This window comes from Macrotis lagotis, chromosome 2 (assembly GCF_037893015.1).
Source record: "Macrotis lagotis isolate mMagLag1 chromosome 2, bilby.v1.9.chrom.fasta, whole genome shotgun sequence".
Lineage (NCBI taxonomy): Eukaryota > Metazoa > Chordata > Mammalia > Peramelemorphia > Peramelidae > Macrotis > Macrotis lagotis.
Window position 1 is genome coordinate 57,847,710 of NC_133659.1, and position 72,089 is coordinate 57,919,798.

General features: G+C 37.2%; 1 protein-coding gene and 1 long non-coding RNA gene across 2 annotated transcripts; both read right to left on the bottom strand.

Annotated features, from left to right (window-relative positions):
• Positions 1 to 16,238: 16,238 nt before the first annotated feature.
• On the bottom strand, positions 16,239 to 48,303 carry ALDH9A1 (aldehyde dehydrogenase 9 family member A1). The gene is made up of 11 exons (XM_074221880.1): positions 48,060 to 48,303; positions 46,157 to 46,302; positions 41,386 to 41,515; positions 38,867 to 39,001; positions 37,710 to 37,906; positions 36,303 to 36,443; positions 34,523 to 34,711; positions 30,935 to 31,022; positions 28,070 to 28,211; positions 26,715 to 26,827; positions 16,239 to 26,404 (listed from the first exon to the last, which is right to left on the bottom strand). Exons 1-11 carry the CDS (start codon positions 48,232 to 48,234, stop codon positions 26,310 to 26,312), a joined length of 1,551 nt encoding a protein of 516 aa, XP_074077981.1. The 5' UTR covers positions 48,235 to 48,303; the 3' UTR covers positions 16,239 to 26,309.
• A 2,978-nt stretch (positions 48,304 to 51,281) lies between these two features.
• LOC141511015 (uncharacterized) lies at positions 51,282 to 57,746 on the bottom strand. The gene is made up of 4 exons (XR_012475244.1): positions 57,665 to 57,746; positions 55,440 to 55,526; positions 53,925 to 54,043; positions 51,282 to 51,417 (listed from the first exon to the last, which is right to left on the bottom strand). It is a non-coding gene; the product is annotated as an uncharacterized LOC141511015 (long non-coding RNA).
• Between the last annotated feature and the right edge of the window lie 14,343 nt (positions 57,747 to 72,089).

Below are 72,089 nucleotides of genomic sequence, written 5' to 3' on the forward strand. Positions count from 1 at the left end.
TTTAGAAGTATTAACAATATTGATAAAGATCCAGTCATGATAAAAATGATCCCATGCCTTTTTGTATGCTATTATCACTATTTGGAGGGAGCAAGGAGACAGAATATAGGCTCCTCTTCTCTTCTGCTTATATTTGCTCTTTTGTTTTGGTGATTGATATTCTTTCCTATTAACATTTTTGATGGACAATTGACCCAGATTGGTATCTGAGTAAAGTACAGCCTCCTCGACAGGCAGTTTGACTCCCTGGAAAGTTAGTGATGAAGTAGTAACTGGAATTAAATTTTAACTTATTAACTCTCCTTGACCAAGTTTTAAGATGAAACCTCTACTAAACAATATACTAACCACTTTTGTTTCAGGAAGAATATGCTTTAAACAAGATTAGCACTATTTAGCTATGGGGCTTTCAGAAAGAACCATGATTCACAAGACAAGTGATTCTCTAAGTTCCTTACAGAATTTTGTGACCTATTCAAATTATGTTGATTCTGAAAGTATATGAGCCACCAAGTTTAAGGACATGGAGCTGAGACCAGAAAGGTCTACTGATGTGTCAATCTGGTGAGGGGAAAAGGGTCCAATAGACCAGAATATTATAATATATATATATATATATATATATATATATATATACAAAATACAAATAATATTATACCAATATGACATATTAAAATTGGGTTTGAGATAAGGGGTCTGAGTATTAAAAGTAAAACCAGGATTAAAGTGAGAGAACTAATATTGATGCTGCATCATTTTCCTTTTGATCCTATTTATAATTAATTTATTTTGTCCTGTATTTGCTTTGTCTCCAAACCTGGATCAGAGATTCAACTGGCCTGTAAGTTTAAAACCCAGCTCTCCTACTAAATATTGATCTATTCTTACTTCAAGGAATTTAGCTGATCTTGGGGTGGGGTATATATGTACACAAAGGAAACTGGGCCTAATATCTTTACATTACCAAACTTTGAAAGATGTCTAGTTTGCCATCCAAAAGTCTGGGCTACTATCTCATATCTGGACTCAGGTAATGAATCTGTCTTAGTCTTATAAGAGAAAAGGAAGAAGGGGAAAGTTAATATTAGTTCCTATTACCAAGCTTCCAAGCAATTGTGTTGTTCTTTGTGCCTGCGTACAGTGAGCTTGTGCAATGGGAGAAAGGGAAGAAGAGGTAGAATGGGGAAAATTATCTCACATAAAAGTCAAGAAAAAGCTTTTACAATGGAGAAGAGGTGGGAAATGAGAAGGAGTAAACATTATTCTCATTGGCTCTATAATTATGCTGTCCCCAGTCCCATGATGTCATCTACCTTGTTCTTTGTTCTATACTCCACAAAATCTATAAAAGGGGAACTGCCCTTTTGCTTGGAGTCTTTTGCATAATTGGAGGCAATCCAGTGATCCATTCTTTGACTGGCAGTATGCCTCTGCTAATACATGTTATCTTGCATAATACATATTATCTTGTCTCAGTTTACCCTTTTTCTCCAGTTACTATTGCTAACTGTATTTTCCTCTTATTCCCCCCTCCCTTTATTTATTCTACTCTCTCTTTTCACCTTGTCTATCTTCAAGTGTTTTGCTTCTGCCTACCTCCTATTTTGATCTGCTCTCCCTTCTATCACCTCTACTTCTCTTGTCCCCTTCCCCTCCTATAGACTAAGATATATTTCTATACCCAATAGAGTGTGTATGCTTATTCCCTCTTTAAGCCAATCTGATGAGAATAAGGTTCACTTATTCCCTATCACTTACCCCCTTCCCTTGCACTGTAAAAGCTTTTTCTTGCCTCTTTTATGTGAGATAATTTCCCCCATTCTATCTCTCCTTTTCCCTTTCTCCCATTGCATTCCTCCACACCTTAATTTTTTTAGATACTATATCCCTTTATATTCAACTCCCATCTATCATCTGTCTATATATGTTTCTAACTGCCCTAACAATAAGAAAGTTCTTATGAGTTATAAGTATCTCCTTCCCATGTAGGAATATAAACAATTTAACCTTATTAAGTCCCTTATTATTTCCCTTTCCTGTTTACCTTTATGTGTTTCTCTTGAGTCTTCTATTTGAAAGTCAAATTTTCTATTCAGCTCTGGTCTTTCAGACTAGAAGTTCATTGAATGTATATCCCCCCCTCCCACCCAAGGATTATATTCAGTTTCACTGAGTAAATGATTCTTGGTTATAATTATAGCTTCTTTGTCCTCTGGAAAATCATATTCTAAGCTCTCTAATAACTCAATATAGAAGTTAATAAATACTATGCAATCCTGACTATGGTTTCATAATATATGAATTGTTTCTTTTGGCTATTTGCACTATTGTCTCTTTGACCTGGGAATCTAGAAATTGGCTATAATATTCCTGAGAATAATTCATTTGGGGTTCTCTTTTAGGAGGTGATAGGTGAATCCTTTCAATTTCTATTTTACTATATAGTTCTAGAATAACAGGGCAGTCTTCCTTGATAATTTCTTGCTAGAAGACTATTTTTCATGGCTTTCTGATAGTCCAGTAACTTTTAAATTATCTCCTTGATCTATTTTCCAGAGCTGTTGTTTTTCTGGTGAGATATTTCACATTGTCTTCTATTTTTCATTCTTTTGATTTTGTTTTTTTTCCCTTGATTTCTCACAAAGTCATTAGCTTCCATTTGCTCAGTTCTAATTTTTAAGGAATTATTTTCTTCAGGGAAATTTTGTACCTCTTTTATCATTACCATTAGCACTTTTTATGTCATCTTTATCAACTGTTGACTTATTTTTCATGTTTTCCTTACATCATTCTAATTTCTCTTCCCAATTTTTCTCTACCTCTCTTACTTGATTTTTTAAAATCCATTTTGAGCTTTTCCATGGCCTAAGAACAATTTATATTTTTTCTTAGAGGCTTTGTATGTAGGCACTTTGACTTTGTTATTTTCTTTTGAGTGTGTGTTCTGATCTTCCTTGTCACCATAGTAATTTTTCTGGTCAGAATGTTTTTCTGTAGTCTCCTCATTCTCCTATTCTAGTTCTTGACTTCTAACTCTTCATTAAAGTAGAGTTCTGCTTCCAGGGTAGAGGGAGCATTGTCTCAAGTTTCTGGAGTTTTATGTAGCTATTTTCAGAAATACTTCTAGGGACAGAAATACTTCTAGTATGTTTTCAGTTCTTCCAAAGTGGTATGATTTTAGTTGTTAAATCCTTTATCATCTGTTGGTTGAAAACTTCAGGAGCAGATACTGTCACTGCTCATTCAGTGGCTTCCAAGACCTGCTCCTGGTTTTCTGGGTCTCATCTGTGCTGGCATGGCTTATACTGGACTATGCTCCACTCTCACCCAGAAGAGAGGCAGACCTTTACTACTGACCTTCTAAATTGCCTTTGGCTGGAAAATTATTTTACTCTACCTTTTTGTTAGTACTATTGTTCCAGGAATCATTTTATAGTATTATTTAAAGGTGATCAGAGGATTTGGGGAGAGCACTTAGGCAAATCACTGCCCTTTTTCTGTCATTTTGGCTCTGCCACATCCCCTAACCATTAAATTTAAATGACAGAACCCAGGTCTCCTTAATCTTTTTCAAATACACTGTATTACTACACCTTATGTAAAGATCAGTCATGTGCTATCTAGGAGGTCACACTGATAAGCATTGGCTGAAGTAAAATGTGTCCTTCATGTTTTCAAGGGTTAGCCTTGAAATGCATGATGAAAAGAAATCCTATTCTGAATACTGAAGACCAGAGAAAACTTCATTAAGCAATTTATGTATTTTTCCTCACCACTCAGAAACATTATCTAAATTCTATCCAGGTTTTTTACTGCTTAATAAGTCATACAATTGTAACTTCAAAGGTTTTCAGCACCTTAAGGAAATCTACAGGGAGATAAGCTGCCAAACTCTCCCTGATTTTCCCTACAACCTACTGACCACTCTTCTTTTCAACTTCCTTTGACATACGGTCTTCTTGATTCAAATGTATATTTCTTGAGGGCTAGGACTATCTTTCTATTTGCATTTATTCTCAGTCCTTAGCATAGTATCTGAAACAGTAGGAGCTTAGTAAATAAATGGTTGTTGATTTGACTTTTGAGATCCACAGGACAACTCTTACCAAAATTAGTAAAAATTCAATTTCACTAAACCATTTTCCTCATTTTATATCACTGAAAGGACAAGTTCACTGGGCTAACATTATAGCTTATTCATCATATCCCTGTGGAGGAAGGGAAAGGAGATTAAAGGAGCAAGGGGTGGGGACAGAAGGCAAGGAGGAGGGCAGAATATAATCATAATTAAAAGAGCTCAAAATCTATATACACTCAAAAGTTTCAAGGGTTATTTGATCAGATGCAAAAACTTGGGTAAGAAAAATGTTTTAGAATTTCAATGTTGTATAATGTCTTTACAATTTTATTCACATGAGGTATATGGGACTTTAAAATGTTCTGTCCACAAAAATCATTAGCAGCTTATAAAACTACATTTGTAAAGTAGTTGCCTTTAACCTTCTAAAGTTACATTAACCTTCTAAAGTAAAACTAGAGTCATTTACTTATGCAGTCCAGTTCATATTTTCAAAAAAGGAGTCTTCCTTTATTATTTACATCCTATAAACACAGAGAGACACACACCCTGAGGTCTAAACCAAATCAGAAGTCTGAGTTCTTTGTCTCAACTACAAATTGAATCTCTAGTCTAAAGCCCAAAATCTTCAGATGAATTTTTCACCTTATCCATCATCTGGTATAATGTCAAGGTAAGGCTAGTCATGGAAACATGCCTACTACTAGTGAGGGACTAATCAAAGTTCATACAGAGTCTGTAATTGTTCCTAGTTTTAAAGGAAAGAAAATCGCTTTCATCTTAGAAGCTTCTTATTTGAGTTCTAGATCTCAACAGAACAAACTCACCCATGGCCTCTTGTATTTTAATTTAATTTCCTGCCCTGTTTAAGAGTGAATTTCAGAGTTGGGCTGAGAACCATGGCATTGGAATTGCCACAATATCTCCATATGGGTCAGCTGTAAACCACTTTACCCACAGCTGTAAACCACTTTTTCCAAAAAAACACCCACACCTTGTAGAAATACTGTCAGTCTATCCAAGGAAATAATTAGCTTTCTCTACTACCTCAGATTTTGCATCAAAGCGTAAAATGGACATAAATGACCCAAAGATCACTTCTTTCACTCATGTAAATATATACATGCCCTGAAACTTGCTATAAGCATTTTAACAAAAAAAATTTTAATTACCCAATTCATAAACATTTAGTAAGTGCCCAAATATGCTAGGTTCTGGTAATACAAAGACGAAAATGAAAAGTCCCCACTTTCAAAAAATTTATGTTCTGTCAGAGAAGACAACACATTTCCCCAATAAGATCCCAACAGTACTACTATCTTTATATTTACATACAATGAAATATAATGTCATTGAGAAGATTGCAGCCATCTGACTAGAATGTTTCTCAACTGTCCTCCTCCACTCCACAAGATTGCTCTGAATCATCAATTTTGCTGAGACAAATCCTTTTACCTTATAATAGTTAATTGCTCAAACAGTGCTCTTGATCCCATCCTCTCCTATTTCATCTCTTCTAGGATTCCAAAGTACAAGATGGAGGAGGCATGACTGGATAGCAATTTATCTGAAAAATATCTTGAGATTTTAATGAAATAAATACAAGATAGACAGTCATAGTCGAGTGTGAGCATTAATTTTTATAACCAAACCATCTGTTTTCAAAGAGCTTATAGGAGCACATGTCTAAGTGTTGTTTTCCTTTCCTTTGGCCTCTATGTAATATCCTTCCATCCTGACAAGGATCAAATTTCACCTCCACCTCATAAACTATTTTCTCATCATTGAAACCTTGCTTCTATTTTCTTTAGAAATTCTTCATCCTCTATGATAATGTTGAAAGACATTCTGCTAGTCTCATCATGTTCTTCTCCAGGCCCTTTGGGACATAGATAACAATCATTCGGCTATGGTAGAAAAATAAAAAAAAAAAAAACTTCACATTTCTCCTACTAGCCATAATATTTGAGATTTTCAGCCTTGTTTCATGAAACTACTTTTGAGGGTTTTCACCTCAACCCTAAGTACCTAGTTAAAATGTTTTACAGGTAATTACAATTTTTAAAAAGCTAAAACTTTTTAAAGCTAATTTGTCTAATCTACTAATCCACTCCATCAAATTATTTAAGCCTCCATTTCTTCCACTTATACTCTCTTACCTTGCCTTGGCTTGCCTTCTGCCTGCCCCATATCCTTCCTAAATCTACTTCGTTGGTAATGTCAATTGGTAATTCTACTTTCCTTTAGAATCTAAACTAGTATATAGACCTCAAGATTACAAATTCATTTCTTCCAATTTTTGCCAAATTTCTAGTTCATAAATTCAATCCCTGACCTCTTTCAATAGTTCAAACCACTCCAAATCACCTGCTTGATTTCCTTCTCCTTGTTCAAATCAAATTCTCTCTCCTCCCTTTCCCTTTCCTTCTACAACCTTCTTCCCCAGATGCTGGAAGTATTCCCACTGTCATCAGCTTAGCCCTTTTTATCACATAGCCTAGACTTTTTAACATCCACCTTCCTCTGCTTCCTTCCCTCCCAACCTCTTTCCTACAATTGTCAGATATATCTTCTAATTATGTGTTAACACCAAATTAGTCTAATCTAGTGATTCAGGTTTGGTATTTGAATGCCATAAGGTACCTGTGGATCATAAAATGAAATAAAAGCAATTTTACTTGTGAAAATTGGTTTAAAAATGATATTGTTCAAAATTTTTAAAAGATACAAATTCAGATATAACAGTTATATAGCAGCTGGCCACATACAGATCAAAAAGTCCTCAAAGGGTGCTAGGAATTCCACTAAAATTTCTCTGATATCAACTCCCCATAGACCTGACTGTTAATGCCTCAGACAACAAGGAAGTCAAATAGCCTTCCTAGCCCCTTACAGGAACCACCCAGTCTATATAGAATCAAGGTAATGACTACCACACTCCAAGATGACTCAGGTCACTTTTCTAGTTTGCTCAAAAATGTTCAATGGTTGTGTATTGCCTACTGAGTAAAATTCAAATTCCTTTTCAAGATGCTTAACAATTTATATTTACAATATGTCATATTTCTACTACAGTTTGGAGTTTCCTTTTATAGTTTTTTTCAAAGCTTTCATTTCAAAAAAAATGATGACAATTTATAATTTTAGGACTGGAGTTCAATGGAGAAATTAGAGTCAGATATGGAAATGTTACAAGTCATCTATGTTGGTAAAATAATCGAATCAATCAATCAGTGAGCATTTCTTCAATGTCAACTAGAATGTGCCAGACAAAACCAAAAATAAATAAATCCCTGACCTGAAGATACAAATATCATAGAAGGGGGTGAAGCACCAAAAGAAGGAATGTAGACAGAGAAGAGGAGAGGACAGAGCCTAGGTAGAGGATAAATACATTTAGAGATATGAGAGATAAATAATGATGTAGCAAAGATAATGTGACAGAGAAAAATGATACACACACATATATATACATATATTTGTCCAGCAGACTCACTCAGAAACACAAGATGCCCTGTGAGGAACAGGTCCAGCTAAATAGCACAATATCCTATACACTATAGGCCCACTCCTAGTGGGGAACAAAATAAGCACATAATAAGAAGTGGAAAGAAATCAAAGTCCTCATCATTGCTCCAGAAACTCATCTTCCTACAAGATCAGACCAACTCTGAAATACCCACCTCAGAGGTACCAAGGGTAGGAGGTGGTGGAGAGTTCCTCCAAAGTCTTCTGTTTATACAAGGGGTCCAGTCATCCCATCATTTCCTATTTCGTTGCAGGACCTCATCATGCCCCTGTGCCAGATAACCTTCTTCCCTCTGCCCCCTGTTTTTCAGCTTTTTTATGTATTATCTTCCCAGTTCAGCTGCAAGCTGTTTGTATCCTCAACAGCAGTCTTAGAACATAGTAGGCACTTAATAAATGTTTACTGACTATCTGACTGATCTTACATTGCTGGAGTTAGGTGATCATTGTATCCAAGTTTGTGGTCAATCTTCTGATGGTTGCTAAGTATATTTATGAGAGAATAGATACTGAGTCTCTAGAAGAAGATGTTTTATAACTATTATTCTTATTATGTCATCTAATAAATGCCATTTGACTTAATCAGACCTACTGGCTGATTGTTAATGGGAAGCAGATTGGTACTGATAGAAAGCTATTACATTAAAAAGTAAAGATCCATCTTTAATGCCATTTCTTGAAAGAGTGTCTAATGAAATGACCTATAGGGTTTGTTCTCTTTCCTGTGACAATTAGCCTTGAATAAAAGCTTAGATGGCATGCTTATCAAGCCCACATAGAACTCAAAACTGGGAAGGAAATTTAAAACAATGGAAAACAGAATTAGGATCCAAAAATATTTGGTTAAATCTAAAAATATGGAATTTCAAGGTATGCTGTCATGCACCTATAGTTCCTGCTGTGAGGAGCTAAGATTGGTAGATCAAATGAGTTGCAAGAAGGTTAAAACCAATCAGTCACCAATAAGGTGAGTGCTATAGAGTAAGGGATTACCAAGTTTGACTAAGAAGGCCCATGCCAGAAACAGAGCATGCCAAAGCTTCCAGGTCAATCATTATTGGGAGTAGGCCCATGAGTGTATGCTATACTTCCAACCTGGGCAACATAGGGAGATTCAGCATCCCCCCTCCCAAAAAAAAAGAAAAAGAAAGGAAAGAAGGAAGAATAAGGAGGGAAAGAAGGGAGGAAAGAAAGAAGGGAAGGAAGGAAGGAAGGAAGGAAGGAAGGAAGGAAGGAAGGAAGGAAGGAAGGAAGGAAGGAAGGGAGGAAGGAAAGGAAGGAAGGAAGGAAGGAAGGAAGGAAGGAAGGAAGGAAGGAAGGAAGGAAGGAAGGAAGGGAGGAAGGGAGGGAGGGAAGGAGGGAGGAAATAAGGAAAAAAGGGGAGGGAGAAAAAAGAAGAAAGGGAGAAAGAAGAAGGATGCAAAAAAATGATCATTCATTTTGAAATATTTAAACATATCTTAAGAGGAACTTCATAGAGGATCTATCTAGGATCAAAACACCAGAGTTTGAACTGATAATGAAGATACATACATATATATACAATATATATACATACAAACATATAGACATACATATATTTTATATGTATAGTTTATGTAAGCATGTATGTATAACACTTTCTCAGTTGCAACAGATTCAGGTATTCTACAAGAAGGCATATGCCAGCCCCAGCCCCAACTAGTTCGCAAAAATTCTCAATGTGAACATTTATACTGAAATTGGAAACAAACACTACAAATCAGTTCTAAATTTTCTGTTTTAATGGTTGTCTAAACTTAAGAAAGTAATGGAAAAATTGTAATACTGCAGATTAAACTCAAAAGTATTTCCTATGTAAATTTTTTGGAGATTCTATTGTCAAATATTTACCAGCATACTGCTAAATAAGACCAGAAAAAGGAAGGCAGGACATTGAAGGAAAGAAAACCCCAAACCAGGATTGAAAAAATAAATAATCTATACAGTTGTGGAATGTTAAACAAAGGTGAAGTTAACAAAGGACTAGAAAATTACATAAATTATAAAATCCTTCCTTTATAGTTCAATATGATCTATCGATATAGTCATATGACATACCTCTATCCCCACCCAATCTGCCACCTTATTATAACAATTCAAAATTATGGCCAAAACCCAAAAGTATGTCATCATAAAAGACCACAGAACAATTCAAGCAATTCAAATTTCTAAAGGAGACTAACGCTTTAGAACAAATTAATAACCCTTCATCAGCTTGGCAGCCTCCATCCAGAAAGATTGCCAATGTTTTGCTTTCACATTCATTAAAGGTAGTTTTACATCCTGGACAGCCAGGTCTACTTCCTTTTCTCTAGAATTGAGGAAACTAGCTACCACATGTTCTAAAATAAGTCTTAAAGGAACACATATTTCTGCTATCAGAGGAACATGTGTCTAGGTCTTTTAGGGGTGCTCCTCCCTTAGGTATTGCTTGCAGAATTCTCTTCAACAGACTGATCCTTCCCTTGGAATATGTTCACCTACTTGAGAGCCATTGTGACTTCAGAAAGGGTCAAGGGACAGTCAATAAGGTATTTGCTACCCAACAATTCCAGGAAAAATGCCAGGAGAAAAACAGAGATCTGTATACAGTATTTGTAGCTCTGACCAAGGTCTTTGATTCCATCATTCATGAGGGCTTTGGGAAAATTATGTCAAAATTTTGACTTCCCAGAGAAATTCATCAATATTGTAGGTCACTTTTATGATGGCATGCTTACTTGGGTACTGGATAGTGGACAATGCTCTTGTGATTTCATAGTCACTGATGAATTGACACAAGACTGTATCCTTACTCCTTTGCTTTTGAGCATGATGTTTTTCATCCATCTTATCAAATGCCTTCATGACCTCAAGGTCAGCTTCAATATTGATGGTTACTTCTTCAACTTGAAAACGGTACATGCCAGGACCAAAATGGAGAGTGTGTTGGTGTTTTCTGTTTGCGGATGATTGTATACTAAATGCAACTTCTAAAGTTGAGATACAAAGTATGGATCGATTCTTTGCTGCTTGTGCTAATTTTGCCATAACATTGCCAAGTAAATATGGTTGACCCTTCAGCCAGCACCACACCATCCATAGGTGGAACCATTGCTTACAGCAAATAAACATGTTTTGAAAACTGTTCACTTACCTTGGCAGTGTACTTTCCAGGGAGGTACACATTGATAATAAGGTTGACACATGAAATGCTGAGAAACTAGCTCTGTGTTTAAGAGACTTTAAGGGAAAGGTAGGAGAAGAGGTATTAGAATGACTACCAAACTGAAGGTCTACAGCACTGTTGTGCTAACTTCATTGTTACATGCCTATGAAACCTGGCCAGTCTATCAGGGCCATGTCAGGAAACTGAATCACTTCCATTTAAATTGTCTTAGGAAGATTATGAAGACCACTTGGCAGGAGAAGATACCAGACACTGAGGTCCTTTCTCAAGTTAAACTACTCCTGTATTCAAATGTTATTATAGAGAGTGCAGCTTTGATGGACTGGCCATGTTGTCTGAAGGTGAAGCATACACTTGCCAAAAATACTATTTTCTGGATAGCTCACACAGGGCAAGACTCACAGCAGGGTCAGAAAAAGTGATACAATGACCCTCTCAAGATCTCTCTTAAGAACTTTGGAACTGATTGTTCAGTATGGGAGACATTGGCATAGGACCACCCAGTATGGTGTGCCCTCATCAGAGAGGGTGCTATAGTCTCTGAGCAAGACAGAATGGAAATGGCTCAAAGTAAACATAAGTTGCACAAGTTTAGAGAACCCACCCCAGGTATTCAGATGAACTACTTGTGTCCCACTTGTGGTACAGCATTCCAAGCTCAGATTCATTTGATCAGCCATAGTCAGACACACTCTAAGTTATCTGTATCATGGTTATGTCATTTCAATCTTCTTTGATAACAAAGGACAAGAACCAAGCATCTCTTCTAGAACCATTTGACTTTATGAGAGGATCTCTGAATTTAAAAAAATATATATTAGTGACTTAAAATTCATTGAGAATTTTTGAAACTCTTCCCTGAGATTGCTGGAGCAAACTTTGGCTCTTTCAAAAGCACGATTTGGGGGGGGGGGTGGCTAGGTGGTGCAGTGGAGAAAGCACCAGCCCTGGAGTCAGGAGTACCTGGGTTCAAATCCGGTCTCAGACACTTACTAATTACCTAGCTATGTGGCCTTGGACAAGCCACTTAACCCCATTTGCCTTGCAAAAGCCTAAAAAAAAAGCATGATTTGAAACTGAATCTACAGTTATGAACCATAAGGCAGTTAGAAAGTACAATAGAGCAAGAGCCTTAGAGTCATTATGACTTGAGTTCAAATCCAACCCTAAACATTTAGCAGTTGTGTCATGGTGGGCAAGTCATTAACTTCTATCTGCCTCAGTTTCTTCAACTATAAAACAGGGATATCTCCCAGAATTATTTTGAAGATGAAATGAAAAAATATTTCTCAAGTACTTACCAGGGTATCTAGCACATAGTAGGTGCTTTATAAATATTAACTATTTTTAGAAAATATAATAATAGCTAAGAACATCCAAGAAGTTTTTTCCTATAAGAAATGGCACATGAACTGAGTTGTGAAGGAAGCTTCATATTCCAAGAGGAAAGCAAAGGTTTGGTAGGGAGAGATGGAGTGTTGAGTTTGAGGAACTACAGGAAGGCTAGTTAGGCTGATAGGAAGAGACTAATATGCAACAAGCCTGGAAAGATGGTCTGAAGTCTAATTAATGAAGGGGTGCCTTAAGTACTAAGTTAAGAAACTTGTTGTTTCTGATAGAGGTAAAAGGAAAAACTAAAAGAAGCTAGGTGGCCCAGTAGATAGAGCACTGGACCTGAGGTCAGGACCGTAGTTCAAATTTAGCCTCAGAAAATTACTACTTATGTGACCCTGGGCACCTCACTTTGCCCTGATTCCCTCAGTTTCCTTATCTATAAAATGAGCTGGAGAAGGAAATGGTAAACCACTACAATATCTTTGCCAACAAAACCCCAAATGGGTTCTCAAAGAGTTGATTACAACTGAAAGAAGTGAAAAACAACAAATAGGAGGTAATACTAGATAGAAATGTCATTAAGTACAAACTTAGAAGAGAAGATGAAAGAGAGAGAGAGAGAGAGAGAGAGAGAGAGAGAGAGAGAGGCAGTTAGGTGGCGCAGTGGATAGAGCACCAACCCTGGAGTCAGGGGCTCCTGAATTCAAATCCGGCCTCAAACACTTAATAATTACCTAGCTGTGTGACCTTGGGCATGTCACTTAACCCATTGCCTTAAAAAAATAAAATAAAAAGAAAGTGAGAGAGACAAAACATGAATGAAGAACAGCTGGATCAGATCTTTTCCACTGGAGCAGAGAGAATTTCAAATAGATCCTTCTGGATCTGAGTGAGCAGTGGAGAGGTGACTAAGTTTTTGCCTACTAGAGGGGATGGATAAATAGGAGCAAGTAAGACTTCATTTGTGGCATTGAGACAAGGAAAAGAATTCTAGTCCCAAGGCATTAAGTGCTTACTCTTTGCCAGACCCTGTGCCAGAGAAATCCTTTGAGAGTTTGGTATAGCACTGCACAAATAATTTAGATAGAAGTATCATCTTATTAGATTTGTTTGGTCTCCCCATGAGCAGTTAACATTTTACTAGTTATTTAAATCTGTACTTCTACAAGGAGGCACTTGTAGCTGTATTCATACTGTTCCTACTTACATTTGGGTCAATAGATTCTCAAGTATTTCATACATCTCTAGCTATTTTAAATGAAATTTCTCTATCTCTTTCTGATGGGTTTTGTTGGTAATATGTAGAAATATTCATGGTCAATGTGGTTCAATTTTAAAACCTGAAATTTTGCTTAATTTATTATCTCAGCTTATATTTTAGTTGACTCCTTTGGATTATTTAAATAGACTAACATATCTGTACCCCCCACCTCCAAAAAAAAGTTTGATTTTATAGTTTATGGGGAAAAAGCAATTCATATGGTCAGAGTCTGTCTGCCCTGACTGTCATTCAGACATTTTAGATGCCTTCAGTCACTAGGAACCAATCAGAGTGCTCCCTTTATCCTCTTAGCAAGGAGGTAGGGAACAAGTGCATCTCCATTGGAAGTGACCTTCTGACTAAGATCTACTGTGTGTAAATCTCATCAAGTTATTGGGGGGGGGGGGAAGAGTTTTTTATTCAAGCAATCAGGTCCCTGAGGAAGAGACTGACAATACAGAACACCAGGATCCTTCTTGGCTACTGCTCTTGTTCTTCGCCTAGACTGATCCCTATAACAGCATCATTCAGAAGTGAGCACTGCATTTTATAGGAATGGTCAGGGTCTCAAGTGCATTTGATTATTTCTGCACCCCTGATATCATAGGATTATGTTCTCTCAACTTCAGGAATTCAAAAGAGGGAAATATATTAACATCAGGAATTTCCATAATGAGTCAGTTTTATTGAAAGGAATTGCAGTGAACAAGGATACCTTACAAACAATTCTTCAAATGCTATGTGAAAGTGGATTCCCAAAGTGTCTTCACTCAGAGCTAGTTTTGATGAAAAAAATTTGGGGGTTGTAGCCAAGATGGCAGCAGCAGAACAGCCTTTCTTAGGAGCTCTCTCCAAAATATTTTAAAAATTTTTAAATAATGACTAAATTTTCCAAAGACATATCCCATAGAAAGATCCAGTGAGGCAATTCTCTAGCCCAAGATAACCTGGAAAATAGGGTTGGAGGGGGCAGCAGCTCACTGGAGGGAAGGAGCTTCAGCCTTCTGGGAACAGCCTCAGGGATCCTGGATCCCTGGGAGCCCCAGTTCCTGGTAGCAAAAGCAATTTCCTGACCTGCCACCCCAGGAAGCACCAAGCCCAACTTAGAAGATCAGCAGGGAGACCTCTGCCAGAGTAAACATGAAGCCCAGGCCAGCATTGCCCTCCTCAGTGGCCATGGCCCTTAACCCAGTCCAGATCCCAGGAAACAGAAGCAGGACTATGGAGCTACCCAGCAGGGAACTGCCCAGTAGCTGCTCCCTGAGTGCTCAGCCCATGGAAGTAAGGGAGTGGAGGGAGAATGTTGAGGCCTGTCCTCTATCCCTAGGGCAGGACTCTGGGGCTTTGACCATATTCAGACCCTGGTCGAAGTCTGGGCCCCCATAGAGCAGGGACCTTCCTCATAGCCCCATGGCTGAGGGGTGAGCTTGTGGTCATTCAACAGACCAGGAGATCAGACAGAACCTCCCATAAGACCTTGTAGGAATTGAGGTCCTTGCAGGGTGTCCCAGTAATACTCAAAAGCTCAGGACACTGGTGGGAGAAATGAGTAAACAGAAAAAAAAAGGAACATGACCATAGACAATTACTTTAGTCCCATGGAGGACAAAACACACACTCTGAAGATGAGAAAGTTCAGTCTTCTGCATCTAAAGACTCTTAAGAAATAGAGAAGTAGGGTTCAGGCTATGAAAGAACTCAAAAGAGATTTTGAAAATCAAGTAAAGGAGGTAGAAGAAAAATCGGGAAGAGAAATGAGAGAGATGCAGGAAAAACATGAAAACAAAGTCAGCAGCTTAGTCAAGGAGATCCAAAAAATACTGAAGAAAATAACCTTAAAAACCAGTTTAGGTCAAATGGATAAAACAGTTCAAAAAGTTATTGAAGAGAAGAATGCTTTAAAAAGCAGAATTGGCCAGATGGAAAAGGAGAGATGACAGCTCTCTGAGAAAAACAAATCCTTCAAATGTAGAATGGAGCTAAAGGAAACTGATGACTTTATGAGAAATCAAGACACAATAATTCAACACCAAAAGAATGAAAAACAAGAAGAAAATGTGAAACATCTCACTGAAAAAACAACTGATCTGGAAAATAGATACAGGAGAGATAATTTAAAAATTATTGGGCTCCCTGAAAGTCATGATCAGGAAAAGAGCCTTGACTTCATTTTTAAGAATTTCTACAGGAAAATTGCCCTGATATCCTAGAAGCAAAGGGGGAAAAAGAAATTGAGAGAATCAACCAATCTCCTCTGGAAAGAGATGCAAAAAAAAAAAAACCCAACCCTCAGGAATATTATAACCAAGTTCCAGAACTCCCAAGTCAAAGAGAAAATATTACAAGCAGCCAGAAGGACACTATTCAAATATCATGGAACTACAATCAGTTTCACACAGGACTTAGCAACACCACATTAAGGGCTCTTAGGACTTGGAATATACTATTCCGGAAGGCAAAAGAGCTTGGAACGCAACCGAGAATCAACTACCCAGCTAAACTGAACATCCTTTTTAAGGGGAAAAGATGGACTTTCAGTGAAACAGGGGAATTTCAAACGTTCCTGTTGAAACAACCAGAGCTGAACAGAAAGTTTGATCTTCAAGTACAGGACTCAGGTGAAGCATAGAGAGGGAGGGTGAGAAGGATATATTATGAGGAACTTAATGATGCTGAACTGTATATATTCCTGCATGGAAATATGATGCTGATAATATTCATATAAACCTTCTCATTTAATAAAGCAATTATAAGGAGCTTATATTGACAAGGCACAGGAGGGAGTTGAATTTGAAGATATAATATTGTAAAAATGGAATCAATGGTGAAAAGGAAATATACTTGAAAAAAAGGAAAGGAGAGGTAGAGTAGACTAAAATATTTCATGTAAAAGAGTCAAGAAATAGCTTTTGCAATGGTATGGAAGGGGGTGGGAGATGTTGGGGAATAAGGGAGCCTTCATTCTCATCAGAAATGGCAGAGAGGAAACAGCATACACACTCAATAGGGTTTAGAAATCTAGAAGAAAAAGGAGAGAAGGGCGACAGGGGGAGGGGAGGGGGATGTGAGTGATAGAGGAGAGGGTAGATCATAGTAAGAGGATAGTCAGATATAACACATTTTACTTTTTACAAGGTGGTGGGATTGGGGGGGGGCTCACATGGCTAGATGGTTGCTGGGTCTCTGGGGTGGAACATTGGCTTGGTACCTCTTGGCCCCAGGTCATGCTCTGTCCACTGTGCCACTCAGTTGCCACACAACATACTTTTCTAGAGGGACAGAGTGAAAGGAGAGAGGAAAATATAATAGATGGTAGTGGGGAGGAATCGATAGAGGGAATTAGAATCAGCAACAGCAACTATGGAAAAATATGGAACTAACATCTATGATGGACTTATGATAAAGAATGTGATCCGCCTGAGACAGACTTGATAGTTTCAGAACACAGACTGAAACACATTTTTTTCTCTTTCACTTTATTTCTCATGAGGTTTTATATTATCGTGGTGGGGAATGGGTATTATGTTTACTCTTACAACAAGAATATTTTAGTAATTATAAATAAATGTTTTTAAAAGTTAAAAAAAATTGGGAGAACTATTACTACTAACCCTGTTGTTAAAAAGGTTGACCAAAGGTTGAGTAGAAAGAGCAATACTTTAAGGTCCAGACCCTGGGTATCCTGCTGTTTCTGGGCATCTAGCTATATCCTTGTCTCCTTGAGCATTACCCTGGTTGTATCTTAGCCCTCCCCTCCTACAACTGTCCAAAGTTATACTTATTTTGTCCTAGGACATAAAATGAAACTGCTGTTTTTAAGTACTATAGATTATTTTGTTTCTACAGAAATCTCTAAGCCCCCCTCCCCAAAGCATCTTCAACACACTGGAACAACTACAAGATATGATACCATGAATGTATCATGGTACACTATACCAAGTAAAGAAGAGACTAAATAGCCTACAAATCTACAAAGTAGCCCCTGAGAATGGGCAGGGTTCATATTTCACCTCCCTGGTACCTTTGGGGATTCAGATTCCCTAGTCATTGGAAATCAAAGCTCCAAGAAGAGTCCACACACCATTGGCAAATGGACCATTGATACCATATAATCACTTTATAGAGGAGAATTTAATTATGATTAGGAAAATAAAGAAATTACATGTTAATATATTTGAGAGTTGGTGAAGTCTATTAATAATACCCTGTCCAGAGGGAGAATCACTTCTGTATTGTGGCAACTGAAGCCATAGAATATCTTTTCCTTGCTTTATACTCCAGCTGTAGAGGTTCCAAAGAAAGAAAGGTCACCAACAGAGTTGGACTCATTAGGGACTAAGAAAGTGATATCCTGGGTAATCCATGTACCCAAGACTAGGACTGTGACCTGATATTAAAAATACATAACTAACAGTGGATCACTACAGAAGTACCAGGGTTTTCTAATCAGGGATATAAGGCTGATAGGTGACAATAGGTAATAGGCGAAGAAACTGTACCTGGTGCTAAACAATTCTCAGTACTGGAGTGTATGCAATGTATATTTGTATGGAACACAAACATACAATGTTATACATCTCTGTGTTTCTACAGTATACATTATAGCATTCTATAGAATATTGAGTATTTTTGTGTAACCAATGTATTTGATCTTTACTATCAACTCTACTACGTAATACTACATATTGCTTCATCATTAATTCTGTTTCTGGAATAATACATGATACTCTGGTAGTGAATGTTTTGTGCATATGGCCCATATATCTGAGAAAATTCCTGTGACTAAATTATAGGCAAATCAATGCACACTGGGATATGCTCTTACTGATGTCCCTAATGTGGTTAGCAGGGATTGTTCATTTTTTTGCTGAGAGAAGACAGTGATAAAATGGAGGGCAAAGGTTGCCAACTTTCCCCATCTGCCTCTAGTATTACTACTCAAATGTCTACTCAAGGTCTATTGAAGCTTTAAGGCAATTTATATGGCTTAGGCATTGTCTAATGAAGGGAAATATAAAGGAAAAATTAAATATATCATTTGTTTGTCTAACCTCACTTTTTAGAAAAATTTATTGAAAGGTGGGCAAAGGGGGACAGCTAGGTGGTACAGTGAATAGAGCACTGGCCCTGGAGTCAGGAGGACCTGAGTTCAAATCCCGAATCAGACACTTAATAATTGCCTAGCTCTGTGACCTTAGACAAGTCACTTAATCCCATTGCCTTAAATTAAAAAAAAAAAAAAAGATGGGCAGAGGGACATATGTTTGAACCTCTTTGAGGGTAGTTGTGGCAAGAGTTGAAAATAATTTACCCTGACTCAGGCAAGAGAGGACTGGTAAAGAGATGACTTTCAGGAAGGGTGTATGGGGACAAGGGAGGAAGTCAATTAAAACAGATATCAATAGCTACTTTCATGAGTCTTAGGTATTATCAGTTAATTAAAATGCTTCAAAAATACAAAAAGTTTTGACTTACCCAAAATTATGCTGGTCCAGTACTCATCTCATTTTAAACAAAAATCCACTCCACCTCAGTGGCTAACATTTGCTGGGCCACTGTAGCTACTATTACCTTCTTAGTCACTGAGCCAGACTTAATAGATATCATGAATCAAACTGCAAAGTACTTAAGACTTTTGGGCAACCTTGGAGCCATTCAAAGGAATTGGGAGAGGTCAAGCCAAGAAGCAATGAGGTTGACAGTAGGTGAAGCCATGAGAGATGTTGTACCATGACATAATTCTTCTCCATTACAGAATTGTACCAAGATTTCCCTCTCACCCTAGAACTCCTTCAGTGCCTGGGTTCTTCTTATCTGAAACATTTCCCACCCCTTTTCCCATTGATGAGTTCCTCCCAGGACTTCCATTTTGGAGACTAGTCCAGGTAGACAATGATTTTATTCCCCTTCCAGTTCTGCTTTTGACTTTACTACCATGCTCCCAAATGAGTATCTCCCCAGATCCTCATTAGTATGTAAGTTTGAACTAATTTTCACTTTTATTATGTTTTTATGGCCAGAGCTTATTTGCCATTAAAAATAGAAATCAGGTGACTAATAATATTTTCAAAAAGTTTCTTAAATAAAAATCACATTTCTAAAACATATAAAGAATTGATTCAAATTTAGAAAAACCAGAATCATTCCCTCATTGGTAAATGATTGACTGATATGAACAGGAAGGTTTCAAATAAATATATCTAAGGAGAAGCATGAAAAACATTTTCCAAATTATTATCAGAGATATACAAATTAAAGCAATTCTGGTGTTCTTCCTTACATGCATCAGATTGGTAAAGATGGGGAAAAAATAAAATTACAATTGTTAGAGTGACTGTGGGAAAGCAGGCACTCTAATGCATTGGCATAGCCTTTCTGGAAATCAATTTAGAATTATTCTCTAATAGTGACTAAATTATTCATTCCCTACAATATCACTATTAAACCTGCTAAGCCTATGCCCAAGGATATCAAAGAAAGAGAAAAGAGATCCACAAGGACAAAAATATTTATAGCAACTCCTTTTGTAATTGTAAAGACCAGAAACTAAAAAGGTACCCATCTATTGGGAAACGGTTAAATAAATTATGATATATGGATGTAATAGAATAGTGCTGTGGCATAAGAAATTATAAAATGTATAGTTTCAGAGTCATGAAAAGATCTGTATGAAATGATGCACAGTGAGATGAGCAAAATTAGGGGAATGATTTGTACAATAACAATAGTATAAAAAAAACAATATTGACTTAAAATATGATCAGGATGACGACTAACTAGAATTCTAGAAGACTAAATAAAAAGTATGCTTTTGACAGGTGGTGGACTGAAAATACAAAATAAAACATATTTTTGGATATAACAAATGTGAAAATTCTTTTCTCATGACTACATATTTCTTACAAGGCTTTGTTTTCATTTCATGGGGGGGGGGAGGAAAGAAAGAAGTAGTCACTGGGGGATCTTTTTTATAAAATGCAATGAAGAACTAGAAGGCAGGCCAGAAAAAAGAAGTACATACATTCAGGAAGTTGAATGAATATGCTTGAAAAGAAAAGAAAGCTGTGGAGATCTGGGGCCCATGTACAGTCAGTTCTGCTATAATAGGACAAATGTTTTCCTAAAAATCACAGCACTGTGTAAAATTGCACAATAAAAACCACAAGGTTTAAGGGGAAATGGGATCAGATACATAATGCTCAAAAACATTATTAACACATTTTTAAAAATAGGAAGGTAATAAAAATGGTAGCAGTTAAATGCATATTAAATGGTTAAGAAATACATAAACACTACAAGAAATAGTGTTGCATTAGCAACCTTGGGTTATTTAACTTGTGCCACAGTTCCCATGGGACTGGGCTGGCGAAGACTCTCACAGGTTGGACAAGTTGCAACTCTGAATCTCAGGGACAGAGGCTTTAGCAGAAGTGGAGGAGGGCATGGTGCAAGCCAGTCTTCCTCCATTCATGGCTCTGACTAGAATATATATGGTAAATATTGCACTTTATCTTGAAAAATACTTGGTTTGCTTGTGGAATGTTGAGTTATTGTGAAGTAGTGTAGCATTCTGCATTTTCATTCTTTCTAGAAGACAAAATCACATGTAGGAAAAATAAAATTCACATTAGGATCAAATTGTTCCCTAATATATATCAATTGCACTAGAATCAATTAACATTTTCAAAACAAGAGTTATGACAGAATTGACTGTAGGACCCTCTTTTCCTGACCTGCCACATATATTACCAAGTTGCCCCAAAGAGCAACAAAAATTTGCAGACCCTTTGATCCAGCAATACTACTACTGGGTCTATACCCTCAAGAGATTATGAAAAAGAGTAAAAACATCACTTGTACAAAAATATTCATAGCAGCCCTGTTTGTGGTGGCAAAGAATTGGAAATTAAATAAATGTCCTTCAACTGGGGAATGGCTTAGCAAACTGTGGTATATGTATGTCATGGAACACTATTGTTCTATTAGAAACCGGGAGGGATGGAACTCAGGGAAGCCTGGAAGGAACTGCATGAACTGATGCTGAGATGAGCAGAACCAGAAAAACATTGTACACCCTAACAGCAGCATGAGGGCGATGATCAACCTTGATGGACTTGCTCATCTCATCAGTGCAACAATCAGGGACAATTTGGGGCTGTCTGCAATGGAGAATGCAATGTGTCCAGAGAAAGAATTGTGGAATTTGAACAAAAACCAAAGACTATTACCTTTAATTTATTTATTTTTTTAAGGTTTTTTTTGTAAGGCAAATGGGGTTAAGTGGCTTGCCCAAGACCACACGTCTAGTAATTAGTAAGTGTCTGAGACCGGATTTGAATCGAGGTACTCCTGACTCCAGGGCCGGTGCTTTATCCACTGCCCCACCTAGCTGCCCCTACATTTAATTTTTAAAAAAAGCCCTATATCTTATTATGTAACTGCTATCTCTTATAGTTTATTTCTTTTCCTTAAGGATATGATTTCTCTCTCATCACATTCAACTTAGATCAATGTATACCATGGAAACAATAATGACTATCAGACTGCCTTCTGTGGGGGTGGGGGGAGGGAAGCGAGATTAGGGGAAAATTGTAAATCTCAAAGATAAATAAAATCTTTCTAAGATCTCTGAGGGGGCTTTGCCAATCTTCCATGATTTTGATGTGAGGTGCTTGTTAACCATAGTGGAAATAACATAACCTTGTAGAGGAAGGGGAAAGGGAAAGGGACCACATTAAGAATGGAAAAGGGATAAGTCTAATAGGCAATTTGAGTTTTACTATTTTTGTATATATTCATGGATTCTGGTGAGACCTTAGCATCCTGTATATTTTCAATGGAGTGAATAAAAGCTGCCCTATACCCAATATCTAGATTGTATATTGAATATTAGGGAAATAAGTTGGTCAACATTAAGTCCCAGACCAAGCTCTATTTGGTCATTAGGTCACTGAATACTGACTGGTTCAGAGTGAATGGAAGTAGTAATTGTTTTTATTTTGGCCAGAAACCTTAAGGGTCTTTCTCTCTGAGATTGTTGGGGGGCTTTTTGGTTGGTTTGTTTGTTGACTAAGAGGTCTCTATTTCTTTCATAGCTAGGCTAACTCACTGAATGGACATGGCCTCAAACTAACAGATCTGTTAAAGACCTTACTTAAAAAGGGCAAGATCTCCCACTGATTCATATCTGGCCACTGGACACAGATGGTTCCCGGGGTGGGGGTGGGGGGAAGTGAGACTGGTGATTCTAACAGCCTCCCTTCACTTAAATCTAACTCCCTTGCATGTTAGAGCATCACCTTCCTTATGTCATGGTGTTCTTCAAGAATGAAGGACCACTTAAATTGGGGAATGGCTTAGCAAACTGTGGTATATGTATGTCATGGAACACTATTGTTCTATCAGAAACCAGGAGGGATGTGAATTCAGGGAATCCCAGAAGGACCTGCATGAACTGATGCTGAGTGAGAGGAGCAGAACCATAAAAACACTGTACACCCTAACAGCAACATGGGGGCGATGATCAACCTTGATGGACTTGCTTGTTCCATCAGTGCAACAATCAGGGACAATTTAAGGCTCTCTGCAATGGAGAGAGAGAAACAACTGTGGAGTTTGAACAAAGACCAAGGACTATTACCTTAAATTTAGAAAAAAACCTGGTATCTTATTGTCTGATTTTGCTATCTCTTATACTTTATGTTTCTTCCTTAAGGATATGATTTCTCTCTCATCACATTCAATTTGGATCACTGTATACCATGAAAACAATGTAAAGACTGACAAATTGTCTTCTGGGGGGGGAAGTAAGATTAGGGGAAAAATTGTAAAACTCAAAATAAATAAAATCTTTAAAAAAAAAAACAATGAAGGACCAACAATAAGAAGTCTTCAAATCAAAAAATATTGTGCTTATTCTGTGCTAGACACAATACTATATAATACAAGCAAAAGGACAGTCTTTGATTTCAAAAAGCTTACATTCTTTGTGTCTTCAGAATTTCATTCTTGAGCATCTCCTGGGCTGATTTCTGGAATGTTCTAATCTGCAGATCCTACCCATCTTCCCCCTGAACCATTTGAAATCTGATTTCCCAATCTAAGGCACATGTAAGACCATGTCCAGGGGAGGCTAGGTGGAGTAGTGGATAAAGCACCAGCCTTGGAGTCAGGAGTACCTGGGTTCAAATCCGGTCTCAGACACTTAATAATTACCTAGACATGTGGTCTTGGGCAAGCCACTTAACCCCATTTACCTTGCAAAAAACTAAAAAAAAAGTTGTAAAAAAAAAAAAAGACCATGTCCATTTTTCTTCTTTCTAGAAAGGGTTCCTTTTCATTCCACGGTTCCCATCATTTTCACCCCTGCATCCAATTCCATTATTACTATCAGATCCAGAATAGAATTTTCCATTCTTATTTCTTCAATGTTTTTGAGGGATCAAGTCATCACTGAGGCAAGTCAAGTAGTAGCTCTTGGCAGAGAACATTCCATCAAAAGCTGGATAAATGAAATTTTCATCACAATTCTACCACACCTCTCTGCCAAGTTGGTGCTCCAAACTCATCTATTTCCCTTTTTGTTCCAGGGATCTGTGGTATATACCCCATGGCAAAATCATGTCTAGTTCTCCAGTGATCATCCCCAAAATACTTTATCAAGCTTCTTCTCCCCACCTCGATTCAACCATGATTCCTGGATTTCTTCACTTTTTGCATGTTCAACACATAAAGTTTGATACCCCATCTCTCTTTCTTATCTTGGCTATTTCTTTTGGATATCATCTATAGCAACAACCAAGTCACAAACCTGTGGATAAGTTTTAGTTCAAATTTGCCTCCTTCTATTAGGACCTATTGTTTGTTGTCTAAATCTTTTAAAAGTTTTTATTGAAAATAATACTTTTAAAATTTTTTATTGGAACAATATATTTGATTTGCCATTTTAGCGAGAGCTCTGTTGTAGCTCAGCCTTATTTATTAAAGCATTTAGGAAACCCGCAGGTGGGCCACATTTTGGACATCCCTGGTCTAAATTATGGGCATCTGTGAAGTAAAGGGTTGAACAAAAATCAGTTTCTTTCTTGGATTTTTGTCTCTAGTGAACTTCTGGAAGTCTTCCTTCTTTGAAGTTTCTCTGCTTTATCTAATTTGTTCCTCTACCATCTCATAATTTGAAGCCCTTTTTATATTAGCAAGTCAGGGTGGCAGGAGAAGAGAAGAAATTGTTAAGGACCTACTTAAAGTAGGTCAAAGTGCCACTAATTTGCTCTTCTTATAGTTGAGGAAACTGAGGCACTAAGAGGTTAAATGACTTGCTCAAGGGCAAAGAGTTAAATAAGTGGCTAAGGTCATATTTGAACTTGGTTTTCCTGCCTGCAGGCATGCCATTCTCTCCAGTAAACCTCCTAGATAACCCAGAGATGCATCCTTGCCAATCTTCCTTAAACTCTGAGGCTTAGCTCTGAATTCATCCCCACCATGCCAACTTATTCTGACTCCATGGTGTGCAGAGGCAGGGCCTTTGGGACTCCACCTCAGGAACCTGGGAGCTGAGAGAGTCAGGAGGAGCTTTTTCCTTACATTTTCAAAATCTTATTAATTGGACAAAAGAAGGCAGTCTGCCTCACCACATGAATCTCAGATCTTCTTGTAAATTTTATTTTTCATGATGACCAATCAAGCTACTGGTAAGGACAGCAGTTGAATTAGGACTTTTAAACAAATAGGAGAAAAACAAAAACAGGAAAATTAATGATTAGACAAAAATACTCTTGAATAGGCTTCACATAAAAGTGGGATTCTATTAGACAGTGATAAATCCATCATATAACTATTTCTTCCTGCTTGTCACCATTACAAAAGAAAAACAAAGAAAACTCAGAAGAGGCCAAAAAAGTAAGAAAAACCAAGCAGGGTCATCTGTCCCATGAACTCAACTAGTCTAAACAAAGGAACAGACTGTCTACATGTCTAGTAAAGAGGAGCTTCTAGAATCACACTGGGAGCAGATGTAGAATCAAACAGAGGAAGGAATGCAGAAACTGAGTCAGAGAACAGCAAATTTACAACTCCCATCACATGCTCCTTTTCAAGGAATAGGTCCACTGAGGTCCTGACCTAATAAAATTGTTTTTGCTGTTATTTTTTTGCTCATCGTGTATATTTAAATTCAGATAAACTAATGTTCATATAATGGAATTCCTCTGTGATTTATTTTGCTTCAAGCTTAATCTGAATGGAATGGTTCACTCCTACATTAACAAACAAAAATTTTCTTCTAACAATAGGATATCTCAAGAAGGAAGTCAAAGAGATTTCAATAATGACTCTGAAATTAAGCCAAGTCTTTAATATGACTAGAGTTAAAAATTCTGTCCAATACTTTAGTATATTATATATATATATGCATATAAATATATGTATATGTTATATATTTATATCTGTACTAAGCAGGAAAGATGACTTTTTCCCAAGCTGACTGTCTCTCACAACAGGACAAGACAAGGATATTTAATAAAAATAATTGTTAAGCAAAACTATCATCTTAGTAACTTTAAAATAGGTTAGAATGAAGTAATAAATACCACTAATGGATAGAATACCTTGAAGTCATAGGCATTCTGCTCTCTTAGAGAGAACAAAAAGTTGGCACTTTAGGGTATTGTAGAGATTCACTTTGGAGAAAAATCACAGTTCTTTTGGTTAATCCATAGAAAATATTATTACACATTTTTAAAAGGAACCTGGGCTGAGAAAAGTGTCAATCAATTCTCTCCTTCTGAAGGACAAGAATTACAAAGGCTGAACAGGACTGGGTCTCAATTAGTGTTCAATTATACTCAGTGTCAAAATGTTCATCTTGTGACCCCTCCCCCCAAAGTGGTGCTGTTTTCATACATCTTTGTCTCAGCTCATCAGAATACAGATTCCACATCACCCATCTCCACACAGACGGTCTTTAGCTGTGAATAATACTCGACTGTCACACGGCCATTCTCTCTGCCAAATCCTGAATGACAAAAAGAAAGGCTAAGTAATTGGGGATGATGCATCACTTAATTTTTTTTAAACTGATAATATTGTTAAGAATAGCAAGTAATGTTCTAAAAGTTTTGTGAATATCAGTAGAATTCCTTGCCAATACCGGTAGATTTGATCATCATAGAAGTGATCCTTTGGCCTATGTACTATTATCATCTGAGGAAGTGAAAATGTTGTGTGTATTATTATGTGTGGTATGTGCATGTGTGTTATGTCTGTGTTCTATATGTGTTGTGTGTGCATTGTGTGAGTATGTGTGTGCACACCTCTGAGCTCACCTGACATCTTATAGCCCCCAAAGGGTAACTCCACCGGGCTCACATTGTAATTGTTAATGTAGCACACTCCAGCTTGAAGCTCGGCTGCCACTCGGTGAGCCCGCTGGATATCCCTGCAGGGAAAAGAAACAATTATTTATTACTTTCACAGATCTAAGTTTGCAAGCTAGCAGCAGGTTTTAAAGGTTACTTAGCAGGACAACTGAGTAAGAAAACCCAATTATCATTTCCAAAATGGTTCTAACCATTTGTGCTGCATAAATAGGGCTTTGGGTTTTATGGGCTTACATCAAAAACTTTCATAAAAATCAATGGTGATATATCCAGATATGTGAAGCAGGACACCCCTTTGTGAAATAAACTCAATGCCAATATAGCAGAGCAAAACCTGAAGTCTATAAACTTATTGTGCTCAAATCACAAATACAAAAAAGGGTTTCCTGTGATATCATGGTCCCTACACACAGCTTAGGAGCATAACAACAATGTGGCTTCCACCTCACTGGCTCAATGGGTGGAATGCTGCCAATCTCCACATCATCAGATATACTACATAATGCCAAAGAGGAGAGGGTCCTGATTTAGAACCATCCATACCAGGCTCACCATCAAGGTGCCATCTTTAACTCCTCATTCTCACTTGGCTTGCATGGCTCTACCTTCCTAATATCTCTTGCACACACTGTGACTCTCTTCTGACACTATATAGACTGTTGCAATGGCCCTTCTGGTCAGTCTCCCTGCCTCATCTTTCCTCACTCTAGTGTACCAGCTGCCAGAGAGAAGGTCTGGCCATGTCACCCCCCCCCATTCAATTAACTCCTGTGGCTCCCTATGACCCCTAGGATCAATTCTAAAATTGGCATACTATTCCTCATAGGAGACACTTCCTCTCCTGACAAGGGAATAAGTTCTCACCTTCTCCCTGGCCTCTGACTTCTATGGCTTCCTTTGAGTCCCTTTCTTAGACCTCCTTCCATTTATTCTCATGCCTTTCCCAATGAGAATTTCCATTTATCCCATGCATATCTGTGTGCTCCCAGAGAGAAGGGTCTGATTTTTCTCTTTCATTGTTTTCCCAGCAGTTAGCCCAGCACCAGTATTCAGTGGGTGCTTAATAAATGCCTGCTAATCCACTGATCCACAGTCAAATAGCTGATCCTCACTCTCATGTTTAATAAGAAAACATTTCCACTTTGCAGAGTCCTGATGTGAGACCTAAACTCTTGGCTCTTCCTGGCATGTGTGTGTGTGTGTGGGGAGGGGCTGAATACTAAAAAGAAAGGCCCTGGAAGAGGCACAGTCAATGTGGGGGGAGGCAGTTTCTGAGCTGCTGCCACAAGGGCCAGACACACCTTGTGAAGACTCCAGCTGCCAGCCCAAAGGTGGTGTCATTAGCCCTCTCAAGGACCTCAGCTTCAGTCACAAAGGGTAAAATGGACATAACTGGTCCAAAAATCTCTTCCTTTACACAGGTCATGTCATCTTTGCAATTTCCTGCAAGCAAGCATAATAAACAAAAACAATGTTTTAGTGAAATAGTAAGTGTTCTTGATATCTAAAATAATTTGTTTTTTCACTATTGCCTAAAGAAACCTTTATTTACAGCTACATACTTCTTTATCTAATATGAAAAATCTGTAATGTTTCATAAACTTACAAAACAGTTAAATGAAGGATAAATTATTCTCAACAGAGTTCCTTTTACAATTAAACTACCCTAATAGCATCACTGAACTACATAGGCAAAAACATGAAAGGAGTTTCAGATCAGGGATCAGTAAATTTTGGCCTGAGAGACAAATCTAGTCCACCTCTTGCTTTTGTTTAAAAAAAAAATTTCCTAGTTCAACTTGGTCCAAAAGGAAGACTATCAGCTCCCAATTTAAATAGCAATCTTCTCACCAGACCTTTCAAACCAATGGTCCTTCGATACAACCCACAAAAAATTGCCACTGTCCATATTGAAGATGCTGCAAGATAAGCACTAAGTTACAGACTCTGCTACCCAGGAGAAATAATGAAATTATAATTAAATTCGGTCTAAACGATTTTTACAATTTTCTAATACTTTGAAAACTTAAGATCCATATGACAACTATTGGCCAGAACATTAATTAACCAAGACACTTTACTACCTGCACTCATGGCAGATAATGTATGCTACGATGATGAAGATGATTGTCCTTCATTCTAAAAGAAGACCATGATTCAGGGAGGTGATGCATAAGAATTGGATCTGAGAGAGGAATTTGCTGTGCTAAGTCACCACCTTCATTTCTCCTCCAGAGATCTGAGTTCAGTGACCAAATATGAATCAGGATGACTGAAGAAGGCCCTGGATGTGAGGCGATCGGGAATTAAGTGACTTGTCCAAGGTCATACTGCTAGTCAATGTCAAGTGTTTGAGGCTGGATTCAAACTCCTGTCCTCCTGACTCCAGGGCCAGTGCTCCATCCACTGCAACACTTAGCTGCCCCTAATGCATGCTGTATTACCAAACCATTCTATCAATAGTGAGCTCGGCAGACCAGAACTGTGATATGATAAAAAGGAATGAGGAGGGTGAAATAGCTGCCCACCACTAAATAGTGTTACAGTGCAGATGGAGGCAATTTTTTTTAAAAAAAGATGTATTTCTGAGCTTTATTCTTCCTGATTTCCTGATTTCTCAACAGGGAGACAGAAGATGAAGGAAAGAATTTGGACCTGGATATAAAATAAAATAAAATTCTATTTTAAAAAAATTTTTGAAAAGAAATAAAAAAAAATAGGAATGAGGGTAAGACAGGAATGAAACACTCAGGGAGCAGAGAGGAAAAACCTACCCAATCCTTGTCTAAAATTTAACTCACCAAAGAGAGTAACCTTTTAATCAGAAGAAAAAAACTGACCTTTAGTCACCTACATTTCTCAAGGGATCAAAGGCAGGAATCTATGTTAAGGATTTGTTTTTGTCTTTATTTCATAGTTTTTAACCATATGGTGATAATTTCATTAAGATGTGGCCTACTTTCAAGGTTAAACTGCACCTGAGTCCTGGTCTTTATATTTGGTTTCTTTAAGTTATGCTTTCAAATTCTAAAAAACTCAACACCACTATTTTTTAAAAGTCAACATCCTCTTATCTTCAGAACAAAGTATATTAACCCATCATAAATTTTTATTAGGTCCAAAAACACACAAGAGGTCATTAGTTAAGACTATTTCATGGTGTGTGTGAGTACAAGGTCAGTGGGCAAGAGAAGGTTTGAATTATCTTGTAAAGTTAATCTTTCAAAGCAAAAATCAAAGTTCTTTTCTGAGCTTGAAGATAACTAAACTGGATTCAGTGAAATAATATTTCTATGATAAGTGTCCTCATATCATATTCTGGAAACATTACTGAAACCTTTCCTATATAATTCTCCTTACCCTTCCTTCCTCAGGGTCACTGTGAAGAGAAAATATAATTGTATAATTGTAAAGTATAATTGTAAAGCATTTATTAGCACAGTGCCAAAAAAATATTAACAAACACTATAAATATTAGCTACTATCACTGCTATTGTTATTTTGTTACTCTTCAATTTGTATAAAATGCTTTTAATTAAGGATGAAAACTCTTAAGGGCTTGGCAATCAAAGTTGATTTATTAATTGATAATGATCCTTAGATCTTTGTGCACCCCCCCCCCCATTAAAGAAGCAAAGGACTATAGGAAAAGCAAGAGACATATATTTTCAGACGCAACCAATACAACACAAAATCATTCTAGAATCTTTAAGCATATACCCTGGTTTTAGCACATCACACTTTATAACATTACAAAAATTTATTCTTCTTCACTTGTTATAAAGAATTTATTTGAGAGAGTAGTAGAAGGAATAGAGGGATTAGAGAAAATGAAGCAAAAAGAAAAAAAAACACCAGCAAATATTTTAAGGGAAAAAACTAGAGAGCAGAAAGAAATTCAGAAGGCACCAAACATGGTTGGTTGTTGGGATTATTATATCTACTGAATGTTAAATGTTATATCTTTAAAATCAAACTGCATATAATAGATTTCCAGTTTTTTATTCTAAATCATCTTTTTTATGGTTGTTTATAATAATGCTTGTGTTTGTTATTTTTTAGTTTATATATACATATGTGTCTATGTATATATATATATACATTATATATTTTTAAACAGCATAAGCTTCCATACACTTCCAGATTACAAGATCAAAAGTTCATACCTAGTACACAAGGTTTCATGAAGTATCCTTGTTTCAGCTTGGGATCATCCGGAACATACAAGTCTCCACCACACAACACTTTAGCACCCTACAAATAAAACCAATGTTTACTGTACGTAAACATAAAGACACTATAAAGTGGAATTCTTCCCAGGCATTTCCAAACCATGCTGCCTGTGCTGAGCAGGGGAAGACTAAGACACAGAGCTAAGGAGATACAAGTCCTATTCCAACAGAAATACAGAAAGAGTTTAAAAGCTAGCAGTCACATTTACTGACAGGCCAACTGCAAGCCAGCCCCAACACATAAACAGAAGATGGTTTCAGGTTCCTAGTCCACCAAGACTGAGGAGCAACCTCAACTCAACTCATCTTTCCTCTCCATTTAGCCACATCATCACCCATTCTCTCCACCACAGCTGAGGAAGAAGTATCCCTTTTCCTTTCCAAGATCAATCTCAGTAACTGTACCCTTGTCTTGCTTCCTTTAGGGATCTCAGCTAGTAGGTTCTTTTCAACCCATCTTCCATCTCTCCCATGGGCTTCATGCCATTATCCTACCACCAGGCTAGGTCTCCTCTAACTATTAAGAAAAAATAAAGCAGGCCTTCCATTGCTATTTCTTATCTTCCCTTTAGAGTCAAACTTCATGAAAAGGTTTTCATGGCATAGTCACAGGCAGAGAGTTCATTAATGACTTCTTGGTCACCCAAACCAACTTCTTTAACACAACTGTGGCACTTAAGGTGAAAGACCCAGAGCTAGAAAGGACCCTGGAGAGCATTCCATCCAATCCACTCATTTTACAAAGAGAAAACCTGAGTCTAGGGAAGTTCGATAACTTTCCCAAGGTCACACAAGCAGCAAATGTCAAAGGCAAAATCTGGAATCATGTACTCTGCCTCCACTGTATCATACCAACTCCACTGGCTAATGCCTCTCTTTCTGGAAATGTCCACTTCCTTCTGCTTCTTAAGATACCACCCTTCTCCAGCTTTGCTTCACCCCCTACTCACTACCTCAATGTCCCTTGTCTTCTTCCATTGATCTAAGAAGAGTATCTCTCCCTAGGTTTGTCCTTGGCTTTCTTCTCTCTTGCTCTGGCAATGCCAACAGAAATTGGAAAGTCTGGAAGAAGAGAGGCTTTAGAAGCACGTAATCTCCTTACTGAAGAGACTAGTCTTCATTTCACTTTAACCATCTCACAGGCATGTATTTAATAAATATTTGTTGAGAATGGAGAGGATAAAGAATTTAGATTGGACCAAGTTTAGTTTGAGGTGCCAATTAAATGTATATACAGATGGAGGTGTCTAACATTCAGTTGTAGATGTAGCAAGAAATTAGGATTGGATACAGAGACAGATCTGGGAGTCATCTGTGGAAAAAGATAACTGATTCCATGGTAGTAAATGAGAACACCAAGTGAGTAAGTGAATCTCAAAAGAGAAGGGGAGAAGGTGGCTAGGTGGCACAGTGGATAGAGCACTGGCCCTGGAGTCAAGAGTACCTGAGTTCAAACCTGGTCTCAGACACTTAATAATTACCTAGCTGTGTGGCCTTGGGCAAGCGATTTAACCCCATTTGCCTTGCAAAAACCTTAAAAAAAGAGAGAGAGAGAAGGGGAAAGACTGGAGGGCAAACATACTGGGCATGTTGAAGATAAAATGTGTACCCCACCAAGATAGCAAAAAAAAAAGTGATTAAAAATTACACCTGAGGAAACACCAGTATCAAACACTTTTAATATCCCCATTTCAGAAATGAGGAAACTGAGGAGTAGAAGAGAAATAGAAGAACTTGCTCAGGGAAAGAAAACCAGTAAGTGTTTGCCTCCAGGTGTGGCACTCTATCCACTGCACCACCGAGTTGTACTACCTTCCAAGTCTGCTGATACAGAGGAAAACCAGAATTAAATAAATGGCAAATAAATCAAGTAAATATTTCTGACAAAATTTGCACACAGAGCATTGCTAGAGTAAAGGATAACTTGGGTTTTAACAGCACATTTACTCAAAAAAGTTAATATATTAAGACTCATCTACCATCTGCTATGTAAAATTTTAGTCTTTCAACTAAATGGATTCTGAAGGAAGAAAGAGATCTACAAAAAAAAAAAACAGAAGAAAGTAAACTGAGTTTGGCGGCCTTGGTAGAAAGAAAAGAAATTTTAAATTATGCAGAGTAATTAATGAACAGAATTTCTTCCAGCAACACCAATGTTAGGAACTCACATGACTAGAGGTGAAAATACACAGGTGGCAGAGGGACAATTACCACAACAAGGAATCATCTTCACCTTGCCTCCAAATACCACACATTCCCTCAGAGGAGATCAGTACAAGAGTGCATCCCTCTCTCCGTCTTAAATGTTGCCTCTACTCCCCAGGGAGGCTGCAGATGACCACAACCTAAGAAGTCCCACCCCAAGCCCTATAACCAGCTGTCCCTGAGAAGACATTCCCCCCCCCAACCCCGCCACCAACACACTCTTGGGCTCACTATTTCTGAACAAGTTCTGTGATAGCTGAGCACAAAAGGGCTACTTTTCTTAAATACAAACTTGAATGGCATATATTATTAGGAAGTTGCCCCAAAACAAAACCCTCAAACATCAAACCCCAAAGCTCCAACCTGCTAGGGTTTTGTTGAATTCTGATTCTACCATTTGACACATTATCCATTCTGCGCAGCAACCAACATCCCTAAGTCACCCCTAGGAATCAATCAGTCAATAAGCAAAACTTATGGACCCAGGAGGTACAGGCTCTGCACTTAGCCCTGGGATACTTTGTTATAAGGTTGTAAGGTTATAAGACATAGCCCTCTCTTGACAGTGGGTCATTCTGGGGCAGCTGGGTGGTGCAGTGGATAGAGCACCAGCCCTGGAGTCAGGAGTACCTGAGTTCAAATCCAGCCTCAGTCACTTAATAATTGCCTAGCTGTGTGGCCTTGGGCAAGCCACTTAAAAAACACAGTGGGCCATTCTAAAACTGCATGAAGTAAACTAAAAGCACTGCAGAAACAAGAGTACAGAAGTCCTGCTCTCATTAATGTACATCCACGGTACTAGTCAACTGCCTGGAGGCACCTCCATCTACTGGCAGCTCTCTGAAGGGCTGGGCCAGAAATAGGAAAAGAGGGTTTGGGGCAGGACACCAAGTACATTGTGATGGGGGAGGAGGGGAAGAGAGGAATGGAGTCTCCACTATGCCTAAGGGAAAGAGCCCAGCATCCGGCTGAGGCCAGTTTTATTGTTCCCAGTCATTTGGGGCAAAGAACCAGGCTGGCAAGCTGCTCAGACTGGAAAAGGCTGAGACACTTTTGCAATCCAGACTCCAAGGAAACCTCCATCAGAGGGGAGGGGGTCAGAGTACAAGCAAGAAAATTCAATAAGAATTTTTTAAAAAAAAAAAAGGCAGAAATAATCAAAGATCTCAGGAAGGAAAAAAAACCCTCAAGATTTTGAACATAAGCAGATCAATAAAGGGTGTATTGGGAAGAACACTTTATAGACTTAGATCAATAAGAGAAATAAATATTATACCTGACAAGAAAAATGAGATCCACAGACTCCTTATTTCTTACCTGACTCTTTGCCTGTTCAATGAATCCAAGGACACGTTGCAGATGTGCTTGGTTGATGAGGGGGCCCATTCTTGTGTCTTCCAGAAGGGGGTCCCCAATCTTTATCTTTTGGGTTTGTTTTACAACTTCCTCTGTGAATTGATCCAGAATTTCTCTTTGCACAAATACTCTGGTGCCATTACAGCAAACCTGGCATAGACAGAGAACAAAACACAGAACAACTGTACAGAAAAAACCAAAACCTTTACATTTTGAAAAACCCTAAATGAAAACAAGAGTTGTTCTTATCCCTGAGAATTTTCAAAAAAAACACATGTCCTTTTCAGACTGAAGCTATTCCACTAGGTGCTTTATTATTTATTTAAGCGGAGATGTTTGTTCAGATACACATTCCTCCTATTCTACTTCCTCATACTGGCTATTTGGAGTTGGTGGATTTTTTGCTTATTTTTTTAAATATTTCATAGTAGTTATCTGGGAGTGGACAATAGTTAGGAATTAAGAATCTATTCCTTCTGGGACATTTTTCTGAAGGAAGACAGTTTTTTGAATTGAAGAGATCAAAGGGCTAATGGAGAGTCAAAATCCAATATAAACCGGGAGAGAAAAAGAGAGCACTCAAATATTCTCTAACCCAGGACAGTGACAAAACTAGCAGATGTGACTGTGGAGCTATTTTAAGTAACCTCTGAAACCTCGTGGCAAATGAGACAAGTGCTACAGGACAAGAAATGAGACAATGACCCAATTTTCACAAGAATAGGCTCTGTGAAGTATAAGCCAATGAGCCTGTCTTTGATTCGTGGCAAAATTCCTGTCCATATTATTATAGGCCTGGTTAACGAATGTCATTAATGTCTAAGAAAGGATGCAGTTGATCACACAGTTCTCCTCATTTCAACAAGAGTAGGTCAAGTCAGAGCAGGTTCATTTCCCCTTTTTGACCAGGTTACAAAACTGAACAACAAGGGTAATGCTGTGATAGAGCTTGGCAAGATTTTAAGAAAAGAATTGACAGGGAAAAAAAAAACCTTCTCATGCTACTTACATGGACTTCCACTTTATGTGGGAAAATGAATTAGACAACAGTGTAATTAAATAGCTTTGGAACTGATTAACTATAATGGTTCCATGGAATCTTCTTGGCACTTTGCTATTTAACATTTTCATTAGTTACTTTGATTGAAAAACATAAATGATATATTTATCCAATTTTCAGATGACACAAAACCAGGAGAGGTAACTAAGGAAGGGACAGTTGGGACCCAAAAAAACCTTGAAACAATAGATGCCATCAAGGATTCAAAAGACTAGGATGTTGAAGAAAGATTAGCTTGGTTCTATTTGACTCCAAAGGGCAAAAAGAGGAATAGGGAGTAAAAGTTATAAATAGCTATAGATATATAGAGAATAAAGTCAGGATGAGAAAAAATTTTCTGAGGAACTATGATGACCCAGAAGTGGAATGGATGCCTCGGAAGACAGTGGATCCCCCCTGACTAGAGACCTTTTATCAAGGCTGGATGACCACGTAATAGAATGTAGAGAAAATTCTAATTGCTCTAAAAGTTGGGATGCTATGGCCTTAGAGTTCTGGTACATTTCTGAGATACTATGATTCTGTGACTTAATCCTATTAAAAATTAACCATTTCACAGCTATTTGTCTCTAAAGTTAAAGCAAATGAACCTTTGGATTTCCTACTCATGTCCCCAGACAGAAGCTTGCTGTACTGTTCTCAGTATAAAACTAAACTCCTTTACATAGGGGGAATGTGTACCTCGCCCTGAGTGAGGAAGTTGGCCATCATTGCTCCATTCACAGCATTCTTGATATCACAGTCTGAGAAGATGATCAGGGGAGATTTGCCTCCAAGCTCCAGGGTGACGGGTTTGACACCTTTCGAGGCCATCTCCATGATCTAACACAGCAAACGTGAGAAATTCAGAAGGTGATCCCTCCTCCCTTGAGGTGCTGGCCTCCTTCCATATATCTCCCACATGTTCTAGTAGTCAGTCCTCTAAACTCACAACTCGTCTGGAGGTAGAATCCCTGGTATCCTTCAAAACCCAGCCCGAGTACCCCCTTCTATGGGAAGACTTTTCCAGGTCCCCTAGCTGCTAGTGTCTACTCTCTGAGATCCCTTCCTTTTATCCTGCATTTATCTTCTACCTACATATTTGCCTGCAGCATTTAACAAGAACTTTTGAGGAACTCTTTTTCAGGACCTAGGCTTACTTAAAATACATCCTTTTCCATTTATTCATTAAACTTTCCAAATTAAGGGGCAGCTAAGCGGCACAGTGGATAGAGCACTGGCCCTGGAGTCAGGACTACCTGAGTTCAAATTTGACTTCAGACACTTAATAATTTCCTAGCTGTGTGGCCTTGGGCAAGCTACTTAACCCCATTGCCTAGCAAAAAAACTAAAAAAAAAAACTTTCTAAATTAGGAAAGAAAAAGAGCTACAGTACTATGCATGAATGGTTTAAAAAGTGCTCTTACAATTACTAGGTGTTGGATGGGCTGGAGGTGAGAGCACATATTAAGGTGGGAAAAGAAGGCGGTTTATCTAAAAAATGTATTTTTAAAACTCTTTCTTCTTGGGTCCCAGCTTAAAAGTAACAAGCCACTAAATACTACAGGGTAACAGTTTACCCTCTGAAATAGTAAACTTGTCCTCTGACAAAGTTTGCTGACTGCCTACCTTCATAGCATTAGAGAAGCCTAGATTCCCAATACAAACTAAAAAAAAAAAATTTTAAATCGGTGAAAAAGCACTTAGAAAATATGCTGGGGCAGCCAGATGGCACAGTGCTAGAACACAGCCCTGGAGTCAGGAGGACCTGAGTTCAAATCCAAGTGACCTTGGGCAAGTCACTTAACACCATAGTCTTGCAAAACCCCAAAATAAATAAATAGATTTTTTTTTTTAGATTTTTGCAAGGCAAATGGGGTTAAGTGGCTTGCTCAAGGCCACACAGCTAGGTAATTATTTCTGAGACCGGATTTGAACCCAGGTACTCTTGACTCCAGGGCCGGTGCTTTATCCACTATGACACCTAGTCACCCCATAAATAGATTTTTAAAAAAAGAAAACATGTTAAGTTGGAGAGACCACAGCATCTAATTACTCTGACGAATGCGGTAGTGGAGTCCCTGCTGCCCAAACATCCTTTTTAAGTACCTTCTTGCCAGTGGGCACACTCCCAGTGAAAGAAACTTTGGCCACATCAGGATGCTGGCAAAGAAATTGGCCGGTAGCAGCCCCACCTTGCACTACATTGAAGAGTCCAGGAGGCACCCCTGCTTCAGTATAGATTTCAGCCAACAGTAATGCCGACACGGGGGTGAAGGGAGAAGGCTTAAAGATCATGGCATTACCTGCATATCAAGCAGAGGACAGTCCTGGTTAAGAAGGTTTAACAGAGAATGCTAATGTTAATTTCCCTTCCACATTTGACTTTTCTTCCACATTGGCTCTGTCCATGTAGTTCACTCCCCTCAAAAAGCACAACTCTCCCCCTATCGACTCCCCTCACTAATTAGTATCAATATGAGGAGATGGCTCAAAATAGAAATCAAAGGAATAACATTTCAACAGATATCCCCAACTAATGTTTTACATCTGTTTTGTCCATACATTTCTCTAAAGAAAACTGTGATTCCTTCCCTCCAGATAACTTTTAAAACCATCTGTCACACTAAATGTCTCTTACTTTCTCAACTCCATCGTTGTCTTACCCTCTGCAATCTGATGGCCTTCTGACCTTATCAATCAACAGAAATTACTCTCTGGGTAATTCTTACTTGCCAAATCCAACAGCCCTTTCTCAGTTTCTTAGTCTTTTTGACCGCTCTGTAGCAAGTGGTGCTGGTGCCCACCCCCTTTTGGACACCTTCTTCTTATCTTCTCCATCTTCCTTGCAAATCTTCATCCTATTCATTTCTCCCCTTCCACCACCCAATGGATATGTGCACATCTGTAGTGGGTCCTCTTCTCTTATCTCACTAAAGTCTCTTCTGGTGACCCCATTAGCTCCCATGGTTTCAACTCCCACCTCCATGGTGAAGACTTCTACATTTGTATAATCCTAGACCATCAACTGTAATTCCCATTGATATATCAAATTCCAAATGTCTAAACTTTCCCCTTCCTCTTAACTCTTCAATTTATCACTGGAGCATTCTTCTACTTTTCTATCATTTGGCATATGGGCACTGGAGAGGAAGCTCTCAATATGGGCACCAGTTCCCCCATTGACTGAGTTACATATAGTAAGTAAATATTCAATAAGAATCTATTTATTTAACTTGAATCTGTTGTAATGTCTCCAAACTTACCACAAGCCAAAGCTGGAGCAGACTTCCAACTAGCAATCTGGAAAGGGTAGTTCCATGCTCCAATTCCAACACATATCCCCAGAGGTTCCCGTATGGTATATCCAAAGGATCCACCAGGCAGCTGGACATGCTCACCTAAGGAGATACACAAAAGGGAAGATAAAACTCTTTTCTCTTTCAAAAGTACAACCCTGTTCTCCCCAAATAAACATCTCCTTGGTCAAACCATCTCCCTGATGTTCCCCAAGAATAACAACAGATTCATTCCTGATACACTATTTCTTTCCTCTTGTGTTGCTCTAGTCCACATCGGAGTCTAACTCTCCACTTAATTAAATCCCACCCATCTTTCAAAGTCTAGTTCAATTCTCGCATCACCTATGATAATTCTAATCTACATGAATCGCTTTCCTTGTTGACTCCATATGATATTTTGTATGTGAACATGAATATATGGACATGAATAAATGTGTGAATCTACAAACCTATGTACAAGTGCACATACACACAAATATACATAAACACCAGGAGAGAGGTTTTAAAAAGGGAAGACAGAACTACATACATGCTGGAACAAAAAAAGTCTGTCTTTTCCTTATTTCAGAATGTAAAACTTGTCTTTCCAATAAGATTACAAAATTCTTATTAGCAGGAACTGTAATATATTCACCACTTTTGTATCTTACATAATTCCAATCACATAGTGAGTAAACAATAAATACTTCACAGAATACTGAATCTCCTTGGTAACAATGGTTAACTTCCTCACACCCCATAAGGTTGAAATGGGTACAGGATTCAGATATATAGGGTGATACCATAGCTCTATAGAGAGGGGAGAAGTTTATGACCAAACAAGAGACAGAAAACAATATAAACTGCAAAATGGATGATTTCAACTATATTAAATTAAAAAGGTTTTGCACAAATAAAACCAATGCAGCCAAGATTCTAAGGAATGAAGAAAGCATGTTATCTGCCTGTTACTGATAAAGGACTCATTTCTAAAAAGATAGAGAACGGAATCTAATTTATAAGATTACAAGTCATTCTCCAACTGATAAATGGTCCAAAGATATTGAATGGGTAGTTTTCATATGAAGAAATTAAAGCTATCTCTAGTTATATGAAAAAATGCTCCAAATCATTATTGATAAGAGAAATACAAATTAAAACAACTCTGGGTACCACCTTACACCCATAAGATTGGCTGAGATGACAAAAAAGGAAAATGATCAATAATGAAGAGGATGTAGGAAAACTGGAACACTATTGCACTGTTGGTAGAGTTGTGTACTGATCCATTCTGGAGAACAATCTGGAACCATGCCCAAAGGGCAATAAAACTGTGCAAATCCTTTGATCCAGCAATGCCAATACTAGGTCAGGATCCCAAAAAAGGTCATTAAAAAAAAGAAAATATGCACAAAATGTTCATAGCAGCTCTTTTTGTAGTGGCAAAAAAATTGGAAATTAAGGGTATGTACAAAAATTGGGGAATGACTAAACAAGTTATGATACATGAATGTTATGGAGTACTATAGTTCTCTAAGACATCAGCAACAACTGGACTTTAGAAAAACATGGAAATATTTGCATGAACTGATTCTGAGTTAAGTGAGCAGGACCACAAGAATACTTTACATATTAACAACAATACTGCGAGATAATCAATCATGACGGACACAGCTCCTCTCAGCAGTTCAGTGATCAAGGATAATCCTGAGAGACTTCTTATAGAAAATGCCATCCAGGGAAAAACCTATGGAGTCTAAATGCAGAACAAAGCATACTATGGTAACTTTTTCAAACTTCTTTTATGTTTTTTCTTTCTTTCTCATGATTTTTTTGTCCTTAATTCTAATTCTTTTTTTCACAATATGACTAATACAGAAATATGTTAAATGCAATTGTACATGTACAACTTCCATTGGATTGTTCAATGACAATGGGAAGGAGGGAGGTAAGGAAAGGTGGTAGAAAAACTTGCAAATGGATGAATGGTGAAAACTACTTTTGCATGTAATTGAGAAAAAATAATAAAAGAAAAAACAAAAACAAAACAAAGGTTCATTTCAATAATCCTCATTTCAAAATCCAGCTAATCATTCTTGAATTAAACAGAAGGGGTCACTGGAATATGAAGAAGGAAGCTGATTTATTCAAATGTCTTCAATGAGTAAAGAGAAGAATGAGGAAGGGCATTGCAGATGCTAAGTCTGAGGATTCTTTTACTCATAACTAGCAAAACAATTGTTAGCACTTTCCTGTTCATTCAGTCAAACTGACCTGGTCAGTCAGTCAAAAAGTATTCAGAGAACACAGTTCACTATATTAGAAACTAAATCTAATAAGTTTTCAGAGTTCAATGCAATGGGCCAGAGCATAGGAGACACCAATTTGAAATCACTAAACCAGAGAAGGGTTTCTCCAAATAAAGTTGAAACCTTAATTCTCATGTTAATTTATTCCAGAGTTACCATTTGAGACCCAGTACCTGGTCAACAGCATGATCTTACCTGCCATAGAAGAAGCCAAGCCTGCAAAGTACTCTAAGCACTGCCAAGAAGTATCAATATCTAATCGAGCCTCAAAAATAGATTTTCCATTGTTGATGCTCTCCACAGCCGCTATTTCATCCTTCCGTTCCTTCAAATAATAAAGAAAAAACAGATTAAAAGCATATCACTAAGTGTACTCATTGTCAAATTATGTAAAATAAACAAGATGTCTAGTTTTTACAATGAAAAAAGCTGTCCTTGGAAGAGAATTTTTTAAAAGTGATAATAATGACTAAGAGAAAAAATAGACTCAACTATTATCGAACAAGTTCCTCCTGTCAAATACTTGTGGAACTGACATCAAATTCAAAATTTCATTTTAGGGCCAATTAGGAAGAGAAAAGTTAATAGGAAGAAATCTATCCATATCATCTATGTATATACATGTGTATACGCACACAAACATATTCTATGAAAATAGTTAGAAAAAAAATTTTTTTTAGGTTTTTGCAAGGCAAATTGGGTTAAGTGGCTTGCCCAAGATCACACAGCTAGGTAATTAGTAAGTGCCTGATGCCAGATTTGAACTAGGTATTCCTGACTCTAGGGCCAGTGCTCTATCCACTGCGTCATCTAGCCGCCCCCATGTTAGAGAATTTAAAAAATAAATCCCCTGGCATGCAACTGGCATCGCAATATTCATAACTATTAATCCCTTGAATTCCATCAAAAGGACTTCTGTAGGTACCTGGTCCCAAATATCCCTTTGGAATCCTTTGTCTACCCAGTTTACTTCAACAACTCCCCAAGGATAGAAAGAAATATAAAAAGGAAAGTAACAAAAATGATAACTTTTTGAAAAACAGGTCCTTGAAGAAAACACTTAAAAGAAAGTGATTTGTCTAAAAAGAAAAAGTGGCTTTGGCACTGGAATAGATATGGTGCAACAGAAAAATGCTTGAAGATGGACTGGATAAATGAGGTAGCTCTCCATTGGCCTTTGTTGTTATGACTGTAGTACCATTTTGACTCACAGGAAGATAACATCATTGAAAAACCCTAATATTAAGGAAAATACTTGGGATCATTACAGAATTCTACCATTTTGTGCAGACTTTAATCTACATATTCAATTCTTGGCCCAACTCATCTTCCTACTGCAATATTTGCCCAAAATATATGTATTGATGGAAGAAGTCTATAGCTTGTAATCCACTGATATGAAAGAGTCTGACAAGGGGAATTCTTCATTCACTGGTTTCTCAGTGTGGATGATTAGACCAAGCTCTTGAGTGACTCTGGTTGTCATTTAGGAGACCCAGCAATATGACTGAATCAGATAATCCAAACAGTGCCATTTGCAAACAAGAGCATCTGAAGGACATCATGGAATCTCTCTCACATGCCCCCATGACAGTGGTCAATACCATCAATGAGCAGATTTTCTTATTTTAGGATCTGTTGCTCCAAATAGTGATAGCATCACTGAATAAAGGCAAGTCTATCATCACATTCTTCAAAGACTCTTCTATGATTGACATATGCATGCTTACATTTTGTAGGAGAGATCTTAAGGAGGTTTTTTTAATCTGTTGAATAAATTGCTTTTTTACAGTCAACAAACTGTAAGCATTTATATTAAATAATACTATATTTTATATTAGTCACATCTTTCAATCAACACATGATGTGGTTCATTGTATAACACTATTTAAAAAATGCCTATGATACCTTTAACAAGACTGTTCCTGATTGATGTGTGGATTATTTTCTGAGAAGCTTTGGTAGAGATGAGAAAGTGGCCATATAAGCTGATGGTTATTAATAGTCTTAAAGTTAGTTCCCTTAAAGTTACCCATCTTCTTTTTCCTACTGACTTTAAAACTTGAAAGAAATCTTCCAGTCCTGGTTTCTTAGTTGAAATATGGCACTAAATGGAAGACTACTATCAATTACCTTCCATTGTAAACAAGCATGTTGGTGCACTGGTTTATAAATCCATCTATTCTAAGTCTGGTTAGTAAAATTCAATGTGGCAGCAATGAATTGTGTTAATTGATAAAAATAAAGAATTTTTGGACCAGTAAAGCTAAGGCCTCAATATCCCTAAAATAGCTGGAATAAAAAAATAATATACATGTTAAAAGTTTAAAATGTAGAAAGATAAAATTAGTGACTGGGTGTAGGGTTTTTTGGTTTTATTTTGGAAAGGACAAGAAGCAAAAGATAGAGGCGAAGAAAAAAGATGAATTAACTTTCTGACTTAAAGGTTAATGAGACATTAGAAATATTTCCCAGGAGAGGCTGAGAAGCTTCATTCTCTCTCTAGATTTTTTTAAATGAGTTTACAACTCTCTTTTGACATTGTTTCAAATCAATCTGCCCAGAGAGAATGGTTATTAATCGTTTTGATGTAACAAACCAAGAAGTATCTGCATGTTTCAAAGTTCCTCTCATCCTCCAAAAAGGACTGGGGATCTGGATGAACGCCCCAGGGACAATTCAGAAGGCCATTCATTACAGAATCAAAAGAAGCTTTCACTCTCTTAAGACATAAAGGTTCCAGGCTAGGTGGCGAAGTGGATAGAGTACCGACCCTGGAGTCAGGAGTACCTGAATTCAAATCCGACCTCATACACTTAATAATTACCTAGCTGTGTGACCTTGGGCAAGCCACTTAACCCCATTTGCCTTGCAAAAACATTAAAAAAAAAAAGACATAAAGGTTCCCAGACCTCACCCACTACAGAGAGAGCAAAACTCTCTACTACCAGGTTCCTAATACTGTTTTGTAAAATATTACACTATTAATGTTTTGTAAAATGTTACACCTAATACTGTTTTGCAAAAGGTCATCCCATATAAAAATATACTTCTGCAACAGCAAGTAAAACAAAATTATTTGTAATATGAAATTCTCTTCCATGGTAATGCAATGTTCTCCTTATCAACCTCCCTCATTCTTTTCATTCTTCAACAGTGAGTTCTTGATTAATCCAATAACCACTTCCACTCAACCAGTTCTAATACTCTCCACTGTATTGTCTGAACAGCACTGGAGAATCTGATGTTTGTTTTTCACATCTTACCCTTCTACCTCCCCTCAGGCAGGCCCAAAATCTTTTGCAAGGGAATAATGAAAACACACAGTTAATTTGAAAGATGTGTCGGAATAGCATGCTCCCTTGATAATGAACCCAAGATTCTGATACTAGTTTAACTCATAGATCAACAAAAGCCCAATCCTAGTGGATTTGGAAAGTTCTTGAAAAAAGAACTAATCATTTCCCTTTGATTCATCTTATAATGAACACCAATATTACTTCTGTTTTCAACAATTCTCTTGTCTCCAAAAGTGCTGCTGAGATCTGTTGGGTTATTTTTTTTAACACTGTTAGTCTAATTTTGAAGCTTTTCTTCCTTGTGGCATGCTATTCAGAGAAATCTCTAAAGGCTGTTCTAACAGACTCCTTCCTTTCCTTACAGAAATTTCAATTTCCTCTTCCTTGCTTTCAACACATCAGCTGTTATAATTTCTCCCATGTACAATTCCCCTTTGAGCCTTAGCTTTCTGTTACCATTCATTCCTACCCTCTCTTACTATACCTGAAGAAGTCCTACAGCTAACAGGAATCAAGGCTACCCTTTGTCCTTCCCTTCAAATGTCTACAAACACATTTAGGAATACTGGTGGACAAACAAGGAGCACAAAAGAACAGGGTTATAGGCTCAATCATGGCTGTTAATGATCAATAATGATCAATATTGCAAATAACAAGAACTGAGCTTCTCTCGCCAATTTTATTTACTCAATTTATAAAAATGGACTCTGGGGGCGGCTAGGTGACACTGGGGTGGCTAGAAACCTAGCCCTGGAGTCAGGAATACCTGAATTCAAATCCAGCCTTAGACACTTAATAATTACCTAGCTGTGTGGCCTTGGGTAAGCCACTTAACCCCATTGCCTAAAAAAAAAAAACAACAAAAAAAAACCGGACTCTGGCATTCTAATAGATGAAAGAATAATTGTCAACTATAATAAGGAAAACAGGAGCCTAAGTAGTACATTTAAATTCATTTTAAAGTATTTGGAAAGGTCACTAGTCTATAATGACCATGATCAAAATGCCACTCAGATTCCTTATCATGGTGTGGAGAGGACCCAGGATTGTTACAGGCTTTCCCAGGGGATCATAACCTGTAGTGGATCTTAACAAAACAAAAAGATTTCTAGACCTATGAGTTTAGAGAGACTCAGCAATGAAATGGCCACCAAGGTGATGACTAGTTTTTGGCTGAGGAAAATTATTTCTACATGATCAGCAAGCTCCTAAAGAAAATATCCCATCATTTTGAATACTATATAAAGCAAATCAAGCCAAGAGTCCTTAATATCTAGAAAATTGGCACAAGGATGTGAAGAATGGAAAGATATGTAAATCTCATAGACTCAGGGAGGTCAGGGAAAAAACTTAGGACCACTGAGGGTTCAGTGGACTTAAGAGGGAAGGAGAGAAGATCATAAAACAATATAAAAAGTAAACAAACTACAAGGATGAATTGCTGTCAAATGAAGATAAACCAAGTTGCTAATAGAAATTATTAAATTATGACCTTTTATAACCCTACATGATCAGCTAAGTTAGGCAGATAGAGCTTCCTCCCAAACTATACTATACAAGTCAAGTGATTTCATGTTAAAGTCAAGGCATCATAAAAAACAACTGAACAGTTCAAGGGTAACTTTTTAAAGGGGAGAGTCCTCTAAGGAGGAATAAAACCAACATACCCTAATTATCCTGGCAGCTTCTAGAAGGATTTGGGAACGCTCCATGCCTGACTTTTTCCTCCATATTTTAAAAGCAGCTTTTGCACTCTGAACTGCCAAATCGACTTCCTTTTCTCCAGAACAAAGGAAAGTAGCTATTACTCGGCCTAAAATGGGAATAAAAAGAAGAGATATTTCTAATGAAGACAGTTCTGCAGGCCATTTAGTCAGTGCCAGGCCTGAAACTGGGAACACTTAAGTTCAAATCCAGCCTCAGATGTTCCTTAACTGGATAACCCTAGGCAAGTCACTGCACCTCTGTCTCAGTTTCCACAACTGTAAAATGAGGATAATAACATCTACCTCTCAGAGTTTTAATGAGGGCCAAATGAGATGTTTAATAAGTGCTTAGCACAGGATGCTTTCCTTCATTTCCGCCCCCATCAGTCTTTCAATACCATCAGAACAAAGAGCTTATAAGTATGCAGAATTGCAACAATTAATCCTATCCTTTACAGTAGGATTGTCAAATAGAAATGGGGTCAAAATATAACACACTTAGAAAACTACATATTAACATTATCTATGTTCCACTGACTTTTATTTATTTAGCTATGTTTCCAGTTACATCTTTAATTTTTTTTAGGGGTTTTTTTTTTGCAAGGCAAATGGGGTTAAGTGGCTTGCCCAAGGCCACACAGCTAGGTAATTATTAAGTGTCTGAGGCCGGATTTGAACTCGGGTACCCCTGACTCCAGGGCCGGTGCTCTATCACTGCACCACCTAGCTGCCCAATCTTTAATTATTTTAAAATATTTTTTATTATTTTTTAATTTGATTATTTTAATTATTTTTTCCACTTTTTAATTATTTTAAATATTTCTCAATTACATCTATTTCTTAGCAAGTCAATTTTTAATTATTTTAAATGTTTCTCAATTACATCTGTTTCTTTGCAAGTCAGTTTGACACCTAAGTTTTTCCTAAATCCTCCCCATCCCTCTCAGGTTCCACTTCTGGTCAACTCTGCTTTATACTTCCTTCTAAGTAACTTACTCTATTAAACAGATATTAATGGGGATTGGGCAAATTAGGCTACCAGTCTCATCTAAACTTTGCATCTCCTCTCCAGGCCACTGAAGCTGCAAGTTCAGCAAACAGTGTTTGTTTAATAAAGATTTTAAAAACTGATTCCCAACAAAAATTGCATAATCTTTGCGGCCAAAAAAAAACTGTCTGGGGGCACAAAAGGTGGGAATCACAGATAATTATGCTTCCAAGTACTTCTGATGCATTCTTCTGCCCTTCAAATGAGATTGCGGATGTAGAATGTCTTGTAAACCTTAAAGTTCTATGTAAATGGTAACTATGGCAAGATGTACTTTGGCCAAACCAAAACTTGGGATTCCCCCTTTCTAACCAGGGTCAAGGAGAGAACTCTGTCCCAATCCTTTGCTAATTCAGCTCATTCTCCCACCCACCACCCTGTGACAAGGGTTATATCGGGCTTGTGGGACCCCGGAAGGACACCTAGGAAGAAGGTGGGCCCAAGAACTGATCTGTGCGACCCTGGGCCAAGTCACTTAACCTTAGCTGTCTTTATCTGAAAAGGGGAGGATTAACACGAATATCATCTACCTGTGAAGACACAATAAAGCATCTAGTGTGTTATAACCCTGAAATCCACATTATAACATGCTGGCTATTACATCATCATCTCATCATCATCATCATCATAGTCCCAGGGCTGAGGGTCATGACCATGGGAGCGCGGACCACCTACTCTTTAAGAATCCTTAAAAACCAGACTAGTCGAGAACCTTGTGGTGGGCGGGAAGCAGAGCCCGGTGGGGCCAGAGGTCACCGGTCCCCCCTCTGCTCTCTCCTCCCTCCTTCCCCCTCCCCGCCCGCCCCGCGCACTCACCCGTGGCCGGCTCCAAGGCCTCCTCGGATCCGGCGCCGTCGGCGGGCTGCACCCGGCTCCCGCCGCGGTAATTGAGGGGCTTCGACACGGAGAAGCTGCCGGTGTTCATGGCGGCGCGGCCGGGCGGCAGGAGCGCTCGGAGGGCGGCGGCCGGGCGGGCTCGGAGGCACAGCATGGGGGCGGCGTAGCGGGGAGGCCGCAGCCGAAGGGGCCCCGCCCCGCGACGTCTTGCTGACGTCCGTGAGGCTCCGCCCCCTGACGGCCCGGGGGGGGACGGTCCGAGAGGCTCCGCCCCCTGGCGGCGGGGGGGGGGCGGTCCGCGAGGCTCCGTCCCCTGACGGCCCGGGGGCGCGGTCCGAGAGGCTCCGCCCCCTGGCGACCCGGGGTGGGGCGCGGTCCGCGAGGCTCCGCCCCCTGACGGCCCGGGGGCGCGGTCCGCGAGGCTCCGCCCCCTGACGGCCCGGGGGCGTGGTCCGAGAGGCTCCGCCCCTGGCGGCCGGGCCCCGGGGGGGGGGGGGGGGGGGCGGTCCGCGAGGCCAGACTGTATCAGTGCGGCTCTGAGGAGGGAAGAGGGAAGAAGGGGAGGGAGCAAAGAAGAAAGCGGGGCGGCATTTCTTACAGGCCTATTCTGTGCTCCACAGGCTGGGGGTACAACAGCGCTCACAGGAAGCTTTGGTGCCAGTCGCCCGGAGCAACCCCGTGGTCTTTGGGGTTCGGTTCCTCCGATGAGACCCCTACTCATGAGGGGGACTTTGGCGATGACAGCTCCCGTTCCTGTAACCCCTGCAAGGGCAGAGTCAAGTTGCATGCCCAGGGGCGCTGCTTGCCCAGGCTGCAGGGCTGTGGCTTGGCCCCTAGACTCTTGGGGTGACGCTGTCTGGCAGTCAAGTGGTTTGACTGGGCCGCCCCATCCTTGTGGACAAAGCCCCGGCTGCTTCCGTTCATTCTTAGGCCCCAGGATTTGCATGGACTGATGCTGAGTGAGATGAGCAGAACCAGAAAAACACTGTGCACCCCAACAGCAACATGGGGGTGATGTTCAACCTGGATTAATAATAATAATAATAATAATAATAATAATAATAATAATAATGGAAAAAATTCTTAGGCCCCAGGAGGGCAGAGGCACTGCTGTTTTTAAATGTGCATCTCCTAAGGTCTCCTTGACACAAATTAAAGAACATTGTCTCTGGAGTGAGAAGACCTAAGTTCAATTCGCCATCTCTGACATTTTTTGGTATGTGAAGTACTTTAAGCCTGAATTTTCTTCTCTATGAAATGAGATTGACTTGCTTAGTCATGTCAAACCCCATAAAGACCAAACTGTCCATAGGGTTTTCTAGGCAAAGATACAAGAATGGTTTACCATTTCCTTCTCCGATGGATTAAGACAAACAGAAGGGCAGCAAAGTGGCATAGCAGATAGAGCACCATCGTTGGAGTCAGGAGGACAGGAGTTCATATCCAGCCTCAGATGCTTAGCTCTTACTAGCTATGTGACTTTGGGCAAGTCACTTAACCCTGATTGCCTCACATCCAAGACCATCTCCAGCCATCCTGATTCGTATCTGGCCACTGGACCCAGATGGCTCAGAAGGAGAGTTCAATTCAAGTGCTTGACATGGCATCATCTCCATAATGTTTTGGTCAGCTTTGAAAATGGACAAATATGAGACAAACAGAAGTTAAGGAGCTTGTCCAGGATCACACAATCAGTGTCTGAGGTCAGATTTGGACTCGTCGTCCTGATTCCAAGTCCAACCATCTATCCACTGAGTCATCTAGCTACCTTCTTTGGCTTATACACTATTAAAACCATATAACTCTATGGCCACTTTTAGTCCTATACCTATGATCCTAAGGACAGAGTCTAATATATAAGGAGTGTAGTGAATAGTGCTGGATGTGGAGTTTAAAAATACCTGAGACTGAATCTTGCTCAGGCATTAGATAGCTGCTTTCTTTAGATTCTGAGGTCTTGGACAGTTTTTACCTTTCTCTTTGAATTCCCAGCCCTTAGCATTGTCTTTGGCTAATAAAAGCACTCTTAACATCCTATCCCTCAGTATTAGTTTCCACTCCTCCTTAATCATTTTTTGTTCTTTCCCTCCTAAAAATGGTTCTTGTTAGGAGAAACAGAAGCAAAATATAAATTGATTAACTTCCTCAATCATTTCCATTATATTATTCACCCCAAGCAATAGACCTATTCCTTTTTAAATCTTCCTCAATCCAACATTCTTTAAAAAAAAATATCCGCCATCAAATTCAGTTCATTTAGTATTGCTGACACTATTTTTAAATGATCTTGTGGTAATCTATATTATGTGACATTGCTTCGATTTTATGGATGTTGTTTGCTGAGTTCCCTGTCCATCATTCAGAGCTACAAACATTTTAAGTCTACATGAATTTATTATGCATCCTCAATGGATCAGGCACTATTCTAAGAACCCAGAATTCAAAAAAAATGGGAGGGGGAAGACGGGTCCTTCTCTAGGACTCATAGTTAATCCAAAGGAGAAGATCATGTACCAACAACTATGTATACTGGATAGACTGGGGGATGGTCTCAAAGGTGTAAGAGTAAGGACAATGGGGAAAATTTTCTTTCAGAAGGTTGACCTTTAGTTGATACTTGAAGGTAATGGGGAGACAGAGATGAGCAATGAGAAAGCTCCAGGTATGATGGACAACCAGTGAAAATGCCATTGACTGGGAGATGGAATGTCCTATGCCAGAAGAAATAGCAAGGAAGCCAATGGCATTGAGTCCTTTGGCAGGGCCCTCTGGTGTTAGTTGGCCTAACATAGGCCAAGATCCAACAACAATAACAAAAAGACTGAGAAGGATTGTTCAGAGAGGAGAAACAGGAGAAAGCACTGCTACAAAAACCTGTGGGGGGGGGGGGAAGAGTACCAAGGAAGATTGAGAAAAGACCCTATCAGTCTCTTTAGACAATTCTTTCTTTGTTTCTTTTTGCAGTCTAAGAATTTCTTTTTTTTTTTTTTAGACAATCAGAGTTACATGACTTGCACATGATCATTCAATTAGTAAGTGTCTGTTCTGGATTTGAACTCACATCATACCTGACTTCATGACTAGTGTTCTATCTATGACACTACCCAGATCCCTGAAGAATTTCATTCTTAACAGTTTCCTATCCTAATGTACCTACCATTCTGGAACATTCCTTTCTTTTTTCAATCTGCACCCCAAAAACCCAGGATGTATGCCAGACTATTTTCTTCTTTCTTCTGCTGTATTCCAAGTTCTAAGTGAATTGCAAATTCACAGTAAAGTTCTTACTTCAGTAATCAGGTTTTCTTGTTGTCTGGAACCTGTTCCACATGAACATCTGTTTTTGGAATAATGAAATCATCATTAAAGCAGTTTGGTAATCTGCCATCTTCAAATGCCCTAATGGTTGAGTCTCTTGTCACTACTCAGTCATGTCTTCATAAGGAGATTCACAATCCCTTATCCTAACTAATCTAATCATTTCTATTTCTCCCTCCTTTGAATCTCATTTAGTGTTTTGCCATGCTTCCTTCCTCAGATTCCTGGATTGATTCTCATGAATTTATCTTCATATATGTTATATATTTATTTCTCCTTTTCTTTTCTCTCCTTTACCCTCAAGCCTTTGTCCTTTCTTTTTCTTCTTTCCTTCCTTAAAAATGATAAGTACATGACCAAGATCTACCTCCACCAGCACCTTTAATTCAACATGCTCCCAAGTCATCTTCTTCCCAGAAAAAGTTTACTGATCCTCTGAAATTTCCTATTTCTCTTGTCTATTTTTTTTAAAATTACTATATGATCCTCTCAGTCACCCAGACTAAAGATTCTTCCCAGGTAATCAGCTAAAGAGTCTGCCTCTGCTGTATATTTAATATCTATTTTCTTCCCTCCATTCACACTACCACAGACTTAAGTAAGGACCTCATAACCTCTCACCTGGAATACTGGGCTATTTTTCCTATCTCAGCATTTCTGCCGCTTGTTTCTCTCTTCTATCTTCCATCTACCCTTCACAGAGTCTCCAGATTAATCTTCCTCACATATTGCTCATATGAAATCCCAGATTAAAAACATTCAGGAGCTCCCTGTCATCTTTGGGATGAAATGCAAACCATTTTCCTGATATTTAGAAGTATCTAGGTTGGACAGTCGATAAATGGCTGTCCCTAGAGACAGGAAGACCTGAATCACCTCAGACACTCCTTAGCTATCTGACCCTGAGCAAGTCACTTTGCCTCCATCTGCCTCAGTTTCCTCAACTGTAAAACAAGGATAATAGCAGCTACTTCCCAGGACTGTTATGGGGATATTTGATTAGCAGGCATGTAATAAAAGCTGTTGCAACCTACTTTTCCCATTCTTATTGTATACTCTATTTTCCTATACCTTCTAATTCTATTCATTAGACATTTATTAAGCCCTTAATTTATACAATCAAGTCATCTTCATTCTAGCCAAACTGGACTAGGAACCAATCCTCAGTTTGGTATTAAACTCTCCTGCCTCTGTTCCTCACTCACCTGAAATGTATTTCTTCCTTTATTATTCTATAACCTGGCTACTCAGGGCAGCTGGGTGGTATACAAGCCCTCTCTGAAATCAGGAGGACCTGAGTTCAAATCTAGCTCAGGTATTTAATAAATACCTAGCTGTGTGACCTTGGCTAGTCACTTAACCCTATTGCCTTGCCAAAAAAAAATATGACCTCAGACATTTACTGGTTGTGTGACCCTAAGTAAGTCATTTAACCCTTTTTGCCTCAATTTGATAAACTTAACTCTTCTTAGCAGTACAATGATTAAAGGCAATTCTAAAAGACTTGTGATGGAAAATATCATCAGCCTTCAGAGAAAGAACTATGGAATCTGAATGCAGACCAAAGCATGCTACTTTCACTTTTTTAAAATTTGTTTTATGTTTTAAAAAACTAAACAAACAAAAAAACTAATATCTAAAAGCATTCCTTGTGGGATCCCCCACAAGGTCCAGTCCTAACAAAAGAGAAGCAATCTCTTTGTTTCATCTTTGTAGACACTTACAAAACAAGGACTGCCAAGGAACAAGCTTATATTTTAATATATTTACAGTTTGATTTTTACATACTGGTCTCTTTGGGTTGTTTTTCTGAATCATAACTGAGAGGCAGAAAAAAATAGATTCCTAGGAGCTATCCCTCTTTCCTACCAGCTAGATTGAGAGAGGAAACTATGCTGCAAATGCCTGACTCTGGAAAAGAAAGACCTTGGGCACCTCCTAGCCAGGCTAACATATGCCCAGTGAATATTGATTTCTGTTCTTTGCTGCCATGTTTGTTCTCTAAGGTGAAAAAAAATGAACTAGGTTACAACATTATGAACTTTTAATGGAAGGGAGAATAAGCTGCCAGTGGGAAGCTAAAATCAAGGGGAGATTTTGTATATAGCCAAGCCTAGTAGGAACAAAATGCTTGACCTAGAATATGATGAAGGCAACCAAGAAGGAACAACAGGATCTCAGCTTTGTAGCATTCTGAATAGAACTTTGCAGAGGGAGTGCTTTGCAGCTATCCTGGTAGATGTATTTCCAGGGAGCAAGTTGGACTAAGTAAGAGTATACTCACAGCTTTTAGGGACTATCTAGTTTAACATTATTCCTTTAAATTGATCTAATAGCTTAAATACCAAAACCTGGTGAGAGAAATGTTTATTAATAACCAATAATTCAAAGAGATCCAGAGTTCTCCCCTTCTTCTAAAATCCAGATTTTTTTAAGGTTATTTAGAGATAGCTTCCCTGTGCAAGAGTGAAATGATGTCACTTTCAAAACCTCATTTTAATATAGCCCACCTCCCATTCTGTTTACCTGTCAGAACTGATTGCCATTCCTCTTCCAAAAGAGCATGTACAGATAAATCACCATCCTTTTATTAAGATGCCAGAATTATTTTTTTAAATAAATTTATTTATTTATTTTCTCACTACCTGCAAAGATAGTTTTCAGCAATCATTTTTTGGTAAGATTCCAAGTTCCACATTTTTCTCCCTCCCTCTCTTGCCCCACCTCCCCTTGACAGCAAGTAATCTAATATAGGTTATACATGAATAGCTATGTTAAATATATTTCCATATTAATCATCTTGTGAAAGAAGGATATGTACAGAGGGAGAAAAAACCATGAGAGGGAAAAACCATAAAACATAAAATAAATTTTTAAAAATTGAGAAAAGTATGCTTTAATCTGTATTTAGACTCCATAATTCCTTCTCTGGATGTGGATGGGATTTTCCATCACAAGCCCATTAGAATTTCTTTGATTATTGTACTGCTGAGATGAACAAGTCCATCATAGATGATCATCACACAGTCTTTCTATTAATGTGTACAATGTTCTTCTGGTTCTGCTCACTTCACTCAGCTTCAATTCATAAAATGACATCATTATTAATAATATTATTAAAATACCCAGAAACTATGACTCTTGAAATTATTTTAATTGCTACACTGGGTATTATCTTAAGAAGGCCTATGTTAAAATGTACAAATTGTTTGGGAATCCATGCTGTCTATATGATTAACTTCTCTACACCTCAATACAAATTTAAGGTAATAATAATAATAATTATAATAGTAGCTATTATTTATATAATACCTATTATATGCCAAACACTGGGGCTCTTATTATCTTCATTTTACATGTAAACAAATAGGCAAACAGAAGTTAAATGATCTGTCCAAGTCACACAGGTAGTAAATGTCTGAGGTTGGATTTGAACTCAAATTTTCCTCACTCTAGGTCTAATTCTCCCATCTGCCATGGAACTGGAAAGGACCTTAAAACCTACCCAGTACTATGCCTTCCAGAGACTTTATATACTTTACTCAAGGTCACAGAATGAGTATCAGAGTTGAACTCAAAACCTCTGACTCCATATGCTTCTGACTACATTGGGTGGGCTTCAATTAATTCCTTCATTTTTAAATAAGGGTGTTGGATTTAATGCTATTTGAAGTTTCTTTCAGCTCTAAGTCTACTGGTTCTCTCCTATGAGCATTCATTGGTTTGTCAAATAATCAGCTAGCCTTAAATGACCAGAGAACAAGTTGGGAGGAGAATAACTTCAAAATATATAAAATGTAATGGGAGGAAAATGAGTTTTCAACAGGAGCTGGATGGCCAGGGAGTAATATAGAGCACTCCAATATCAGTGTGACCAGATATAAATTGGGAGAAAATTGTCAAATGTGAAAAAAGATGCCAAAAGACATTGAAAAAGAGATGACATCCCCAGTGAAGAGAGGGAGGATTTCTAAGTATAAAGGAAAGGGAACTTGTTCAAAAATGTCAATTAAAGAGAATTTGGGGTAATCTACAGTTTACCTAAGGCCAGTTCCAGAGGTCACATCCTATTCCTGTTCTTGTGATAAATCATCAGTTGGTTGATTCAAGAAAAACCTGAAAAACAGACTAAAAATAAAGAAGCCTAGTAAATTTTGGGACAAGTGTACGATCTGCTAGTGAGACTAGAAAGAATATATTTTCCTGAGGAAGAAAATATTAAATTACTGTACCAAATAAGCAAAGAATAGGTTTAAAGGGTTCTTTGGTAAGTCAGGTATCTTGATCATGTAACAACAAATTAAAACAATCCATAAAAGTCTATGAGGCAATGGAAAAGGCCTAGAAAAATACCCATTTCCAAAGACAAATAGCCTCATTAACCTCAGATATATGTGCTCATGCACCAATTAAAGAAGTTGAGCAGGGAAAGAAGCTCTCAAATACCCAGCAAATTCATAAAATCTAGTAAGAAGTAGACTCAGGGGGCAATCCATTCCAACTGGAAAGATAATGAGACTAGCCTAACATGCCAACATTGTCTTCTGGGGGGAACCAGGATAGCCTATTTCTCTTCGAACTATATTTAGACATATATGTTGTTGGTGAAGTATTTCTTCATGATTCTTCATGATCCCATTTGGAGTTTCCTTTGCAGAGATACTGAAGTGGTTTGCCATTTCCTTTTGTAGCTCATTTTATAGATAAGGAACTGAGGCAAACAGAGTTAAGGGGACTTGCAAAGGGTCACAACAGTCAGTCAGTGTCTGAAGCCACATTGGAATTCAGGAAGGTGAGTCTTCTTGACTCTAGGCTTAGGGCTCTATCCATTGTGCCACCTAACTGCTCAATTGACAATAATCTGTTAACTTGTCCACAAAAACTTAATGTCTTCATTCTTATTCTGTAATCTCTTATGAATATTAACATTCACAAAGTGACAGTATTTTCCAAGTAACACTCTCAAAGATTCACAGTATCTCTCAAAAAATATATTTAACCAATCACTAAAGCAATTCATAAACTGAATAAACAATTAAATAACAGTTTTTAGCAACAATAGTAGTAAGTAACAGCGACCATCATCAGAAAGTTACCAGCCCTGGGGTGGCTAGATGGCCCAGTGAGTCAGGAGTACCTGAGTTCAAATCCAACCTCAGGCACTTAATAATTACCTAGCTGTCTGACCTTGGGCAGGCCACTTAACTCCATTTGCCTTGCAAAAACTTAAAAACAAAGAAAAGGAAGAAAGAAAGTTATCAACCCAATAAGATGTATCTGCTTTGGAAAGACTAAATTATAAGAATTTACAGTCATAACCAATGGGGTAGAAGAATTTTGAGGGACAATGGAGAAGATAGACCATTAGCAAATTCTTTTTTTTAAGAGTAAATACAAATTATTAGTGTGAAAAATAGGAAGAAGAAATAATTGAAATTATTAGAAACAAATTTGAATAAGTAGTGAGATGTCTATGTGGCACATGATAGAGTGCTGGACCTTAAAGGATATAGAACTAACTTCAAAACTGTTCTCCAACAAGTCACTTAATTTCTGTCTATTTCAATTTCCTTATCTGTAAAACGGGGGTAGGTACTTATATCACAAAATTATTGTAAGGATAAAATGAGATATCATTTGTAAAGTCATTGCAAATCTTAAAGCACAATATAAATACTAGCTATTATTGTTATTATTATTATTATCGATAAAACTATCCAGGTAAATGAAAGGCATAATTTTATACAAAAATGCAAAATGTACAGATTAGCGGAACAAAAAAGAGAGAGCTTAAATAATCGAGTGACATAAAAAGAAATTGAACAAGCTATAAATGATTTCCCAAAGGGCAGTGAGCATGGGGGAAACAGGAACAGAGAAATGAATTCTAGCAAATATTCAAAAAATTAATTCTAATACGACATTAATTTTGTAGAAATAGAAACAGAAACAGAAATGATCCTCCCGAATACCTGCTGTGATATAAATAGATACGTAATTCAGGGATAAATAGAATAGAAAGAAAACTATATTCCAAAATTCCTAAATAAAAATAATACCTCGGGCACGGGGGGGGGGGGGGCGGTGGCCACGTGGCTTGGGTGGCTTTGGGCCGCTTCTCACGGGCCCCTGGCACCCCGGGCATCTACATGGGCAGGTCCACTCATAGTGGAGGCGGCGGTGGTGGTGGAGGCGGTAGACGGTGAGATTCTTACTCTGATAGAGGATATGATCGAAGTTATGACAGATATGAAGAATATGATTACCGGTACAGAAGGAGATCACCTTCTCCTTATTACAGTCTATATAGATCACGGTCAAGATCCCGTTCCTATAGCCCCAGACGCTATTGATGAATTTGAACGGTTGCTATGGAGGACTTGGATTTTTAAAATTCTTCTGGATTTCTCCAGCCTTTTAATCTTCCCCACCTCTCAAGAACCCTTACAAAATCTTTGGTTTATTTAGAATCTACACTTTTTAAGTTGATATATTGCTGTTTTCACCCCTTTATTATACTCTGAAAGATGTAATTGTTGTAGTTTTGAGTAGTCAAACATCTTAAACAGAACTTAAAGGAAACTCCCCAGTGTTAATATGTTTTGTAAATTCCTTTTTTGTTTTTACAAAAAAAAAATTAACTCCTATCTTAATCATATGAGGAAAGAAATTGTTGTTTTTGAAAAGCTTGTTTTGTGTGAATTGTACACACCTTATAACAGAAATTTTCATTGACAAATAACTAGGTGTTTTAGGGGTGTTTTGTTTGTTTATTTTTGGTTAACTGTTTGCCTGTTTATTTTAAGAAAAATAGTAACCTATCTAAAACTGTTCAGTAATGACAAATTTATATGTGGGGTGGCATGGAACAGTCAAATAGTTGAGTGTAGAAAGTTTGAAGCGGTAGAAGAAAAATGATTCTTGGATCATTTCTCTTAAAAGGAAACAAAAATTGAACCCTGAAAATTAGGTCTATGTTTTAGAAATGAAAAGCTTGTGGACTCCTGCACAACATACTGCATTTGAAATATATCTGTCAACCCTTACAAATTTAATTAAAGTGTGGTTTTTGTGTGTTTTTTTTAAAAAACCTTGTTCAGTTTAAACGTTCCCTTAGTCAGTGAAGGACAACCCCTATTTATTGAATATAGCAATTTAGTTACATAATTTGCTGTTATAGAAATTTTGGTATTGGGATAATGGGTTAAGCAGGTTATAGTTTACAGTCCTTTGAAGTCATGTGGGGGGGGGGGGTTTACCATAAGTCTGTTCTCATTTCAAATAAAAGTTAATTCCATTAAAAAAAATAATACCTCTAAAGAATATTGAGGCAAAGGATAAATATTGGCAAAGAAGCTAGAACACATATCAAAAAGTTTATATGAGTGAGATTTATGAGGTGAGATTTATGCCAGAAATCCAGAGTTGGTTCCAAATTAGAAAAACCATAAACATAATAGTTCATAGAAAAATAATATTAATATCACAGAATTATATCAACAGATACAGATAAGACTTTTGACAAAATTCAAGTCACTTCCTTTAAAACAACTAGAATCTGGTACAGTTAGGTGTCAGTGGATAGAGCACCAGCCCTGGAGTCAGGAGGACCTGAGTTCAAATTTGACCTCAAATAATTAAAAATTACCTAGCCATGACAAGTCACTTAACCCCATTGCCTTGCAAAAAAAAAAAAAAAACAACCTAGAAATCATATAAATAAGTGGCAGCTAAATGGTACAGTGAATAGAGTGACAGAACTGGAGTCAGGAATACTTGAGTTGAAATCTGACTTGAGTTATTTACTAGCTGTGAGACCTATGGTAAGTCACTTAAACTTGTTGACTTCAATTTCCTCATCTATAAAATGAGCTGGAAGAAAAACATGGCAAAGCACTCCAGTATTTTTGCCAAGAAAACCCCAAGTAGAGACATGAATAAAACAACTGAAAAACCAAAGTCTATTAGAAATATAAAAATAACAATACTACCTATATATATATATGTATGTATGTATGTATTAATCAGTGTTATGTCAATCAAACTACCAAAGAATTACTGTATAGACAAAGAAAAATAATAAAATTTTTTCTAGAGAAGCAAACAAACACATAGTAACCTAGTCTTCAATAACCAGAAGTCCCTGAAGTTGGGGGTAAGAACACACTATTGGAACCAAAAAGCTGCTCAGAAAATTGCAAATCAGTGGAAGAAATTAGGTATAAACAAATATATATCATACTATATATCAAAATAACCTCCAAATGGATACATGACAAATATAAAAGATCTTTTCACATCATAAATAAATTAGAGAAGTCAAGAAGAATTATATTTCAGATCTATGAATAAAGGAAGAGTTCATGACCAAATAAGGGATAGAGAGAATTCCAGAACATAAAACAGATAATTTTAGTGATAGAAAGTTAAAAAATGTTGCCCAAACAAAATTAATTCAGTTGAAACCAGAAGGGAAAGAATTAACAAGGGATAAAATATCTGTAGTAAGTTTCTCTGATAAAGACTGCATGCTTGAGATATATGAGAAACTGATTCAAAATTTTAAATCCACTCCCTTATTGATAAATGATAAAAGAATGTGAATGGGGTTGTTTCAAGGGAAGAAATTCAAGCTATCACATTAGATAAATGCTCCAAATCATTAATAATTAGAGAAATGTAAATTAATCAACTGATATTCCACCTCACACCCATCAGATTGACAAAGTTGACAAAAAGAAGATAATGACAAATGTCAAAAGAGATGTAAACTCACTAATATTAGTCCAGTCATTCTGGAAAGCTATATGGAACTATCATCCCAAGTAACAAAAAAACCATTTGAACCAGCCATAACACTACCAGAACAATATCTCAAAGAGATCAAAAACAGAAGGAAATAGTCCATATGACCAAAAATATTTATAGCAAATTTTTTTGTAGTAGCAAATAACTAATTATTAACAGAATAGTCACTAATTGGATAACAATTGAAAGACAATGCCACTATTCAGTTTATTCAGAATCTTCTCATGAATCCTCTTATTTATTCCAAATACGAATATTAAATACTAATCCTTTCTCTTTCTTCAGTCATGAAAGAAAAAGATGTCACTTCATGGATGATAGTTAAAACTCAATTTCTTTATAGCTAAGTAAACAAATAAGTAAATAAATTATGATGCCTGAAAATGCAATAATATTGTACATTAATAAATAATGAGGGCGGCTAGGTGGCGTAGTGGATAAAGCACTGGCCTTGGAGTCAGGAGTACCTGGGTTCAAATCTGGTCTCAAACACTTAATAATTACCTAGCTGTATGGCCTTGGGCAAGCCACTTAACCCCATTTGCCTTGCAAACAAAAAAACCCTAAATAAATAAATAAATAAATAATGAAAGATAATTTCCAAAAAACCGGGGTGGGGGGGGATTTATATCAACTGATAGAGAATGAAATGAGTAGCAATAAGAGAATAATTTATACAATAAAATAACAATATAAAAATCCAACAACTCTGAATGACTTAAGAATTTTCACTATAATGACCAATTGTAATTCCAAAGCTCCTTTGTTCTGGTAAGGGAAAGGGAAAGGAATATTTATTCTATGCCAGACTCGGTTTTAAAACCTTTACAAATATTATATAATTTGAGGCTTACAACAAGCCTTGAGTTAGATGCTGCTACTATTTCCATTTTGCAACTGAAGAAACTGAGGCAAACAGAGGTTAAATGATTTTTCTCAGGGTCATATGGCAGCTACTACACTGTACCACCTAAAAACCTCTATTACTTACTTCCTGGCCTAAAGGATACAAGAATGAGAAATATTTTTGCACATGGCCAATGTGGAAATTTGTTTTGCTTCACTATGCATATTTATTATAAGAATTTTGCTTTTCCATTTTTTCATTTGGGAGAATGTTGAATAGGATGAAGTGATAGCAATATGATTCCCAAACAAAGATGAGAACAGAAAGAAGGTCGATCAATCAATCAACATTTATTAAATGCCTACTATGCTAATTGATAGGGGGGAAAAAAGACAAAAAACAATCCCTGACCTTTGGGGACTTAACAATCTAATGGAAAGCATGGCAGCTCAAAAGTCACATGTTGAATTCATTGTATATTTTTTAAAGCTCTTAAATCATAGGCATTTGAATTTTAATAAGCAATATGCTCATTCTGTTTTACAATATGTATGGAAAAGCTAATTAAATTGGCTTTTGTAAAGATCATAATTTTTCAAAAACAAAAAATGTCAGTGGGAAATTTGTGGTAGAAAGTTTTATTTTTAATCATTTAGTCTGTCAGCTATAAAGATCTTGAGTCTTAACTGTTATGCATGAAGTGGCATCTTTTTCTGAAGACAGAGAAAGGATAGTATTTAAAATTCTTATTTGGAATAAATAAGATTCATGAAAAGATGCTTTAATTAATATTCTGAATAAACTGAATAGTGGGACTGTCTTTCAAAAGTAAGAAATCAAGAGTGAAATGATGATTCAAGATCACTGCCTGTGATCTATCTCACAACTGAAATATTGAAAATAATTATTTATATCTTTATGCTAGTATTTATTATCTTGTAAATATTTTGCATGATAACTAATATTGATGTTCTTTTAGTTATAGGAGATTATGGATTTTCATAGAGATAGAAATGTGAGCAACTGCTTCTAGGAAAAGACGTTTCTTCAGTTTATCAAATAGATAGTAAACAACATGTAATAATCTAGTAAAGGAGCTCAGAGTCAACTGACTAATTACTGAAAAAGACATTAAAATTTTAATAATTCAAAAAGAAATATCCAAAATACTCCTCTATTACCTTAGAAGTTTAAATGAGAATGAATATGTTACCTGAGAGGATAATGATCACATATAGGCTTCTTGTCAATTGACTCTACAAACTATTTGCCCTTTGCCCTTATTAGACATATCTGTAATATTATTCTAGTATTCTGGAGGAAGCCTAACTGGAATCTCTTCTCTTTTTCCTTCCCTTTAAGTGGAAAAGAAAAACAAATTTCATGAGAAGAGGGTTTTTGTGAAGCATGTTCTTAGAATCTGGAATGTTTGGGAACAAGGGATAGAGCTATAAAGCAAATGGATCACAGTCTCTGAGCCCAAACAGGTTCAGAGATCAAGATTCAAGCAGGAAAAATATGTAAAATGATGAGAAGGCTAAGTCCTAATTTTGAAGAAAAAGTTCTTTGACCCACTCTAAGTGGAGAAACTGATGACTCAGAAAGCTGAACAGAGGTTAATGAGGCCCAATCCTTAAGACTACTAAATTTCATGGTCCATAATGGTTATAATCCATAGTTCACAAGCTTCTTATGTGCCTCTAGGGTTACATGACTGCTTATATACACACACACACACACACACACACACACACACACACATAAACATTTATAAAAGTATAATTCCTAGAAAAGACAAAAAATGTCTCAAAGTACTTTGTTCTAGTCAAAACTCATCTGAAGTCATGGATAAAGTAGTGGACATTATACTTTAAGAGGAAGATTGACAAATGAGACAAGAGACAAGAAGACTGGAGGTCTTGAAATCATATCAAATACTTAGTAGTTGAGTAAACAGGGGAGTTATTTAGTGATAACATAATGGTTCTTCAAATATAAGAATGTGGAATGGAATTAAATTAAAACAACATTTACTAAGTACCTTCTTGCTGGTTGCCAAGGATTAACAAAATTTAAAATAACATACACCCTTCTTTCTTTCATATTGTAACTAAATTAAGATATTTACATAGGTAAATCTTATGAATATGGGATTGTGATATATACTCATAACTTCTGGGTTCTCATTGATTAATCTCCCATTACGCCAGAACGTACAATATTTCATGATACAAGTGCTACATGAGCTCCCAGAAGAAAGGTTGTCAACAATGTAGAAACCAAGAGTAAAGGAATGGATTTATTCTATGAATATCCAGAAGTCAAAACTAAGATAAGTAGAAATTATAGAAGAAAAGATTTTGATTCAGTAAAGAACTTTATACCAATTAAAATAGAGGAATAGATAACCCTATGGAGTAAGTGTGCTCCTCATCAGAAATAGTGGTAATGTAGAGGCTGTTTGCTCACTCATCAGGGATGGTATTGAAGTGTCTCCTGCCTTACATATTTACTCAATAACATCTAAACTTAAACTTCTATAGTCCCCCCCAAAAGGATCGCAGAGTTATTAAAATAACAGTTCTGAAAACTATCTGAGCAATAAAAAACTCCACCATCTAGCGGTCATTTGGATAAATCCTTCTTTGAAATTCAAGTGTGCTCAGATATGCCACCTAGTAGCTGAAATGATAAATTGCTCTGCAGATTGGCAAGGAGAATGAAACCCTTCTAACCACAGGAAAATAGGAAAAGTCTATACATTCCCTCAATTAGGTTGTAAACTACTTGTGGGCAATGAGTTATATTTTATATTTTTCTGTATTCCAAAAAGCACCTAGAAAAAATACTCAATAAGGATTTATTAATCTGAATTTGCTTGCTTCTTTGTACCTACCAGATCCTTTTCTATCCTTAACCTAAAATCAATTTGTATACTGGTACTTAGTTGGCATTATTTTCAGCATGCTAAGTTGAATATTATAAGAAAAATGATTTATTTTTTAAGTTTGATAAAAAAAATCTTTTGTATGGTATGGGAGAAAGAATATTGGACTGAGTCAGCAGAGGTAGGTTCAATAATTATAACTCATATTTATACAGCACTTTAAAATGCTACAAAGTTATTTCCTCCCAACAACATTGTGTTGTAAGTAAAGCACTATTATCCCCATTTTACATATGACAAAAATGAGGCTCAGAATAATTAAGCAGTTTTCCTATGATCACAAAGAATCTGATGTAGGACTTAAACTCCCCTGTTACTATGTCCATTTCTGACTCTGCCCCTCAAAGAACCTGGCAAGTCATAGTCTCCTCACTATGAAGTGAAAATTAAAATGTCAGATGAATACACATGGTTGTGTAGGTTGGAGGAAGGGGCTGCACAAAACCTGGCAAATAGGTGAAATTACAATTGGTCATTATATTGATCAAATTCTTAGGTAATTTAGAGATGTTGGGTTATTTTACATTGTTGTATTCTGATTGATTGATAAGCTTTAGCATTTTCTACAAAAAATATAATTCCTTAAGAAAATAACACTTAAACTGATTAGTTTCTACTCTTAAGTAATATATTATGCCAGCTAGAGTTAAATTTGTTGTTGTATATTAACTGGACAGCACTGGTAGCATACAGTATGCAACACCAGTTTCCATAAATTGTTCTAATTTCCTTTTAAAGTTTAAGTCTAGGGGGTAGCTAGGTAGCGCAATGGATGTAGAGCATCGGCCCTGGAGCCAGGAGTACCTGAGGTCAAATGCAACCTCAGACACTTTAATAATTACCTAGCTGTGTGATCTTGAGCAAATCACTTACCTCCATTGCCTTGCAAAAAAAACAAAACAAAAAATAAATAAAGTGTAGGTCTAAGGAATTCATTCTTTGATCTTTCCTTGGTATTCCATACTACCAAAGGTATTGAAATAGCTAAGACCCTTGTGATTGGGGTGGAAGTAGAGCATGAAATTAGAAAGAAATTTATCAGCCTACAAAAAATACTAACGGATATAATACATGAATATGATATGTATAATATATCTACTTTCTTAAAAATATGTAGTTTTCTATGTATATATGCCTATATATATATGACATGCAAGCACAAAATATTTAAGTCACACAAAATACAGTGCCATGATCCCTGTGTTTAACAAATTAGAAATCACAAAATAATAATGATACAAATAAACTGATGGTAAAAGATTCCTATATTTACTAGAAATGATACAATTGTTTTCTTGAGAGGATGAATGTATCTAATGCTACCATTCCCTCTACATTGAAATATTTCACTATATTCAAAAGTCTTTAATACTTCCATTATCTTATAAATCCAAATATTACATAGCACAAGGAAATGTGACCATAGACCTATAGTATATTATTGATGTGTTCCTTCTTCTGGGCTTGAATATGTTGCCATATATGATTCGGATTGCTTCTAAAAATCTGGAACGTATTGAAACAATCAAGAGGGAAAAAGTCATAAAGGAGGTTAATTAACAAGGATAATTTCAACAAATAAGAAATATTATTTATTATTTCATATTAAACCTAATTATACCCTAAAATCTGGTGCGTTATACAATATTGCCAATATGTGCTCTATCCAGGATACTTTATTGGAAAGATTATTGAATGAGCAATCAAAAAACCTATTCCATGTCCAATTCTTATATTACCTGATATGTGGCCAAGGATAAATCATTTTGTACCTCTGGGCCTTAACTTTTTCATCTTCAAAATGGATCATTGAAATTAGAGGGTCTTCCAGGTCTTCTCAGATCCAATATTCTATGACTCTACCTAATTATAAATGAAATCTATCTGATAAAATGCTGTACCAGTAATTGGAAATAATTTAGCAGCTAAAAACTTCCCTGTCTCATTAAAGAAGTTGTTCCAGCATCTATTTTTTCCTTAACCTCAACTGAACAAGGTAGGTTGTTACCATATTTCTGTTGAGAACTTGAGAAAACTTATAATGACAATGATGATGCAGTGGAAGAAGGATTTGATTAGGATGCAGGAAATCTGGATTTTCATTCTGGTTCTGTGCTAACTCGCTCATCATAAGCAAGTTATTTGCCCTCCCTGAACCTCACTTTGCTCAACTTTATAAAGAGGTTCAGATGATCTAACATTTTGTGACTTGGGTGATTTGGAGTGCTGCTTTTGCATAATGCATAAAATGATTTATTTTTCTGACAAGTGAAGAAAGAAAAAAACTTTTGTTTTTATTTTTTTGTTTTTGATAGAAGAATGATGTTTTGCAAAAGGGGGAGAGTTGTTTTGTAATAAGAAAAGATTGCCAGGTATCATTCTACACCAAAAAGGAAATGAAGGACTTCTTTCAAGTACAATGAAAAAGAGTTCAACCCAGGAGACTTTCTTTCCCAGTTTAGGGGAAAAGTCCTAACCTTTTCTCATAGTCCTACTATCTAGATTTCTTTTATTTTATAAATCTTGAGATGCAGCAAAAAGAAAGGCAGTTAGCACTGGAATGAGAGTCAGATGTCCTAGGTTTTAATCCTGGCTCTTGCTGTTGCTTAACCTATCACTCAGGTTTCTCCTCTGTAAAATGAAAAGACTGAATTAGATAATCTATAACATCCTGCCCTGCTTTATCTAATACTGTGGTCCTATGACTCTATGGAATGGTGTTTCCATGAATGATAGTAAGCAGGAAAGTGTGTAATGGTTTCCACTGTGAGAAGACCTGCTGAGTTGGAGTGTCTGAACTGTTGTCTCCCTGTCTAGACTGAACTTTGGCAACTATCAGTGCTCCCAAACCGGAGTAACCATGTAGAATTTTTAAACTTTCCTTTTTTAATGCTATTTTATTTTATTTTTTCCTATTACATGCAAAGATAGTTTTCAACATTCATCTTTTTGTAAAAGATGAATTCTACATTTTTCTACCTCCCTCCCTTCCCCCCTCCTCATGGCAGCAAGATTATCTGATAAAGATTGTTTATATACAATCATATAACCATGTATGATTACAAGGACATAATAAAACATCAATCAACAATCATTAAGTGCCTACTATTCGCTAAGCACTACTCAGATGAGTCAAAGAGGATTCAGCAGGATTGCAAAGAATTTGTTACTCAGGTCCTGGAGAAGTATAACATAGAAAAGACCATAGTCAGCCCCAATATAGGAAAAGTTATCTTTTTATTGATGATAATGTTTGTCCTTCATTGTTGAAGAAAACAATGATATCAGAAAAGTGATGCTATGACAAGAAAAGAATTGGATTTGAGTGAGGGGGTGCTGTGTTAAGTCTTTAGCTTTACTTTCTCCTCTGGAGCCATCTGAATGGCCAGAACTGAATCAGGACAACTGGAGATAGCCCTGGATGCAATCCAGGTTAAGTGACTTGTCTAAGGTCACACAGCTAGCAAGTGTCAAGTATCTGAGATCGTTATTTGAACTCAAGTCCTTCTGACTCCAGGCCTAGTGCTCTGTCCACTGTACCACCTAGCTATCCATTTTGTATTAGTTATAAATTTCATACTCCATCCTTCCCCACCCCACCCCATGAAGTTCTTTTATTAAAAAGAAACCTGTTAGAGATCATATATGTGTATGTGTGTGTGCATGAACAAACATGCTTTAAAAAGGCAGGACTCAAAACTTTAAAATAATTAATAATTTAATACTTGTTTTAATATGTAATTGGGGGAAATTTTTTTTAAATGGTAGGTCAGATTGCTACCACTAGGGGGCAAACAGCGATAACTAATTGGAAAGAAGGTGTATTTAGAGTTTAAAGCAATAAAAGTAGAGAAACGACAGACAGATAGATAGAAACAGAGACAGGAGCCAGAGAGACAGAGAGACAGAGACAAAATAAAGACAGACAGATAAACACATATTAAAATAATAACTGATATTTATAAAATATTTATGTAATTTATAAAATTATTCAAGATGTATATAACACTTCATCTATCTAGCATCTGGTCTAGAAGGGCCACTTATCTGTGGCCACAGGGAACTGTACCCTCCCTGGCTTGTATTCAACCACTGCTATTTATTCAGGTCAACTCTAGGGAATCCTTATCTTTTCTTGGGGGATCAGCCTCCCCATTCTCACATTCATTTGGCTTACCACCAAATATGATATAACTATTTTCTATATGTTTTGCAAGAGCTATAGAAAACTACCACATTATTAATCATCATGAATCATATAAGTGCATTAATTAAGAAATCCCATGAAAATGTTTCAAAAATACCTACAGCATTATACTTTCTGCTTGGTTGGCAATTGACCTGACTTTGATATCCTTTTCTTTAATTCTGTCTTTGCTACATAGGAGGCATAAACTTGTAAGAATTATGATTATAAACTTATGAGACTGATTCTTTCTGGTAAATATGTCCAAACTTAAACATCTAAATGACTGTTTTCATAAATGGTAGAATGAGTGGTATACATTTATCTTCCACCAAATTCTTTTCAGGTATACTTCTATCTTAGAATTTTGGGGTTCATATGCATTTATATAAATAGATCTAAATTTACAAATTTATCTTTATACATATTTAAATGTTTATATGAACTCATTTTACAGATCTATATATACATACAGATGGGTATAAATTTTATATTTATTATTTATATCTATACACATATGGGATGTGTAAGGCATTCAGGGAAGAATGAGTACCTATGGTATGAGGGCAACCAAGCCCTTTTCAGGACTGCTCATCTACCTTTGGTGTCTATGGGTCATCCAGCTCTCACCTGTGACTCTAAGAAGTTGTAGCAGACTCAGCAGCCACACCCCAGGAAATCATCTCAGCAAACAGGCTAAACCAGGTTTCCAGAGGCCTCAAACCCTTAGGTGACTTGGAGGGGGGGGAGGTGTCTACTCCAACCACAGGAAGACTTCCCCAGTAGAACAGGCAGATATGAACATTTCGTTTGAATGGGCCATGAAGATGATGGAAAAAGATGTTATGGTATGCTTAGAATCTGGCCAGACCTTGAAGAAACCAAAGTCATGCACTGCAGCCAGAGTCATCACCAGTTGTCTTCATTTTTGTCTTGCCACTGGGCTCCAAATGACTCAAGAAGAGAGAGTCAGTTCTGATTGTTGTTACTTAAATCCAATTTTGCCACAAATCAAAAACCAGTCCTTGACCCTGACATTGTGATATAGTTTTGGTCCTCTTCAAACATGACAGAAAAACAACAATCACCTAAACGTACATATATGGACACCATTGTATACATTGATGCAAACAAAGAGATAGATAAATGTATCTGTCTATTCTCTATCATATACAAATGTGTATGTAGATGTATGTAAACCTCTAAAATTCAAAGGTAGACTCATGCAGAGAGAGAGAGAGCTTGACAGAAAATAAAATAATAATAAAAAAGTGTAATTACTATAGATCATACAGTCAACAAAAAATATTGTCTATTATGTGCTATTCATATTTGAAAAAAGAAAGACAGTCCTTGGCCTCGTTGTATTATAAACAAGTTTATACTTTCAATGAGTATAATCAAGGAGCTAATATTTTGACTAAGTTAGTTACTGGGATAATTTGGCCTTTGTAATAGCATAGCTATTGGTTAAACATTGCTAAGAAATGGTGATCACAGTCACTAATTTTAGTTATGTCCATTCCCCAATTTTCAGAGTCAAGAGTTTGCTGAAATGAAAGAGATTGAATCTCCTGTACAAAATATCTTCTCATCTTTAAATACCTCCTAGTTTTGTCCATTTTTATCCTAGATTATGGGCTTGCTACACCAAAAAGACAAAACAAAAAAAAATCTCATTTATATGTGACTCCGATATCAGTAACCAATAAATGGGTTTTCTTTTTGTTAATATTTAATTTTATTTTGTGTGTCATCACACAAAATAATGTTGTTTAATACTCCCTATATTCAGCAACTTTTCATTCCTTTCTAGAACAAATCATTGATGGTGAAGTGGCATGAAGCTTGCATATGGTATTAAGTCTTTGAACACTTTCTTTCTTAAACTTTCTTCAGTTATTCCTTGGCAGTTGTGAAGGTCTTCATAGAATTTCCCTACTATATATACTCACTAGGGCAGATGTTAGTGCCTAGATTGCAATGAACTTTGGGAGTTTGGGCATGTTTTTTAGGGCATGATAAATGAGGATCTAAAAGGAGGAAGAGGGAGAGGGGGGGGAGAGGGAGAGGGAGGGGGAGAGGGAGAGAGAAGGAGAGAGGGAGAAGGAGAGGGAGAGGGAGGGAGAGGGACAGAGAAAAGGAGAATAATTGATGAGGCAAGAGATTTATTGGACCAAGATGTCTATTATGTCTAAAAAGAAGAAAAAGGATGCATATTACAGCTATAACATATCTTTTTATCTATCTACATAGGAAAATAGCAATGATAAAAATATATATGTACATGTACACATTTACTTTCTATTATAAAAACATATACATGTAGACACACACATTAATACACACACACACACACACACACAAACATACACGTTTTACTACTGGAATCTTCCTATATAGGAGTTCAAGTTGAAGAAAGAGTTACTGATGTATTTTTCATAACCTATCAGAACAAGAAGAAGAAGCATTTACCCTGTGATATTTCTAGGTATATGCAAAGGCACTTTACAGTTGAGGAAATCAAAGCAATCCATAGTCATATGAAAAATTGCTCTAAATCATTACTTATTAGAGAGATGCAAATTAAAGCATCTCTGAGGTACCACCTCACACCTCTCAGACTGGTCAATATGAACAGAAATGATCTTTCTAGGTAATAAGTTAACATTAGGTCTTGAAAAAAACTTTTTTCAATTTGAAAAAAAAAAATTTAAAAAGCAGTCTTGGTTGATGAAGACTATGACATACTGAGTCTGGTATAAGATGTGGTACATTCTTTCTGTTGTCTTTTCTCTAATGTTTGAAAGGAAAAACTATTTCTTCAAATGATAGAGCTGAGGAATTGACCTGAGAGAAGGGTATGCCCAAGGGGAAGCATTAGAAAGGAGTAATGTCATCAATGAGATGACATTATCTCTATTAATAACACAACATGCCAACATAACTGCTAGATAAGCATAATAGTTGTTTGACCGTAGTAAAAATAAGAGAATTAGACTAAATGCCTAGACATTCTTTTCAAGAATAACATTCTATGGTTCTACAATTCTAATGAGAAGAGCTAGGGCAAGTGGAAGTGTCAAGTGGAAGAAGCATTGATCTTATAATCAGGAAAATTGGGTTCAACTCTTGGCTCCAGAAAGAGCTCTGTAATAGAGTCGAGAAGGCCAAGGTCCAAATTCCATTTCACATACTTATTAGCTATGGTTCCATGAACATTTCATTTGAATTCATCAAGCCTCAGTTTCTTAAATTGTAAAATAAGAGTAAAACTAATTCTACTCCCCAGTTCAAAGGGAGATTAGAAGGATCAGATGAAGATATTGGGCAAATCATTTAACCCCACTTTCTAATTTCCTTGTCTCCCATAATGGTTGTGACCTAAGCATGACTAAAGTGTGAATGCATTCATATACATTCACATTACATATGAAAATCACTTGAGCAACCCTGGGATTTCAGAAGAAGGGAAGGAAGAGGAGAAAAAAACAGGTTTCAGGTTGAGATTTGCTGTTTTGTTTACAATTAACAAAGGAGTAAGCCTCTCTGAAATGTTTGCTTTTAAAGAAGAAGAATTTCAGTTTTCATCACTGGATAAAAACAGAAAAATAATATCTTAGAAAGAATGTCCCATAGTGATTATTGTCTCTAAAAGGAAGAATGAGCTGTTACTGAAAATATTTTGTGTGAAGAGTTCACAACCCTTATTGAGAGTCTTGTAGATAAGATTCATACTTTGGGTAGATAACCTTGCTAACCCTGCAAATCCAATTCTGGAAACCACTTGATTAACAAATGAGGCTTCCCAAACTCAGAGATGAAGTGATTTATCTAAGGAGACAAAATTTAGGGACAGATGTTGGAAGAGGATCTGGTTCTCCTGATTCCAGGTATAGTGTA

Excerpts from the sequence above, each read along its gene's own strand:
- ALDH9A1 (XM_074221880.1), bottom strand. The coding sequence starts at position 48,234 with ATGCTGTGCCTCCGAGCCCGCCCGGCCGCCGCCCTCCGAGCGCTCCTG. Across the intron at positions 37,907-38,866 it reads TGCTCCAGCTTTGGCTTGTG|GTAATGCCATGATCTTTAAG; the intron begins GTAAGTTTGGAG and ends CTTGATATGCAG. Across the intron at positions 26,828-28,069 it reads GCAGCTGGAGTCTTCACAAG|GGATATCCAGCGGGCTCACC; the intron begins GTGTGTCTGGCC and ends TTTTCCCTGCAG.